The 69,360-nt window shown below is 52.9% G+C and overlaps 3 protein-coding genes across 3 annotated transcripts; all 3 read left to right on the plus strand.

Annotated features, from left to right (window-relative positions):
- The first annotated feature begins 10,227 nt into the window (after positions 1–10,227).
- NNMT (nicotinamide N-methyltransferase) lies at positions 10,228–11,732 on the plus strand. Its single transcript, XM_059829546.1, has 3 exons — positions 10,228–10,387; positions 10,921–11,128; positions 11,247–11,732. The coding sequence occupies exons 1-3, from the start codon at positions 10,228–10,230 to the stop codon at positions 11,680–11,682; spliced, it is 804 nt and encodes a 267-aa protein (XP_059685529.1). The 3' UTR covers positions 11,683–11,732.
- Positions 11,733–15,885: 4,153 nt separating this feature from the next.
- Positions 15,886–19,236, plus strand: RBM7 (RNA binding motif protein 7). The gene is made up of 5 exons (XM_059829745.1): positions 15,886–15,987; positions 16,633–16,795; positions 17,370–17,472; positions 17,887–17,980; positions 18,366–19,236. Exons 1-5 carry the CDS (start codon positions 15,892–15,894, stop codon positions 18,783–18,785), a joined length of 876 nt encoding a protein of 291 aa, XP_059685728.1. The 5' UTR covers positions 15,886–15,891; the 3' UTR covers positions 18,786–19,236.
- A 326-nt stretch (positions 19,237–19,562) lies between these two features.
- Positions 19,563–25,609, plus strand: REXO2 (RNA exonuclease 2). Its single transcript, XM_059829758.1, has 7 exons — positions 19,563–19,694; positions 19,786–19,869; positions 20,297–20,374; positions 22,405–22,516; positions 23,299–23,407; positions 23,744–23,797; positions 25,192–25,609. The coding sequence occupies exons 1-7, from the start codon at positions 19,563–19,565 to the stop codon at positions 25,319–25,321; spliced, it is 699 nt and encodes a 232-aa protein (XP_059685741.1). The 3' UTR covers positions 25,322–25,609.
- The last annotated feature ends 43,751 nt before the right edge of the window (positions 25,610–69,360 follow it).

Here is a 69,360-nt window from a genome sequence, read left to right on the forward strand (position 1 = left end):
TAAGGTATTGTGATAGTTAATGAACCTAATTGCTAGCAAAGGCTTTAATACAGAGAATGTGCTGCTGAGAATTTAGCACCACATTAGAGATGCAGCGGAGCTCCTCTGACTTCTGAGGCTTAATTTAAGTTCTATATTGCAAACTCCAGAAAATAATTCCAAACCCTCCTGCTGGAAAAGCAACCTGCTGGTAGACTGTGATTATACTGAATTACTAAAATCGCAATCAATTTTATACACTCAGTTAACCCTTGCTAGGGAACTCGCCTTGCCACGATTTGAAGGGAAGCCACTTTGCAGAGGTACCGGTGCCAAGCGAGTGGGAGCATCCTCACCACGACCGGTCCTCTCCCCGGCATCTCCCTCTTCTGGGAGCAACCCCTTTTCCCGGCCTCCCCGCCTACCAGCCAAGCCAACTGTAGGCAAAGCGGGGAATAAAAGCCACGATTATGAACGGTCACCGCTATTTTGCTCCGTGACTAACTTATTAACTGCTGTCCTCACATCACGGCAACCAGACGTGGCAGAAAGCGCAGATGCTGCCTCTGCCTCGCAGCGCAGGGGCTCCCGGGAAGCGCTCACACGATCGGAAAGAGTGGCGTGAAGCGAACTTGAAAAATAAAGTTAAACTTGCTTTGACTCCCACAGCCTTGGGGAGCGGCAGAGCTTTTCTGGTCTAATGAAATCCCCGGCATCGCTACGACTTTTACATTTTAAGATGTGAGCCCTTTCAGCCCAGAAAACCCTAGGACAGCTCACACCTGCAGAGGGGCACTGGCGCTCGCTAAGATGCTGCCCACGCGTCTCAGGTGGGTACGGCCACTGCTCCCGCCCTCTCATGCGGGGGCTTGTCAAAGCAGCAGAGGAAGGTGCGGGACAGAAAACGTTCCCCCCGCTAGGCCGGTGCGTAGTACACCGCAATCCACAGGAAGATAAGGATATACTGGTTTTGGAAATACTGCTTTGGAAGACCTGTGGTTCTCCCAGTTGCAAACACAGAGGCGCTGTCCCGTGCAGAAGGGATGTCCCCTGCCACGGGCGACAGTGTGCTGCGACGTGCCCGCACGCCCTCCGAGGACTGCTCCTAAATGCTCACCAGCATTGGAAACCAACGCTCAGACTCTGCACATCATCCCCTTATCTTTATATACCCCCTATCTTTATATACCAAAAACTGCCCCTCTGACGGCAAGCCCTTTTAAAAGATGGAGCCTTTCCCGAGAGGCCATCCGCCGAGCCGGCTGCACAGGGAGACCCGACAAGTCCTCGGAGAAGAGCAGCGCTGCTCTTTCAGTCCCCCCTCCGGAGGGGGGACAAGAGAGGTTATCGGTTTCTTCCCTTCTCTGATTGCACTCGGCCGTCCTGCAGTCACGTCCTTCTGCTGACAGCGGGCGACTTGGCTCTGTAAGGCAGCGACATCCCGGCTCGAAGCACGAGGGAGGGAGACGGGAAGGTTTCCCATGGGGCTGCCCTTCTCCATCCCTCCACACCAGCCTGCAGCCTTGCCCTCGGCCACCTGCAGACCTCTCCCACCCCAGGCTTCGGGCGAGCAGCACGGACACGGTGCATGCCCCGGTGACGCAGGGTGTCGAGGCAGGAGGTGGCCGAGGCCAGCACCCGATGGTACCATCAAATGAGGAAAGCGCTGAGATAGAGAGCTGCGCAGGGCGGATTTAATACTGTACATAAATACACTTTACAATCTGGGGAAGGCTCGGTGCTAAGAGGAAACCATTGGAATATTTTATCGTGATGCAGATCGAGTGAAAAGACTGTGAATAAATAAAAGGGAAGATAATTATTTGATGGAGTTCTCTTAGGATATGCCACAGCGGGGAATACTTACAGAGAATACATATTACTAGAGAGACACAGCTATTCAAGCATCAAACTAACCTATAAATTGTCAGAGGAGAAAATTGGAGGAGAGGAATGGATGGGGTTTTGGGCACCGCTCTCATCAGTAACGCCGGGTTGCGCTTTCCACCTTCCCTGTAGCAATTCCCTCTGCCCGAGGAGTCACAGTCCCTGAAAAAGGGAAGGCTGCCTCTAATAAATGTCTTTCAGAAATTACAGCCGAGCCACTACAGTACAGAGATGGCGTCATTTATCTCCCCGCCATCTGCGCGGGCTCATTGGGCCAGGCAGCAACAGCCTGCTCCCGGGAAGCCTCACCTCTCCTGGACTTTTGCAGGGTGGAAAGGTTCGTCAGCAGCACCCAAGGTGCCTTGATAACAATTCTTCCCCCAGTCCCTCCAGGCACCGTGCCCCCGTCTCTAACCGCAGCCTCTGAGACTGGCTTTCACCCGGTTCCATGTGCCCCCATTTCGGAGGGGAGGCCCCACATGGGAAGGGCTTTCACCCGTGGGACCAAGCAGGTCGGTCCCCTACGGTGCATTTCTAAGCATCTCCCTCCAGCTGAAAATTAACCGCCGAGTCCCAAGCTCTTCTGCAGGGGAGTACATCGTCCGACTACATTTCTCGCCCTCTCCCCAGCCACGGGTCTCCAAGAAAGTGCTTTGCAAACACTAATGAAGCCGTGCAGGCTCAGCAGCATTACTTGGAGTGATCTTCCCCATTTTGGGGAGCGTGACGGCAATTTCCCTGAGGTCAGAGTGCTTCCTAGAGGCAGAGCTGGAGAGAGCCCGACACGCTGCCTTCCGCCGGCACGGCTCTGACCAGCCACCGGTTCCCTCCAAGCCAGTTCTAGGTTCGCATCTCCCCATTCGTAATTACGTATTAATCCGAGTGACTTCACTCACCAATGTTCCTAACGGCCAGCTGCAGCTGTAAATAACCCACAAAATCTCACTTGCGCAATGCAAAAAATAGAGCAGTTGCAATGCTTATTCCACGTTAACTTATTGGTTATCAGACCAGGGATGTGGTTGGGCTCCAGAGCCGTGCCAGGGACCCGGCACACTGCCTTGGTACGGGGCTGGCCACTCCCACTGTAAATGCCGGTGATAATCGTAGGCAGGCATGCAATCAATAAAACAGCTGCTCTCCTTTTCACACTCTGAATTGCACCTTTGCTGTGGCACGGGGACCCCAAACTTCGCTTATAGACACGCATCGCTTTCCCCAGAGAGAGGGCGATTTCGGTGTTGGGGAGACCTGACATTGTCTGGAGTACAAACGCACCCGTGAAATTTCCAAGCAAATTTAATGAGTGTGAGAGTAACACCGCAGGTGTTCATTAACCTTTCCCCTCCCAGGCGAGACGCAGGTTGCAAATATAATCCCCGTAGCATAGCTGCTGTGGGAAAATCTTCACCGGACATCAAAAATACTGTATTGCTTTTCCAAAGGCTAGCTTGGGAATCCTATAAAGACGGCACAGACAGAATCGAAACCGTGCCGATACAGACTCTAACGAACTATCACTACCCAGCTTGTTTAACAAAGTGCCCCTCCCGTATTTTTCCCTTTTCCCAGTGCTTTTGGTACTGTTCCTCACCAAGCCCCCCCTTTCACCCGTACCTTCCCTCCTGCACAGTTCTGACCCCTGTTCCTGCAGGCAGGTGGGATGCAAGCGGACGATGGGAGGGGGCCACGGAAGAGCTCCCTCCCTGCCAGGGTCTCCTGCTGCCCCGCCAAGCCAGCTCCCACCCCATGCCTGGTACAAAGACTGGGGACCAGGTCTCTGGGGGCGTAAATGGGTTTACACCATTTACCGACAGGGCCATGCCGTTAGTCCTGAACATCTCCCGTCTCTCTGGGAGCGAAGGAAACCTTTGGTTCCTTTATGGGGAAGATGCAAGAGATGGCCCATGCTGCAAATAGGCAGTCTCGTGTAATTAGCAGAAACGCTCATTATTTTAAGTGAGACTCGGCACCGTTTCCAAAACCCTGAGCAAGAGCAAAGTCAGCGCCGAATGCAGGATACCTTTAAGGCTGGCTCAGACAATAAAATCAAAAGCAGTCTGATGATGACAGGTCTCCCTCCCTCCCTCCCTCTGCCTGCCAGAAGGGAATTGCTCAGTCACCTGCACCCAGAATAGGACTTTGTCCCCATTCCCGTCTTTAATTTATTCCCCATGAATTAGTGGGGCCCCGGAGATCCACACAGCCCACCTGTTCCCATCGCCTGCCTCCCCGCGCTCGGCTCTGACATTTGGAGGCTTGGCGGCAGGTACCGGCGCCAGCAAATGGTCCCATAAACCATCCGCTAACGCGACGGCTGCCAGCGCGCGTCCGCCCCGGTCCCTCCTGCAGCCGGGGTGCTGCTGCCGCCACGCACGGGAAGCCGAGAGGCGCGCCGCGCCCGGCTGGCAGGGACGGACACGCACAGCCAATGCATTTCTAAATAGGTCTTATTTTTCCCCAGTAAAGTAGCTTTTAATAATGCAACAGTGGGGATACTCAAAGGCGCAAGAGATGTAAGGTACCCCGGTGTGGGCGACTTGCAGTACGGTCTCCTGCACTGCTGATCTACAGAAATCTCCCCACCCGGTTTCATCCTTTCAGCAGAGGTCACGCTTACGCGAGTATTACTCCATTTATTCCAAACGCACAACACTACTTTAATTGCTGCCATTCTGGACTCTAAACAAATTGGCCCTAAATGCATTTTTTGAAACGATGTATTTTGTTAAAAGGGGATGGAAGGAGGGTGATTTAAAACCGCTATCACCATAACGCGATGAAATTACCATGTAGCACGCAGGGGTCTGAAAGCTGCAATTAATATCCCACACCTTTCCGAATCCTTTGTGTCATGACAGTCATGGAAAAACAACGGCTGGTTTGGGTCTGCAGCAGGGACCGGAGCCCCCGCTCCTCCCCTCGGACCCACAGCGAACGCCTGGATGCCAAGCACCTCAACCCCTTCCCAGAGACACAGGCAGAACCAGCGATGCGTAAAAACCCAGCGCGCCCCCATTTCCATGCTGCAGCTTTTGGCTTGTCCGCTCAAGAACGAGGGTGCTGGCAAGCGTGCTGCCCGCTCACCCGGCTGGCTCAATTTTTGGACTTGGCGAGCCAATGTCAGCCACGTTCAGGGATGTCAAGCACAGCGCGTCTCCACGAGTTTCAGAAAAACAGGCAGTAGGGTAAAAGAGAGCCCCTCTTAGTGTTCCCATTGAAGTAAAAGCTGTGGGGTGGTCGTCGGGCACCGGCGCGTCCACGTCAGACCTAAAGCCTTAGGAAACTGAAATTCATCTTTCCTTGTCCCTCGTACCACGGGAGCCGAGAGCAGTCGGATTCGTTGCTAATCGAGGGAAAGTAAAGCGTTTCTTAGAAATAACCTGTAAACAATCCCTGCTGAAGAGGGAAAGTGCTCCACCTAAAGCAGCCTACAAGCACGAGTAGTCAGATGCAGCTCAGCTCCGCTGACTGAAGCCGCTGCTGCTCTGCCGACCCCGGGGTTGATCTGCACCCACGGGGGACGTGGCCCTAGAGCAGGTAGGATCTGAGCAAACGCTTCTCCCTTCGCAGGCTCAGCCCCCACAAGCAGCTTTTGCTCCCGCCACATCCCTGGCTCTGCAGTCGGAGGTTAACGCCACTGCTGGCAACAAGCGCTTCTCCGCTCGGCTGCCAGCGAAAGGGGAGCAAGTCGTGAACGCGCTGCAGAGCTCTCCACAGCTCCCGCTTCCCAATCCAGCCGCTCTGCCTGGAGAGTGGGCTATGGCGCAGATCCCTGTTGACTTATGGCGCTGCAAGGGAGCCGAGGATGAATCCTAGTAAACGCAGCGAGGGGGCACACTGAAACTGCCCAGCAAGGGCGTCTCGCCTAGCCGCACAGAGAAGGGCAGTCGGACAACTCATCCCGCCCTCCTGGGGAGCTGAAGAAATACTCGTCACCCAGCTCGACGCACCGGGGGAGAGCACAAATAGTACCAAGGCTGGAGAGCACCCGTGGCACCTCTGATGGCTGCAAGAAGAAACGGTTTCCAGCACAGCCCGGGTTCACGAGCCGTGGGGCACAAGGCTTGTGCCAAACGCCACGGGCACCCGCGCCCTTCGATGTGCCTCTGTTTGCTGCTTTGTTGCACGAGGTGCTGGACAAACAGCGGGACAGTCCTGCGCCGCCCAGCTCAGGGGACGTGCAGGGCCAGGCGTGTTCACGTTTCTCTTTGCTCCAAGGCTCAACCGCCTCGGTGCCTGAAGCAACCCCAGCACAGAGACCCAGCTAACCCAGCTGGCACCCAGACTTCCTGGAGCCATCTTCCACATCTCCCAGAGCTGCTGGGATTCGCTGGCTAGGGCATGAATAGCCGGGCTGAGCAACCTGCTGCCGCCACGGCTCTCGTGCAGAGCTCTGCACCGTCGGGCAAAGGGAAGACTGAGGCTTGAGGCGAATCACGCCGCGCTTTCTAGGCAAAGTCCCAGTAATGAAACGGCTCAGAGGCGTTGTGGTGCCTAGTCAAGTACCGTAGAGATGAAAGCCTTATTTATGAGTAAGACATATCTGCAGAGGGAGCAATAAACTGCAAAGCAAAGTATGAAGGTTTGCAGCAAATGCTGTAAAGTTTTACACTCCCGAAAACTAGGAATAAAAGATATACCCATTTAAAACAAAGTGGATGGAAAGGGTTGCCACAGGACTGTAAAACAGCCTTATAATAGTTAATTGCTAGTTTCTTGTTGCAGCACAGAGAAATTCAAACCAGAAAAGAACCGTTTAAATCTCCATCGAAGAGCAGGAGAAAAGAAAGGAGAGCGAGAGGAAAAAAGAGAAGAGCGCAGGGGGACGTGAACCTTTTGTTCGGGATCCTCTGCACCACGCGGAGGAAGAGGCGTCTTTTGTTCCCGGCGCTGTGCCGCCAGGCCCCGGCTGCTCCCGCTCCCCACCGCGGGCAGGAGCCTCTCCAGGAGCAAAAGCCACGGGGGAGACCTGGGGCAATATCCCAGCAGCGTGCCTCTTTATTGATTATAAATAATTTAACTTCAGGAATCTCTGCATTACTACCACATCGCCTCTCCAGACCTGCCGTCCTGCTGCACACAGACCCACCCCAGGAGCTTCCACCCGGGGAAGTCTAACAAGGCTCACCAGAGAAAGCTGTGGACTTTGCAAAAACTTCCTGAGGAGCTGTTGCATTTCAGAAAATGGGCGCATTTTATCCTTTAAAAGCACAACTGTCCGCTCTTCTCAAATAACCAGCATTTTCAACAAAAGAACAGTTGCCCCCGTCTCCAAAAAGTATCTGAGACTAGAAATACTTGCTTTTTGGGCGCTTTCTTTAAACATATTCCTCCAAACACGAAGGAGGGCGGCATCTAAAGCTCAGACCAGTAAAAAGCACGTACAATAGAGAAAAGGGTGCTTTTGTTCCCACCCTCGAAGCGCACCTCCCTTCCCTGGGCACCCAGCTCAGCAACATGCCACACAACGGTGCCTGGGTGCCTCGCTTACCTCTCTCCCAGGGACGAGGATGTAGCAGAGGGCAGAAAGGGTACCAGGGGTGGGCTGGGGGGCTCCGGGGCTGCCGGCTGCAGAGCCCAGGACCAGACCTGGGGCTGCTGAGGCTTAAACCCAGGTCCCAGGGAGAGCCTGGGGCTGATCCTGCGCTCAAGGCACAAGCTAGCGGCTTTCAACCCGGCTCTCAGATGTCAGCGCAAGCCGTACTCGCAGGAGACGTGGCACAGAGCCCAAACCACCAGCACCTCTTGATGCTGCAGGTGCTGAGCCCTGCCGCCCCCCTGCCCTTTATAACTTCTCCAGCTGCTGCTGCTTGCCCAGGTGATGGGACGAGGCCAAGGTGCTTCTCCTTAGGCTGATGGGCACAGTCCTGTCCCATCAGGGAGGGCTCCTCCCCTCCCGGCAGCTTTCTGCAGGGAATTCTTTTTTGGGGGCTGTTTTTCCTCCCTGTAAAGGCAGATTTTGTGCATTATCCGGGAAAGGAAGTAGAGCAATACGTTCCACCGGGTAAATATTGAAATGCTGTTTATATCAATCAGAGGAGCACTTAGGTAGAGATGACAATGGAGCTCGCAGAGCCCTAATCACACACTTTGATTGAACTAAGGGGGAAATGGAAATCAGACATCTAGAGCCGAGATTTCAATAGCGATGGAAAGCTGGAGCGGCAGAGCCCTTTGGGGGCTGCTCCTGGCTCCAGGGCCGCAGAGGCAGGCTCTGCATCCGATTTCCAGGAGCAGCGAGTGCCGGGCTGGCAGCCGGGGCGACAAGGCGTGCTGGGCGGGGCGCTTGCTAGCCGCGAGGCACTGCACCATTCCCACTCATAAGTACCCAGAGGCGCTCTGGGTGCCGACAATTTACACTTTTATCCCCAAATCACATCATTCCATGAGTGAAAACAGGCTCTACAGACCGAAATGCAAGCGTTGTGCCGGGAAATGGCACCAGGAACGAGCCAAAGCCCCCGGGCTGCAGCCAGCTGCAGGGCTACGCTGCTTTATATACCTCAGCCCACTCTTAAAAAACAATAAATGCAGACCCGGGCAAGGGCGCGTGCATGTAGGCTCGGCTTTGGGGCTCAGGATGCTCTCTGAGCCCCGCTGCGAACTTGGGGATGCTCAGCACAGAGCCGACCCCAGCGGGGTCGTCCCCTCCGTGGCAGGGTGGTGTTGCTGCTCGTTCCAGCGCTTTCCTCGGGGGCCCGGACCAAAGCATCACAGGGTTTTCGTTTTTGGTATCAGCTTTGCTGCTGGCATCTTCCCTTTTGTGAAAGCATGCCTTTGCAGCACGGTGTGCGTGAGTAGAGGGGTTGAGACTGGGTGGCCGCATCCTGGTGTAGTGTGCAGCACCTCTAACGGTTCCTTGAGCTCCAAGGATTTAAGGGGGGGGGGGGGGGGGCAAATTCCCCTCTCCTCCACCTCCTGTTCCTGTTGCAGTGCTGAGATTTCAGGTGGCAGGGACAAAAGCCCCAGCATCAACAGAATTTATCTCAGGGCTTCCAGCTGCAAGGTGGGGAGTGCCTGTGGTCTGCTTCGGGGGCTGACATCCCGCGGGAAAGACGCCCCAGGTCTGCTTGCTGTGGCCGGGAGGTCTCGCAGGGCCGGTGGCTTTAGAGACCGTTTCAGCCCAGGGTCTCAGCGCCGGAGTAGCAGGGAGTGCGTGTTGTCAGCTTTGCTCTCAGAAGAAAACCTCTTTACCGCGTTCATCTTGCGATCCTTTTTAGGCTTCGCATCCTCGGCAGCAGGTTTCGCATCAGCAGGTCTGGCCGTGCGTGCGGTATGGCGAGCAGGGTTCGTTAAGCAAAGTCACCTCAGGATCTAAAATAGCGCTTATTAGTTTGAGGATGATACGGCGGCTCATCTGCCCGTCGCTCCTAATGAGAGATCTGTAAAAAAGCAAAGGCCAATTATCTCGATTCGGAGTTGGTAATGAGCCTGAAACCGTTTGATCATTTCGGCTCCCGCTTGGCGCGGGAAGGGGACGAGATGCTGTGGGGACTCGCCGCGGCGAGAAGCGCGGGGCTTTGCTGCCTCTTCGTGGCGGGGACGGCGAAGGAGGCTGCCACCACCGTCCCCTCCGCGCCACCCCGCAGCCCCCCGTCCCCCGGCACGGCGGGCGAGGGGCGGTGGGGAGCCCGGTGCAGGTGGGGACCCCCACCAGGCCGGTGCAGGCAGGGCCGGGGGTCTGGGGCCGGCTCTGGAGGCAAAACCCAGGTGCCGACGCCGCAAATTTTCTGGTTCTCAGGGTGAGGAGGTGAAATTGCAGTTTTCCAAGGAAAACCTGAAAAAATAAAAGCAACAAAATCACTGAAACAGAGCGGGAATTTTGGCAGGCGCTTCTCACGGACTGGCAGCGATTCCTCCTTCCTATGGGAGAGACACTGACAGTCCTCTGCCAGGGCATCTAATGGCCTTAAAACTTCCTTGCCACGTTGTATTACCGAACACGCCGACTTCAATCTGCTATTAAGCAAAGGTGTCGGACGCACTAATACGGTTTACAGAGCTGCTGGGCTGTGACTGCCGGCGATACTGGCTCGCACGGTACTGGTTTATTGCCATCAATTACTGTAAAGCCAGGGACGTGTAATGTAATCCCAGGGATTGCCATTAATTACGGTCATTTGTGCGGGGGATCGTACAGCTCAGGGGCTGCTTGGGGGGTTCAACAGCGAGTTATTACGGAAGAAGTAAAGCTCGGTGCAAAAATGGAGAGCAAGAGACAGCACTGGTCATGAAGAGGAGTGTGTCCGGCCGGCACCCGGAGCGGAGGACGCGGGAGGGAGGTTAAAACTGAAAGTACAACAGGGGCTACGCAACGTATGGCAGGAGGAGCGAGCAGCAGAGCCTGGTCCCGGCAGGATGGACGCTCCGGCGGTCTTCACCGACGCAGATGTTTACCAGCAGAGTTTCGACCCTCAGGAGTATTTGAAAGAATTTTACAGCTTGAGCGACAGCCAGGGACGGCCAAACACATTTCTTATGCAAAACCTGAGGAGCCTATTTAAAATGTTCTCCCTGGGTGAGTACCCGCCCGGAGGTGCTCGGCAACGTCGGACGGCGCCATTTGCAGGACTGTCCTTGTGCTGCGTGTTGCTCAGGCTGTGCTCCAACACAGAGCGAGCTATATGCTATATATGCACACACACATGCACTTTTTTTTTTATATATATATATATATATATATATGCATGCACGTATATCTATGCGCACAGGGTATTGCCAGCTGGAGTTGTTCTGCAGTTTCTGGAAATATGGTCAAATCCAGGCTGGGAAGGGTGGGTACGGGTCAGTGCCTCTGCTCCAGGAGCAGGCGTTGCCCCTGCCCACGGGCAGGGCTGGGGGCTCTGAACCTGCTGCAGGAGCTGCCCCCAGGCTGGGCTGCTGCCAGAGAGCCCCGGGCATCAGGGCACAGGGCTGCGCCGTGGGTCTGTGGCACTGTGGATCACATTTCTGGGTTAGGGGAAGCACAGCCCGATGAGGCACTGGGACGTTTCTGTCCTGGGGCACGGTCTCCATTCTAACGGGGATGGTCTTCCTCCTCCCCGACACTAGATGGGCTGAGGGGCGATACCCTGATAGATGTTGGCTGTGGCCCCACTATCTACCAGCTTCTGTCCGCTTGCGAGCGCTTCCAGGAGATCATCGCCTTGGACTATACGGACCAGAACCGTCGGGAGCTGGAGAAGTGGCTGAAGAACGAAGCAGGAGCCTTCGACTGGAGGCCGGTGGTGAAATACGTTTGCGAGCTGGAAGGGGACAGGTGAGGCTGGCTTCCTGCTGCCCTGCCACTGACCATGGCATTCATGAAGTCGCAGGCGCAGATGCTAAATAACCACATCATGAGCCTTCATCTATTTATTTGTTTATTTACTTGCCAGGGAGAAGTGGGCTGAGAAAGAGGAGAAACTGAGAAAGAAGGTGAGGCAGGTTCTGAAGTGCGACGTGACCAAAGCCAACCCCGTGGACCCCGTGTCCCTGCCTCCTGCCGACTGCCTCCTCTCCACCCTCTGCTTGGAGGCTGCCTGCAAGGACCTGGCCACCTTCCGCAGTGCCCTGAGAAACGTCGGTGCCCTCGTGAAGCCGGGGGGGCACCTGGTGATGGTGACAGTCCTCCGGGAAACCTACTACGCCTTCAACAAGCAGGTTTTCTCGTGCCTCCACCTGGAGAGAAACATGGTGGAGGAGGCCGTGGAGGGCGCTGGCTTTGACGTGAAGTTCAGCGAGGTCCAGCCATACCTGCCCGGTGACATCCGCACGGACTGTGAAGCCGTGTTGAGCCTTGTGGCATGCAGGCGTGCCTCTGTCACCAGATAACACGTGGGCAATGGGGAGGAAAACAGCTGTGTGTCTCATTTCAAAAAGCCCTGCCAATGTAACCCACAGCCCCTTACCCCTTTATCTGACAGCAAATAAACTCGCAATGCTCTAACAGCATCCACGGGCCGGGATTTATGCGGCACGCACAGCACCCGCACTCAAAGCCCCGCCTGCGCACCGGCAACCCAGGCACAGGGTAACCCCGCTGGCTCGCCCCAGCCCAGAAACAGGAATTGCACCCACGTCCCTTCCCTGCCATCCTCCCAAGACAGAGCAGAGCTCCTGAGCAGCTTCCTTCTTTCAGCCATGACGCGCTTTTTTGAGACCAAAATCCATTCTTATGGGAAAAAAGTTTGGCCGCAAAGGCAGCGAGATTGTCCAAACCCAGACCTGTTTCTGGTTTCTGGACAAACCCTGCATGCTCTGTCTGAACAGTTGGGGGAAAAGAAGGATGCTGTCAAGGGGAGCAGCATGCCTTGCACCCAGACAATCGCCAGCACTCACAGAACCAAGAGTACCTGCTGATCTTTTCAGTAAACCTGTAAAAATCATTTGACAAAATGCTGCAGCCCCAGCAATAGGTACCTGCCGGGCACTGGCACACGTGCAGGAACAGGGCAGAAAGGGTTGGCAGGTGGAAATGATGCTCTCCTGAAAGCAACCTACTCTGGCTCACAGTGCCGCTGGCCATACTGAGGTGTTCTCCCACGATTCCAGACAGCCAGACCTGTGACACACCAGAGATTGATTTTAGAGATATTTGAGCCTAGACATTGTTAATAATAATTAATATGAGCACACTCAACATGCCTCAATTCTCAGCAGTTTTTTAGAGTAAATGTTTGGGATTTGTTGCAAAAGCTCCACCTCCCCTTACTCATGCCAATTTTCTTTTGGGGTAGTTTGGGTTCAAGAGTGAAAAGAAATATGGAAATAGGAAATTTTCTCGCTGGATATACCCAGATAGAATCTCCTCACAGATCTTATTTCTGACAGAAGAGGCTGGCATATAGTAAGAGAGAGCGAGTGACGCAGCCTAGGAAGGAGTCGAAATGAGTCATGGTCCACAAGTACCATAGAAGCTCCATGGCACCCAGCAAGCCCAGGTAGGAACCAGAGGGGTTCGGCCTCCTCTCCATCCCGTCACCTTCTCGTTTCTTGGCAAGAACCTAATTAAAAAAAACCCCACTGAAGTCTTTAGGGCTGTAGGGTACATTGGCACCGGTACAGACTTACTAAGGTCATGAGATGTAATTGCACATGACCCCAGAAGTGTACATCGGAGACGCCATGTCAGCGAGATGAGGAGGATGCTGCCGGTGACACCGCCAGCTCCGGCTCTGCTTGGTGTCACCATCCCCAGAACCACCGGGACACCCTGCGCAAACGGTGTGGGTTTTTGGCACCGCCGCAAGCACCAGGAATGGCCTCGTCGCCCAGCTCCAAGAAACGGAGCTGAAAACCAGAGGATGCTTGGAGGCAGCTCAGGACCTCCACTGCTCGCTAGTTAACGCTGAATATAACGCCACTGTTCCCATAAAGACCTCCGTGCCTGCCAGCACGGTGCAGTAAAGGCAGGAATTCAGCAGCTGCTGACACGTTCTCTGGAAACAACATGCCCAGGCCTTGTAGCGCTGGCGTGTTTAACTGCTGTTTAACTGTTCGAACATCGGCATTGCTGGGGATTTTTATGGTCTGTTTAAAAAGCACAATGATTCCCTTCACAGAGAAGGTTGTAGCTACAATCCCCCTTCTGTTGCAACCTGCCAGGAGTCATTGAAAGCCTTTCCCAGCGAAGAGGCTGGGCAGTATTCTGCCTGCCGCCCGCCAACAGAAATCACGGTGGCACCAAAGGCAGCAAGGCTGGGCGCAGGTCGGACTCGTGCCGGGAGGACACAGACTCGGGCAATGAGTGGCTCAGCTCTCCCCTGGCCTGTGCAAGCTTCGCGAACAGCAGGACGCAGCCCACGCGACGGAGAGGGCGTGAAAAGAGACAGCACCCTGGCTTCCCGGACCTCACCTCTCCTCCCTCCTCCCCTTGTAGCGGGCGACTTCCCCCAAGCTCACCCCGTGCCTGAAGATGAAGCCAAAGAAGCTAATCAAAACCAGCGACCAAAGCTCGGTTTATTCAGCAGTAACTGCGGCCGTCATTTTTGTCGGCTCCTCTCCCCCTCTGTACAGCTGTCAATCAGCCCCCAGATGTTCAACGGCCGTAATGAAAACTGCACGCGGGGATAAGGTGTGCTGTTACCGCGTTAGCTGGTGTGACCCGCCCTTCCAGGCTGAGCGGCAGCTGGGCTCCTGTACTGCACGGGAGAGCTGGGCCGGAGGCTCGAGCTGGCAGATGTGGGGGATCTACAGCTTTTAAGAGTAGTAATTCAGAAGGCAGGCCAAGACAGAGGTGCAAGGCACGAGCAAAAGCAATGATCCGAGGAGGACTAGTTGCTTGTTTTGCCTCTGGAGAGGAACTGGTTGAAGTTTCTGCAATATTGAAGAGTGCCTGCGTATTAAGAGTGAAAATAGGCAGCTAAAGAACGCGTTTTGCCCCCCAAAGCAAAAAACTTCTGGTTTTCCAGCTTGCTTCTTTGAAGAGCAAAAAGGGCATAAAATACTAACGCAAAAGGGGAAAAAAACCACAACAGATTTATTTATAAGTGCCTGTGAGAATCCTGAAATAGCTCCCTGTTCTTTTGTTGCGCCTTTTTTCTGGCCTGAGCTGTGCGAGGCTGTGACAGGCAACCCCTGAGCCTGTCAGCACCTTCTGCAGGTCTGGCAGAACGTGTCTGTGTATGGCCCACCACGCACGGCCGTGGCGCTCGCTGAAGGCGCCCGGCGCACGTGGAGTAAGCCGCCGACGGTACAAACGCTGCATGCGCTCCCAGCCAAGCCCAAGGGGACCCAGAAAGGAAAAAAAAGCAGAGGGAAGTAAACGAGGCTCCAGGGAAATTAAGGCAAAGTGGAAGTCCTGGCAGAGCGAGGTAATAATTTCCTTTCTGAATGAGTAACTGTTTAGAATTTAACCAGGCGAACACGATTAAACCAAATGAATATAAATTCTAGGTGCGGTAGTAAGTAATGGAGTGAAGAAAATGAACAGCGCCTAATTAACAAGAAAATAGGATCTGCCATAACACGTTGGAATCTAATGAAAAATGAAGGCTCAACTTCCCCTTTCAAAATTTTTCCAGATGGAAAATATCCGTTTTACATCCGGTGCCTTCTGAAATATCCAGGGGATTACAGTTGCAGGGGAGCTATTTTGTGAAATACACAGAGAAGTAAAGCAGCCGGGAGACGACTGCCCAGTGCTCCACCCAAACGTGATCCCAAAAGCATCCCCTTCACATTCAGGTTTAAGGGAGGAGTGCCGAGCAGCCCCCCCTGGTTAGTGCAGCCGTGGGAGGCAGCCATCGGGATGGCGGTGGCCATCAAGAGTATCGCAGCAATAAAACCCAACGACGGCACAGAGCACACCGTTCTCCAGCCGGCTTTGCTGACGCTTCTTCTCCCCGTGTTACTTTTACGACGCAAACCAACGTCTACGCTCCATTCTAGAGGCCTGCCGTCAGCGCAGCTACCCGTGCGCACACCGAGAAGGGACGCAGCCCCAGGGGTGCAGCGGGGCTCCTGAAGCAGCGTCTCGTAAGAGAGAACAGGGTCGGGAGCCCAAGGAGAGAACACGCGCCGTTTCCCGCCCCACTCGCACAGTCTCCAGGCTGTCCTCTCTGCAGACAACTGGCCTAGGGGCGCTTTTTAATCGGTATCGCCGTTTCTAGCAGGTGCGTTGGGTCAGCACCGCTCAGTCTATCCGAGGGCTGCTCACGACCGGGCGGCAGCAACACAGAGAACGAGAAAACCCCACCGCCTGCTGCGGGGCGTCGTGACCCGTGCGCAGGCTCGCGCCAGCGAGGCACCGTCGGCGACACCGGCCTCAAGCGCTTGGCCGGGGCTCGGGCAGTTACGCCTGATGCGTCGAGCAAGTCCCCTCGCTAAAGAGGCTCTGTTACAAGTTAGTGCTTGACTGGAAGCCCCGGAGAGAGCCTGCAAGGCCGCGCCGCCGGCCGCCTCCGTCGCCCCCCGCCCCGTGCAGGCCCACCGGAAGGGGCGGGGCGCGGCGCCCCCGCTGACGCAGCGACGTCACGCCGCCGGCGCCTGCGCAGAGGCGTGCGTCGGCGCCGGGTGAGCGCGGGCTGCCCGGCCGCGGCGATGGGGGCGGCGGCGGCAGAGGCGGATCGGACCCTCTTCGTGGGGAACCTGGACCCCAAGGTCACCGAGGAGCTCATCTTCGAGCTGTTTCACCAGGTACCGGCGGCGGCCGCCGCCCCCCCGGCCGCGCTTTATACCGGGGGAGGGCGGGGCGGGGAGGCCGCGGCCGCCATGGCGGGGCGGGCCCAGGCCAGGGTACGGCGGCCGCTGGAGAACAAACTTCCGCGTGGCGCCCGCCGGGCCCAGGCAGCGCTCGGAGGGGCCGCGGCGCCGTGCCCGGCCGTGGGGCGGCCGTCGCCCCGCAGCGTGCCCCCCGGGACCCCCCGCCCTCTCCGAGCACCCCCACTTCGCGCCCCGAACGCACCCCGGTGCTCCCCTGTGTGCACCTGGGCGCTCCCTGCGTGCACCCCCAAACACATCCCCCGCACCGTGCACCCCAGGGACACGCCGTGTAACTCCCCCCTCCATCCCACGGGCCCTGTAGACACCCCACGCCCCCCCCAAGACGTGCGCACACCCCGCAGTGCTGCTGCCCAAAACTCCACCTGAACGTCTCCGTGCACAGCAACGTCCGGCAGAACGCTTGTGCGTGTGAGCAAGCGATCTTCCACGGCGTCCTTACAAGTTGATTGGTTTAGGTTTATTTCCCTTTTTTTTCTTTTAAATTGTTTTTGGCAGATTTAAAACTTTTTGGAGAGCTGCTCCATTTCTATTTAACGCCTTTTGTTTCTTGATTCGCAGGCAGGTCCAGTAATTAAGGTTAAAATCCCTAAGGATAGAGATGGTAGACCCAAGCAGTTCGCGTTTGTGAATTTCAAACATGAAGAATCTGTCCCTTACGGATTGAGCCTGCTTAACGGGATCAAACTGTACGGAAGGCCCATCAAAATTCAGTTCCGATCAGGTACCCGCAAAAAGAAACATTCACTGACCCGGTTACTAGAGAGAAAGCAAAACTGCTGTCAGCTTCCCCCTCCCAAAGCCCGACCGATTTATATTTAGTTGGGTAAATTGCACGTGCTTCTCACCGAATAGCCAATGATTTCGTAGAACGACGGTGTCAAGCAGGCGTGTGCTTTTTATCCTGTCCTTCAGCGGGGGACCTTTCTGTCAGTTATGGCCTGTTATAATCCTGGAGCTGAGTCTTCTGTTTGGGGTTTTTTTTTTTGTTATTCGTTTTGTACCCTTAAAAGCTGTTGTAAATTGTCATGCGAGCAGTAGAAGTTGCACCCAATGTCAGTTAAATGAGGCACGTTGGCCAGAATATCGCCACCCCGTTGCATCCTTCCCGGCGGGTATTAAGAATACAGTTGCAGCGCCTTGTTTTGGAGACTGGATCACGTGCTTTTGCAGGTCACCAACAAAACTCGAAAGCTCATTAAGCACGTGGCAACTGTTAGCGCCTTGCAAGTTCACTGCATAGCCAAGTTCCTCTAACTCGTGCTTCTCAGTTTTGTGAAACGTTTGTTTCTCTTCAGGGAGCAGTCATGCAGCTCAGGACGGCAATCCATCTTGTTCCCCGCATGGAGCCGCCAACACCAGCCCAGCTGGTGCGCCACATCCGGCATCAAACTGCAGCAGGTATGAGTCCCGTCAGCACGCACTGTAGGTACGTGCACATAGTTCGAAGTCGAGAACAGCATTCGCGCAGTTTGCTGCGTTCCTAGCTCTCGTTCCAAGCATAGTTTGGTCTTTCTTACCTACGGAGTAAGTACTTGCATTCCTAGTGCCCTGTGTTCTTGGCGCTTGAAATCCTAATGCAGAAAGAGCGTCGTGTTTTCATACACGTGCGGAAAAGATCTGCTGAGGTGAAGTGGGGAGAGCGCTGCCAAATGTGCGACACAAGCGTGTGCGCACCAGTTTCTGACCACGGTAGTGAGAGCTTGGTCAGTTATTTTGTTTATAACGGGAGAAACACGACTAGGCTGCACGGGCCCCTTGGACCGCAACAGTCGTGAGTTTAAGGCTAAAATTCCTCATCTTTTTTTTCTGCAGATACGACAGGAATCCTGACAGTATGGTAGCAGCGGGCTTCTCATCGGTGCAGAGGGCTCTGCCGTCTGCTGATAACCTTCAGAGACAAGCGGTGGTACGCTGTTCGCTTGCGCTAATAGTGCCTGACCCTGCAGCCACCCATGGCTGACAGACAATACGTGACAGAGTGGTCTTTGATTTTGAGTACTTGCGTCCTGTAATGATTGTGAGACGCTGTGGGAATACAGACCTGCTGCCGAGGTGGTTAGTGTCAGGGAGGGCTTTGAGCTTTAGGGGTTCAGCTATTGATGAAGCCATCGGTAATAGCTACTCTGTAAGTTCGCGTTCACTTTCATTTCCAAACCAAAACACTTTCATTTTCTCCTGTGATTTTCCCAGCGTGATTTGGAGGCTGGCACGGGGGCTAGCATTCCTCTGGCCCGTGCTCTGCTGGGAAGCGAGTGCACCCAATCCACCGACCCTTCCTCTTCTCTTTCCAGATGAACAGCGCCATGTGGCAGCAGCCTCAGTACGGGGGGAAGTACGAGCAGCCCGGCTTCCCCCTGCCTGCCTACCAGCAGGCTCCCCACGCCTTTCACCCCTCACCCGCCTCCCAAACACTGCGGCGCCCGGAGGTGCCACGCAAGGGCAGGCTGAGCGCCCATCCCTACCACCCGTCGGACAGCAGGCACTTTGGCCGCGAGCAGCGCTTCGGGGAGCGGGGACCCGACTACTGCAGGGGCAAGAGGGAGGAGTACGGCTTTGAGGAGAGGGGGCACGACGCCAGCGCCGAGCATCACTACAGGGGGGGCAGAGAGGAGCCTGCCTACGAAGACAGGCACCGGGACGGCTGGAGCCACGACTACGACTACCGGAGAGAGAGCTACAGAGAGGCCAAATGGCACCCGGCACGGCATTAACGCCTCTTCAGCGGGCTTTAAAGAACTTTACGGCAAAGAAAGCTCAATCTGTTTCTTTACCGAGTATAAAAAAAAAAAACAAAAAACAAAAACAGCCACCCCAACTCATCAAAGTTACCTTTTAACGTTTGTAAAACTACTAGCAGCGTAACCCTCCCAAACTATCCTCTCGATTTTAAATGTGTTACCTCGACACCGCGGGGCTTTACGTGGGGAAAACAGAAAACGTGCCGCAGTTTCAGAGAAACGGTCGCCGCTTGCTTGCGGCACCCCGAAGCAGCCCGTCATATTTTTGTAGCACGGCGGCAGAAGGGGCCGTCGCTGTACCGGGTGCAGGGGTCCCTCCTTTTAAGCAGAGCTGAGGTGGGACGGATGCTTTCTGGCACCTTAAGCGCTTCACGGGGCGTTTTTGATACAGGATATTGACTATTCCTTGTCTTGGAGAAAAGCATTAAAAGTCTCCCTGGCAAAAACCCGCGGATAAACCGTGCTCATTTCAGCCCTGGGGGGGGTCAAGCTGGTTCCGCGTAACCGGGGCCGCTCGGGGCCCGGTGCGTCCCCCGCACCTCTCCGCTTTTATCCGGGGTCGGGCGAGGCCCGGCCCCCCCGCCGCCCGCGGCGACGCCATGGCGGAGCCGGCTCCCGGCGCCCCCCGCGCCGCCGCGACTACATCTCCCAGCAGCCCCCGCGGCCGGCGCCCGCGGCCGCCCGGGAGCCGGCGCCGCGGGGCCCGCCGGGAGCTGTAGTGCGGCGGCGGCGCTTTGCGGCCTGGCGGCGATGCTGGGCGGCAGCCGCGCTGGCCTGGGTCGCCTGCGGAGCTGCGCCGGGCGGCTGTGGCGGGGCCGGCGGCGGGCGGCGGCTATGGCCGGCGGCGGCATGGGCCAGCGGATGGTCTGGGTGGATCTGGAGGTGCGGGGCGCGGGAGGGGAGGGCGGGGGGCGGCGGGGGCGGGTGGGGGCGCGGGCGGCCGCGCTGACGGTGCCGCTCCCCTCGGTGGCAGATGACGGGCCTGGACGTGGAGAAGGACCAGATCCTGGAGATGGCCTGCCTCATCACCGACTCCGACCTCAACGTCCTGGCCGAGGTGAGGAGGAGCCGCCGCCCAGCCGGGCCCTGCCCCCGGGGCCCCGCGGGCACCCCAGCCCTGCCCGCCCGACACCCGCGGCCCGGCCCGCCGGGGCCTGCTCGGCCCCTCGGGTGCCCTCGGGGAGACTTTCTGCTTCCAGAGGAAGCGGAAAAAAACCCCAACTGCTGCACAGCGGCCCTCGCTGCTCTGGGGCAGCCCCTGCTCTGGCGCCTGCTGCTCCAAACCGGGCGCTTAGGGCCCAGACGAGGGCCTGGGGACGCCTACGTTACCTTGCACAGCTGAGCTGCCCCTTTGTACCCTCCGACCCCCTAAATCGCTGACTTGCTGCGCATGGCAGCATTGCATCTCAGGGCTGAAACCCTGGGAATGACTGCTTGATACCGAGCTTTTTTTTCACGGCCTTTGTGTTCCTCTCTTCCCGCAGGGCCCTAACCTGATTATTAATCAGCCCGACGAGCTGCTGGACAGCATGTCTGAGTGGTGCAAGGAGCATCATGGGAAGGTAACCCTTCTAGAGCAGTTATGCCACCATTTCTCTTTCTTTGCAACTGGTGAGAATAACCTATAACTCAGAATTATTAGTTGCAGTACAGTCACCTAAAAAGGGACAACTCCTGTGCTGAACAGTTTGCAATCAAACAGAGGAGATAAAGGATGGGAGACAGTAAGTATCATCCTTATTTTGTACCGAGGAGCTGATGCGTAACATTTTGCCCGAGGTCTCACAAGTCATCCGTGGCACAGCCATGAATTGCATTCATGTATCTTTAGTCTTCATCCCGTATCTCAGCTGCAAGATTGCCCCGAAGGGGCCTGTGCTTTGTAGCCTGGTTTTTAATAAGTTTGAATAGCGCTGGAAGCCACTTTCTGACTTGAGAGCCAGAAACATCAGCAAAGGCAAACAGCTAGTGAGCGGTCCCCTGAGGTGGCTGGAGCAAGAGCTCATGGGGGAGCTGCGGGCAGGGCGAGGCAAGCGTCGGTGGGCCTGGGAGCGGGATCTGACGCTTGGATACTGCCACTGGTTCCCACCTTCACAGGTGGAGGTTCAGCGTCATGCCTCTTGGCGCGAGGTTAAGAAGTCGGGCTCTGCTCCCTGGTCTGCTCGCTGGTCTGTTGGCCGTGGCCTGCCTCTGCAGGAGCCCTGGCTGTAGGCTGGGTTGGGTGGACTCCTCTGACAGCTCCTCCCGTTCCGTGTTGCATAAAAGAATTCAAAGAATAATTCCGACGGAGAAGGGGAAGACGTGGCTTGAAGTCCCAAGTAAGAGTAGGCGCAAGATCAGTGTAGAATAGTCCAGAGCTGACAAAATGCAAATTTATCAATGCAAACGTAGGTGCTTGTAGAATTAAACAGGCCAATTCACCGTAAACATTGGATTTTTATTTTTGCCTGTCTCCTCAGCGCTGTAAGCCTAGAGCATTTTTTCGCCGAAAGCTCAACTTTTGCAGCAAGAGATTATATTTAGTTCTTTCAGCCACCGAAGAAAGCTTCCTCCTTGCCAGTAGCGAGAAAGCGAATGGATTTTCCAATCCCTGATTATGAATTGAAATTCAAGTTACTTTTCAATTAAGGGCTGAAGTTTTAAGACACCCCTAACCCCTCTCCTCCTGCCCCCCTCCTCCTCCCCCCTTCAGCATCTTGCTCTCCCCAGGAAGGATTAGCAAGAGTTTGGAAAATGAATATTAATTTACCGTGATGGGTGCTTTTCCCCTTCTCCAGTTGAGGACTCAAACTCGGCTTCAGTTCACGAGTGAATTGAAGATGGTAGCATACGTTATCGCTGCTCCTGAGGAGCTACTTACTTTTAATTGACTAAGAAAAGAGAAGCAATTAGAATATAGATGAAAATGCAGCCACATAATGAATTTTTTAACCACCACTTGGATCTGTCAAGTAGATTTTTGCGGCACAGTCGTGGAAATATATAGCGCAGCCAGATGGAAATAAATCACTGAGAACACTTGGAGCAGTTCTGACATTTAACTGTTGAAAAAAAGAAAGAAGGAACTTTTCTGATTTATAGAAATCTTGATAAACACTTAAGCCAGGATCCTGATTATTTCTGTTTATTTATACCTACCGCTTGGTGCTGGGGAGGTGAATGCCTCTCGTTAAGCGGGGAGAAATACAATACTCTCCTGGATCACGTATGTGCAGGTGTACAAGGTAAACGAGGCTTGCATAATCTCTCGGTAATTGAGAAGAACCCCTAGAAAGTACAGCAATCAGGGGAAAAAAAACCCAAAACCAAAGCCACAGGAAAGTTGGTGGTGTTAAGACTGTTATACTTGCTTTGATGTTTACTTCCCGAGCGGCGCCCTGCGTGTCAGTCAGGCCTGCTTGTGGAGATACCCAGAGGGAACAGAGGCAGGGGGATGTCCCAGATACTGAAATACAAGAGTTCGGGTGGTACTTCTGGGCACGCTGGGGAACAAACAGTGCTTTCAGGGGTGACCTTTTGCTGTTGAGCATTTCTGGAAGTATCTTTCATGGCAGTGTATTCCTGATTTATGACCGATGGCTCTTTTTTGCAGTCTGGCCTTACCAAGGCTGTGAAGGAGAGTAAAATTTCATTGCAGCAAGCAGAGTATGAGTTCCTGTCCTTTGTACGACAACAGACGCCCCCGGGTCTCTGTCCTCTCGCAGGTAAAGTGTGTTCTTTCTTAATAATAACAACATTGTCCCTCCTGCAGCTCACAGCTGGATGCCAAAAGGCCCGCTGACGCACATGGTGGGGATGCTTTAGTTTTCCGTGCTGAGATCTAGCACGCAAATCAAAACCTGTTTAGTCAAGAGAGGTTCAGTAGTGGCATCATCCATTCTGCAGGTTCCCTAAAGCAAATACTGCACGTCGTTACTGCAGGAAACTTCAATTCTTTTTTTTTGCAGTAACGTTTCATTGTACAGTTATAATTGGGGTGGGCGACCTAACTGCTGACAGCAACCTGTGACCATAAAATCTGAGCAGCAAGCTCAACCCCATCTTTTCCTCACTGTGTGTGTCGAACCAAACACCAAATACGAATCTTCCAAACGAACTGTTACCTGGAACTACGTTCAGGACATTCACATGCAGTCTTGGGACTGTCGCTAAGTGAAATTAATACCAATGCCTATTTTCACTTAGCCGAAAACCCGATGCTTGCATAATACTGTGATACTTACCTGTGTGAGAGAAATTGTAGGAGTAGTAACTGCAGAATTAATAGAGGGATTGTGTATTTAAACCGTGTGTGATCCTGCAATGAAAATCTGACAAACCTTTACAATCATATTTACTAGAAAATGGGATAAATGAGCTGCTTGCGAGTAGCTTTTCATACCCTATGATCTTTTCCCCAGCTCGCTTAGCCTGCTTCTCGTTTAGATGTTGTTCGTAGTAGCTTTGTAATGTCTTTGAAGAAACGTCTTGTTTTGTGTCTTTGTAGGTAACTCTGTTCATGCAGATAAGAAATTTCTCGACAAATACATGCCTCAGTTCATGAGGCATCTTCATTACAGGATCATTGATGTGAGCACTGTCAAAGAACTTTGCAGGTAAGCGTTCCCCAAATTAAGGAGTGGTATAAAAGATAATCTAGGGAAGCCTGTTAAGTGGCGCTAATGCCAGCTCTTCTAAAACAAGGTTAAAGGCTGCTGGGAGAGGGCTGCCGGCAGCCGCCTCCTCCTTTCATCTCTTCTGTTCGGGCGGGTGCACAGAATGAGCCGTGAAGTACTCTATGAGTGGCAGCGCTTGACTCGCAGGGCTGGGGCTTCTCCAGATGCTGGTCAAACCGAAATTCTTTCACCAATTGTAACAAACCCGCAGCAGCTGCCAGAGGTGTGTTTGAATCCCAGTTCCCTTTCCTAAGTGGCACTTTTTTCCCCTTACAGACGCTGGTATCCGGAAGAATATGAGTTTGCACCAAAGAAGGCAGCTTCTCACAGGTGAGGTTTCTACTTTTGTCTGTAGCAGAGCAGGGCTTGTCACGCAGGAACCGTGCTCTTCCCGAGCAGAATGCCGAGCTTCCTTTGAATTCCAGGCATGCTGCTTCTCATGCAGAAGATGGCGGAGGCCGTGTGCTCCCTGTCCTACGCTTGTATTCTCCCATCCGAAGCCTGGTTAGTGTAGGGAAAGGGATTATTAAAATACAGCGAATCAGAAGTTTCCTTATCTGTTCTGAATTGCTCTGTTTGCTATTCAAGCCGAGATGCTTGTTTGGCAGTGTAGGTACATCTGTCACTTCTTAGACATCACAGTGAGAGATCACATGAAAATGGTAGCTTAACAGTGGGTTTTATCTGTCCTATTTTTGGGCAGGGTTGTTCACAGGGACACTAAAATTGCATGACTGCAAATGGGGAGATGAGAGTTCTGTTCCTGGCTATTTCCCCGAGTTCCTAATGTGTCAGAGAGCTTGTTCTCCTTTCTGTGGAAGGATTTAATTTTGAGTGACACTCCTGCCAGCATCTGAGGCATCCCTAAAAGTTGCAGTTGCCTCGAGGTTTCGGAAGAAAAGATTCTGTACAATATTAATGCACATTTCTAGAAAGCTACGTTTTCTAGTTCTTCTGAACAGAGGAGACAGTGGCTCCTCTGGGATCCATAGGCTTTGATAAGTCCGTATATACTGTATACTGTATGCACAGTAAGCGCACCCATTTTGCTCTTCCACCTGCGCAGACTAAATGTAGGGAAAAAAGCATAAGACACCTGCGCGTTGAAATGTCTGCGGTGGACTTTTTCTAGGGGCTGTTTGGTGCTTAGAGCTACACCTGTCCCAAATGGCAGTGAAAAGGAGTCACTGAGAGTTTGTCTCTCTGCTCTGCCGTGGCTGTGCTAGGCAGGAGAGGAGGCTCTGGTGCAAAAAGATAAGGGATGACTGTTGTAGGGGTCTCTACCACAATGACGGGTTGGCGTGCTGCACAGCAGAAAGGCACAGTACGATTACTCCTTCTGTACGGACCTTACTGTCTGAGCAGGCAAAATGGGCCAAAGCAGGAGCTGAAAGCGGGTCTCCGGAGCCCGTGTCTCTGGTGTCTCGGATTGAATTGCTTTTAATAATAGTCGAAGCTGTAGAACCTGTTGGCTTTCAGGAGCTTCTGTGTCCCACGGTGACATCAAGTAATAAGCTGTATGTTGCTCCCTGGCACGTCAGTGCTGGTGGACTTCTATTGCTTTCCACGTACCCGAGACTAGGGAGGGTTGTTTTTATTTCTGACAGATCCGTGCATATCAGAGTTTGATTTCTCACAGCCTGGAATTTTGCAGAAGCGTTAGAATCCACATGTAGCTGAAGATGGGCGCAGGCCTTCTGAAACCCTCCCTAATTCTCTTTCAGAGCACTTGATGACATCAGGGAAAGCATCAAAGAACTTCAGTTCTACAGAGATAACATCTTCAAGAGGAAAACGGATGAAAAGAAAAGGAAACTAATAGAGAACGGAGAAAGTGATAAAATCGCCAGCTGATTTCTCATCTTGCCATGCCATCCCGTGGCGCGTACTAGATGTGTCTCCCGGTTCTTTTCTGTTTGCCAGTCTCTCGAGAAGCTGCACCCTTCAGTTACCTTGTTTCTTAACAGCTGTTAAAATGCAGATGGAAGCCTGAGTTACTGCTTCTATTCTGTGTGAGCAAGGAATTGACATGCTCCAGCCTTGGCAGCTTCTTTGTTTGTACGTACTAGGTCAAACACGCTGTTTGATACTCCTCTTCATCTGGTTTTAGATGCCGTCTTTCACTACACAATAAAACCAGTTCTGTTGGAAGATGGTGTTTTCATACAGCCTTTCTTTTGCGCTCGCCATAAGCTGCCAGGTGAACCAGCCTCTTGTAGGTTTGCGAAAGAAAGCGCTCCGGGAAATCGTTTTCCTTATATAGTAGTGGTAGGCGCACCTGTTGCATTCGTGGGCATTTAACAAGAAAGTCCTTTTGTGCAACACCTCCCTTTAGAAACAGGCTGGATGTTGCACATCAGTAAGCACGGCCTACTGAGTGTTGGACGCTGGTGTCCAGGCACGGCTGTCTTTTCTCTTTCTCCAGCTAACGCGCTGTAATTCCAGTCACAAAGCTGCCTGCAGTTCCCAGGTAAGCGCTGCTTTGCCGTGCCGAACCACCCCCCGGGCAGCGTCTGCGCGCCAGGGAACGGCACCTCCCGCTTGGTTTGTCAACGGGCGGATGCAAAAAACCTGAAGTGCTGCGGGTCCTTCGGGTCGGGGTGGAAGATACCGATACAGTAGCTGCATCGGTCTTTAACAGTCATTTTGTGAGCATCTAGCCTGTAACGCTTCCTGTTTTCACAGCACGCTCGTGAGAATAGGAAAGGTGAAAAGCTGCTTCTGTGACCTAAGCTGATCTGCGGGTCAGGTTTACGGAGAAAGCGTTGCTACTTTTTAGATGTGCAGTCTGGGAAAAGTGAAGTATAAAAGGAACGTATGTCAGGAGAGGGGCCTGAGCTTTTCTCTGCAAGTAGTTCTCTCTGTTCAGCAACACTTTTCAGAACACGAGTTAAAATGAAAGCATTCTTAAAACATTCTGTTTAACAACAGAAACCGTGACGTAACTCGATGCTGAACAGCTACAAGCAAATCACGTAGTAGAGTAGGTAGACTACGTATGAGCGTATGTACAGCTGGGACAACCGTGGGATCCCAGAAATCAATGGCACAAGCGTTAAGACTGAAAAAATGAAAGGTATTACTGATTATTGGACAGAACCACGCAAGTAATTGAATCGTTCTGTGTCTGCGTGTCCCCGGTGTTTGCTGCGCCAGTAATTACTTCAGCGTAGCGGCTTCTAAGGAGAAGGCGCTGCAGAGCTTGACAAACATTAAGCTCTTTGCTAATGAAAATATCAGTGGGGAAGGGTCTGAAGTGCTGGCCCGGAACCGCAGCGATGACTGACGCTGTCCCCCTGCCAGCTTGTCAGTTCACGACAGAGGCATTCATTTTCTTTAATCCCATAAATGCGGCAGCTGAATACAGAGGCAACTCAGGAATACCATGGGAGGAATCGGGGAGCCCTTGCAAGGCTGCCTTTCCTTTTTCTTCTGAGCAAACGGGTCTCAGCAGCACCGAGGCGGGACGGGAGCAGATGCCGCTAGAGGGAGATGGCTGGGTGTTCGCTGCGAACGTCCCTGGGTGCCCGTGGGCCAGACAGACCAGCTAGGAAAGGCTGCAGCCTTTCAGCGGGGGGTTTCCTCCAACTTGGGTGAAAGCACTGGCAGCACGTCTGCAAGATCCGTTAGAGGGAAGGCCAAAACGTGGCTGGATGTCCCTTCTTACCGATAATTGCTGAAAGACATTGGGCAAATCCCCCCCCCCCATTTCCTCATTTTCCCCTTTTTCAGCTCCATTTATGGTATCCGACATTTCCGTTGCTCCCTCCGCAGAGTGAGTGAATAGGCTAAAAGCTTCAAGCTTTACTTGAAGTGCACAAGGAGTCACATCGATTTGATGGGAGTATTTACGTGCTCGTTGAACCTTTTTGCGTGTTTGGTGTTTTAGGATGGCCTGTGGCAGTGGGTTCGCGCTCTGATTGATGGGGAGCAGCACCCACGGTACAACGCCTTACAGCATTCAGCAGCGCCAGTGCTGGGCAATGCAAGCACACCAGCAGAACCGATTCTCTTTCCAAGTAAATCATCTTCCAATGTTTACTTGGCCACATTAAAAACCCAAGTCACCTGTTCCACATCAATTCATTAAAAACGGAACGAGCCGGCGATGCAAGGGAGGCAGCTAGCCCCTCAGCTTCTGGGGTGCCAAGACAATGAAGATTTGCATTTGGAAGGTTTGTCACGTATTTTACTACATACGTGATGAGAGGCTTTGGATGCTGCAGAGGTTGCGACCCATCCCTGGTGGGACACAAGCAGGTTTTTACTCCCGTTACCAACGTCACTGCAGCCTCTCACGCCACCAAAGCAGCCAGCTAAATTCTAGTTGAAGAATCATCATCACCAGCGACAAGCAAGCGAGTCTCGTAAATCCTACAGTCAGCTCGCGGGTCCGACCATAAAAAAATATCCTGCTCCTTATAAACAGACTAAGTTTTAGCTAAAGGCACGGTGGGCAGAAAGAAGCCCCTAGCCCCACATTGCTTTTGGGGAGCCATTTTTCAGAGGAGACCTCTGTTTCCCTCCTGCAGTGTGCCCTCATGCAACGGCATGCGCTGATACGCTGCTACCGAAATAGCACGAGGGGGAAAGATTATGACATTTACCTTCCCATACAGAACGAAAACCTGTTGCTTTTCTGCTCAGACCATATAAGCAGCGTATGTTTTGCGTATTAGCCTTTTACAAGATCATGTCTTGAGCCATCTGAATAGAAAAATGTCCTTTCACACGTTGCAGACCGACTCGTACCACCACCCATATCTTATCTCCCACGCAGGTGGCAAAACTGTCAGATTGCCGCCGGGATGTACTCTGCATTTTAGTTAAACATGCCTGTTCGCTGATTCCCCACCGATGCCTCTTCTGGACTCGTTAATGCTAACGCAGCCCTTGCTCGGTTGTGGTTCTCACAGGTTAGGCTCTCTCCATCGGGGTCCGAGGTATGGGCCTGATCCCAACCCCGTCCCCCCCCGAGCTGTTGGAAAGGCTCCCCCAGATCCCCCCAGAGGGGCACGGCAGGGCAAGCCCCTGCGCCAGAAAAGCCAGGGGCTGCAGGAGCATCCCTTTTTCCTCCACCAACTTATTTGCTCAGCTTAATCCCACCCCCACCCCAACTATTTCTGCCGTTTTTCCTGCAGGGACTCTCATCCCACTCCTGGAGCCAACCAGCCACAGCAAATGCTGATTCTCAGAGAACATAAAGGACTTTCCTGACATCCAACGCCTCCACAGCTTTGAGGGGCTGCCAGTGTCAATCCAGAAAAATGTAACCTGGAGCTACCATTCAAAAATACACAACCTTCAATATACAGCATGGAAATCCTGTGAAAACCACAACGGATAGCGCTCCCTCTTGCCCGGAGAGGCGTTTCACACCAGGACTGAGCCGGTTACTGGGAGGTGTGCCGCTGGCTCTGGGAGCCAGCCCAGGATGGAGGCGCAGGACTCGGGAGCCAGGAAATACTGGAAATCAGTGTTTGTCCTCAGTGGGATTTCAACAACAAAAGGCTTCCAAGCTCTGAATATGCTGGAGGATCCTGCGCTGCCGGGGTCCCCGTGTCCGCAGCTCATTCCTGTAGCATCCCGGGCAGGGAGCAGCCTGTCCTGTCCTGTCTCTGTCCTGCCTTGCAAGGGCTGGCGAAGGACTAGCTACGTGCCGCTTGCCACCACCCAAAACCTCTGACAGCTTTGGAAAGCGGGTTCCTTTCTAACAGAAACCGCTGCTAAAGAGCTCTTTTCCAACGCCACAGCGCACGTTAGATCTTAAGCCCCCAAGCTTAAGTGGGAATAAATAAATAGCAGCTTTAGAGCAGCAGCTTCCATTTTCTCTTGCAAAGCCTGGGGGTGAGATGAGATTGAGGTCCCCGAGACGCCGTGGAGGTTTGTGGGAAGCATCGGTACATCTGGCTTGCCCGCTATTGCTGTACGAGTGGGGAGCAGCGCATCCCCGGAGCGGGGCAGGTACCCAAGCAGGGGGTCTGCACTGCGGCTGCCACACCACCGATCCCCACCCCAGCCTGTGCCAAAATCCACACGGGCTCCAGCGGCAGCGAGATGTGCTTCAGAACACTTCAACGTTTTTACCCGAGTGCGAGCAGTAACAGAAATAATTACAAGGAGGGCGAATATTTATAGGCTTCGGGGCCAAGGGCGGCCGCCGCAATAGTCTCCTCTGATCCACTGCTGAACACAGGTCAGGGTATTTCACCCTCTCGGTCCTCCAGCGGAGGGAGTTACTCATCCTACAGCATCGTTTAATGCTACAGAGTCCAATAATATCCTTGAATTAAAGCTTATCTTCCAGGAACCCATCCAACCTCCACTCGAGGACAGCAACTGACGGTGAATTTATCATTTCCCTTGTTAGAGTGTTCCAGCGTTTCATTACCCCCGCTGTTACGAAGGTGTGTGTTGTTTTGAATCTGCACTTCTCTGGCTCAGTTTCCCACTCTCTGCTGGGCGTTACGTCCCCTTCTCCTGCGAGGAGATGCCCTCCGTAACAGGTACGGTCCCCAGAGGCAGACAGGCAGAGGCTGTACGGGCTCACCTTGCCAGAGGAGTAAGGATGCTGTAGTCTCATCGCTGCTTTTACAAGGCATGCACGTGTTTACTCCCCCCCCAAGACGTAGCAATAGTTTTAAATTAACTCCAGTAAAATGAACTTTTATTTCTACAACTGGAACCAATTAAGTTCTCGCTGCAGAGGTTTCGCTGTGAGATAATTCACCACCATGCGTGAATTCACCACCACCACATGGAAAATGAAGGCTGAAGTACCTTCAGCTCAGTTTTCACAGGGAAACTTCACTCCCGTGGCGGGTTGTTGTCATCCATGCGCATCCTTCGAACATTTAAGCCATTCCTCCATACTTTCAAAGTACTAAAAATGTTTTCCAGGAGTGAAAATTTCCTGCCGAGCAGCACGTGGGGAAATGCAAGCTGAAATCCTGAGCGCTCCTGGAAGCTCCCAGCCCGTCAGCCTCACCTCGAGGGGGCTTCCAGTAGAGCTGCAGCCCCCCAGACACCGCAAAGCCCCGGGGACCGGTGAGACAAGGCAGCACAGGCAGGCGAAGGTGCAGGCAGTGCACTGCCTGGCTTAGAATAGAATAGGCTCTTTTCGGTTGGAAGGGAGCTACAACGATTATCTCGTCCAGCTGCCCCGACAGCTTTGGTTGTTATGGCACGATGATCAGTACAGCTAATTCTTATCTGGCAACCCACAGCAAGCGATACCAAATAGGGTGCACATGCCCCACGTCACGGCTTTTACGGACACAGCCTGGCGAGTAAAACACTGACGTCTCAACCAAGCACCATATATTCGTAACTGCCAAGTGCTTTTGGCTGGCAGCGCTGCCCGTGCCACCCAGCTGCTGCCAGCACTGCCCATCGCTGAGCGGAGCTTGCTCAGGGCACCGGCACAGCGCGATGCACGAGGAGGCTGTGCCCCCTTGATCCAGGTTGCACAGAATGAGCAGAAGACAAACGGGACAAAACCAACCCAAAAGCCTCTCTTATTCCCCGTAGGGCCAGCTGGAAGGTACCTGCGTGTGCTGCAGGTACAGTCTAGTCCCTGCGATGCTCTTAACGCCATCCCTTCACAGCCGGCGTCTTGCCTCTTGGCCACTGCTACTGCCCAACCTCCCGCAAGATGTCCTCAAGAAAAGAGCTACCAGTCTATAAACCAAAAGGGTATAAAAAGAGCACACGGGGCATACATCACTCCCTGGTCCTTTTTTATTATGGGTATTAATAATAACGACCAGCCAAGGCTTCTCAATCGCTCTTATTATTTGAACACCTGCTTTCCTAACCGTGGGAATGGCTGTTATTGGAGAGAGGCCATTAAAATGGTTAATTGTGCAAATAAACGAGTCTTTCAAATGTGCCTCTCCTTTGTCACCGATTTCTGGGCAAACAGGTAATTTTAACGTGGTTTCTTTATTTACTGTGCGCTGGTACCTGCAGGTGGGCACAGACCTCCGTTCGGCAGGGCCGTTCCAAGGGGCACCTCCACCCTCTGCTTTGCCTTTGCAGCCGGGCGGCCCTGGCCCTCCTCACCCTGAAACGCTGATTTGCCATAGCCAGCGCTTGTTGAGATGCCCAAGGTGCATCACGCGTGGCGCTGCCGGCTCTGCGCCTGCCGGGACCCTGGGACGGTGCTGGATTGGACCCGAGGACGCGCAGTTCGCCGTCGCCCCGGCAGATGCTCGCAGAAAGCTGCCTGGATCCACGCCATGGCCACGTGCTGGCAGAATCTGCTTTACCTTTGATTTCCATTTTGCTAGTTTTCCCCCCTTCCTTTGACGTCTTCTTTCTGACCTACTTCTCCTCCTTTTCATATTTTATTCCTTTTTAAGAGGCTTTTATTTTTCTCGAAACATTTTTTTAAGGAAAATATGCCATCTGTGTTTATACATTTTTAAATATTGTTTATTCTTGCTTCTGAAGTAACTGTGCCGTATGAAGGGTTTTAATCTCATTTTCCTGTATTATGCAATAGCTTTCCTGTTTTTATGCGCTGGCACTGTCTGAGGCTCCGATTTAGTACAAATTTGTCACGCATCTTGGCAAAGCGCAGATAAAACCCACCAAAGCGGGCGTCATGTTCGCGCTGGAAACGAAGCTCCCTCCTGTGCAAGTTGTGCAGAGGCCGGGGAGGGGAAAGGGTGCAGACCCCCCCACGAGCGCCGGCCCCCCCGCAGCTTTGCACCGTTCACTTGTCCGCGGCTACTTGCACAAGTTGTTATTTCTGAGCGTGGCGTTCTGAAAGCTCGATCAATATCGCGCTTACGATCGCAGAGGTTTTGAATGGCAAAATAACATTTTGCGCTTGCAGTCTCATTATTTATTTAATCAAGGCACTTTACAAAAAATTACCAACTAATTGAAACAGCCTCACTCGTAAATGGCCAACAAACGAGATACAACAAAACCTCGTACACGCTGCCGTTAAAACCTCTCCACCAGAGGAAAGCTTTCTAGGCTGTCCTGCATCGTGTGTCCGTCCCGGCATCTACAGCAGCGTTAAGTTATTCTGCCGTAAGTGAAGGTGTGACATGAGTTCAGACGAGAACACGCGCTGCCTCCACCCTCCTCCTGCTCCTTCATGCCACACGCAGCCGTACTCAGAGGGTGAAGCCCAGCGCTTGGGCGCAGAGACCCTTCTGAGGAGATGACAGGCAGTGCCATCAAACAAACATTCCTCCCTTTCATCTCCCTCTCTCCTTTTTTTAAAAGGCAAAGGGGACGCAAACGACTTAACGTGCAGCGCATCCCTTTGCTTCCTGCCAAAGTACCGGGGGCGTCAAAAACGCTGAGGACTTCTGCTTGTTTGCTCTTAAACAAATTCAGACAAGTACGTCTACCTCCTTGCCTGGAGACGTGAAATGCAGAACCGGGACCTCACCAGCAAGGTGGTACCCGAGCTGGGGACTCTGGGTCCTGCCAAACTGTCTGCGGCCGCATCGGCATTCCAGCCCATCTGCAGCCTCTGGATACGGCAATGTGAATAACAGTGTATTTTTGGATGTTGTAGTTAAAAAAAAATAACTCGAAGGCAAATATAGAGTGTGCCTGGGTTTTTCAATCTGATTTAATAAATTACCTTGGCTCCAGTAATTATTTATTTGAAATAGGAATTTGCTGAGAGTCCTCAAGTCCTTTTAATACTACATTAATAATGTAACCACGGATTACTGATACAATTCTAAAGCAAGTTAAAAAACCGCTTCACTTATTCCGTCCAGGTTTTGAAGCCATTCTCGCCCTGAATGTGCAATTGCTCCGGTCGGAAACACCCACCCCTGGCACCACCGAAAGGCACAGCAGAAGCATTATCCCATAGCTAAAATGAGGAAAACAACCCTGGTGCCCCCGAAGCAAGCAGCGGAGAGACCCCGGGGCCCGTCCCGCGAAGGGCAAGGTGCAGGCAGCGCAGGCAGCCCCTCGAGCCACACTATTCCTAGCGCCTGCAGCCTGCCCCGGCGGAGGAGGTTTACCGATAAATAACCCGCTTTGTTTGGAAATATTTTGTGCTTCCCTTTTCCAGCGATAAGTCAACATTTTCCCCCACGCTCTATCAAGCTCTAATTATTTATATCTGGCAAAAAAACCCACCCATAAAACCAGAACAGTTGTCGACTTGCTCCAGTTCCTGCAGGAGGTTTTCAGCACAGCTTGGAGCTGCAGTGATCCCACTTCAAAATCCCACGCCAGCTCTCTGTCCGCTCTAATAACAGCATCCTCACCCTTCTCACGCGCGGCCACACCTGAGCATCATCGCACGCTGGGATGGGGTATTTTCCTTCACGGCTTTCTCCGTAAGGAAACGGGCAGTGGCGCAGGCTCCGTTAGCCGAGTTCAGCGGGAAGCCCCAGCCGACAGCCAGACGAGGTCTTTCCCTGCCTCCTGGTTACTCTCAGCTCTTTCAGTGCCGCTTTTCCGCACAGCGAAGCCACGGGGGGAAAGCACCTCCAGCGCATCCCCGGGCGGGGGGCAGCAGCAGCCTGGATGTGGCCCACCGGGAGGACATCCCCTCCCTCTGCCCGGGGCTGCTGCAAACGGTTCCTGTCCCTGTCCCAAAGCATGTGCAAAGGGAAGAGCCTCACCTGTCCTTTCAGAGCCACTGCGGGAAGGACAGGGATCGATACACACCGGGTGGCCCAAGCCCTCAGGCCAAGGGGGAACTGCAGGAGCCCTGATCAGGTGGAAAGAGAAAGCATTTTCCTTGTGACTACGAGTCGCAAACAGCATTTGTGTCATTTCCCTCCGATTCCCCTTGCTCGACGTGTCCCTGGGCTCCAAATCCATCTCATCCACTCTTTTATTTGCTTCTGCGCTTGGAACAAATATTTTATGCATGTTTATGCAACACTTTATGATCCAGTCTGGCACTGGATTTCCAAAGTAAGTGAAATATGGCACGGTGGTCACGTACCAGGATGAAAGCCATTTAACGCACATATACATCCCCCTCCTTGGACAGAAAGCTGTATAAAGGCAGTCAACAACACATTAAAACCTGTTTGCTGCATGAGGCAAATTTGTTTTCCAGTTTGCTGCTCAGAACAAGAGTCCCCGCAGCTCCTGGCACCATCAGGCTGGAGGCTTTTCCATGTGGAAGCTCCTTTCCAGTCACGAGGCAGTCGAGCTTCCCACGATGGCAGAGAGAGCAACCAGTTATCCATCCATCCGGGTATAACCACCTTTCCTCTGCCCTCCCCTGCACCTCTCACTCTATTCATCCATCCACCCTGTACTATTTGGGTGTGAACCATGGAAATTAGGAAAAATACCAACTCATGCGACATCGAAGCAAAGAAGGAGAGAACTAGAGCCTTGCGCTTCTCACTTGTGCTTGGCTTCGGAGCGGCCCACTCATATTCCTGCTTTTCCGAGGAATCACCGTGCCCTTCCCCCTGCTCCTCAGCACAGCCACCAGCTCCTCCGCAACGGTCCGAAGGAGCTGCTGCACACCCGCAGCCGGTGGCACGGGCACGACACCACCCTTATTAAGGCAAAGAAATGGCAACCCCCTGAGCAAAACCCCCCCCAGTCCATTTCGGCAGAACTGGACGGCTGCTGGGAGACGGCAGGGATGCTGCCGGCAGCCTAGACCTGGGCACCGCTGCGGGCGCTGCCCACCGGCGTGGCAGGTGGGTGCAGCTGCACGGGCTCAAGGTCGGCTGCAGACAGCCTGGAATAGAAAACCTTCAGATTTGTCGTTTTGTTTTTTTTTTTTTTAAAGTTTTTTTTTCCTCCTGCTGTTGTTGATGATACCCTTTTACAGGAATAACTCAGTAATGCTGACAGATAAGCTTTTAGGATAGTGAAATCTCCATGACACTTTAAGTGCCCTAAACTGACAAAACAAGGACGTGCAAAATTATCCTGCACGTACTCAATAAAACATAACTTGTCAGAAACTTGCGCGCTGCTTCAGCTGGCCAGGGCCCGGCGAGGACGGGCCACCCCACCCGTCCCCCGGGCTGTCGCTGCGGCTGAGGAGAAAGCAGAATAGGGTGGGCAGGGGAAAACGAGAGGCAAAGCGCAAAACGCAGGTGGTGGTGAGAAAGAGCTTCCTGGGCAATGGGGATGGAGACCCCTTCTAGCATAAGGGACCCACCACTTACGGCGGGCAGGGCTGCCTCTCCCCGCCGCCTCCTGAGTGATGGATGAGAACCAAATGGCTGTAAATTGCCAGGTGCTAAAGCAATGTTCTATCCGTTGTGCCGAAGGAGCCACGAACAGCGGGCTCGGCGCTGCATGCGGGGCACCGACTGTCAGTCGAGTGCCAAGTGACATAGGGAGGGAGAGGTGACAGTGAGAGATCCACTCCCCGGCACTAGCGGGGAAAAGAGAATAAATGGGCAGGATCAGCCAGACGTGATAACGGGTGTGATAGAACCTAACGGAGAAAGTGTTTTGAAAAAGCAAACAATTAGCCCGTGAGCTAAGCGGCCCCGAATTATGCCCGCAGCACTCTGCACCAGGGAAGGTTACTCTAAAGGGCCAGGAAAGCTAGCAAATAATTCATGTGAAAGCCCTTTTGCTGCCCAAAACCACAGCTTGTCTTGCTGATGGTGGAAATCCCCTTTCTCGGGCAGTCTGGAGAGGACGGCACGCCGGGACGGCTTCGCCGGGACCCGCTCTCCCAGCGCGGGGCTGTCCTCTGGGGATAAGGATGCTCTTGAACGGCTCCCGCTCCCTGCGGTACCATGATGGTTAACTGGCCGGCGTCTTGCGGGCAAGTAACAAAGCAATGCGAATGAAGAGGTGCAAGGCTGAGGCGAAGGGACTGCCGTCCCTGTGCCGGCCCCCCAGCAGAGCCTGGGGTGGGACTGGGGGACCGGGAACCCCCCGCAGCGGCTGCAGCTGCGGGCACCCCGCTGGCGGCGGAGCTCGGAGACCAGGGGAGAGGCTCGGTCCCGCCGCCTGCTTGGTGCCCGGCCACCTGCAAGCCCCTTTTATTCTCCACTTTTCTGTTTAAAGGCGGTTTGTATTCCTCCTAAAATGCAATTGCAACGCAATGGAGATCGATGCTTTTGAACGGTGCTCCCCAAATCTTGCTCGCCCTCAAAAGGGCCCAGGGACAGGTATTCTGCTCTTTTCATAGAGCGTTTGGTTCGCCTTTTACCACAGAAGTTACTTTCATTTGCTTGATAAAGTAATACCACTGGAAGAACACACAACCAACCCATCAACCCCTCCTCCTCCTCCTCAACCAAAAGTTCCGGTATGGGAAGAAGTTTACCAGTTGCTGATGTTCTCCTAAAAGACCCGAGCGCAGAGCCTGGGCTGAGGACACGAGCCCCGGCTGCCCCCGGCAGGCAGCCCAGGACCTGGTCCCTCCCCGGAGCACACCTCAGGGTACCGCCCCATCTCACGCTTCCAACAACATCACTCGTGTTTGGCTGTACTCGCCGCGGCCGAGACTCTCTCTTTTCCTCTAAAGCGTTTGCAGAGCGAACAGACCGATAGATAAAGGAGAGGGAGCAACAAAAGGGGCTGTCTATGTGAATCAGGCCGCAAGAGGTACTGTCACTCGGCATCTGCTCTCATCCGGTGTAATGTTTTACCGGTCTAAAAAGAGAATATTTCCCCCGTGTATTCTGCAATAAACGTGCAGCCTGGGTGAAGGCGCAACCAGAGAAGTTGCAACCTCGGCTTCCCCCAGCCAGCAGTCTTCTCCTGCGCTGTGCCAACTCCATGCACTGCACTGGAATAAAATAACATAAACGTGTGCTCCCGAGCCAGGCAGACAAGACCGGAGTGAGGATCACGCTCTCCAAACTTTGCGGAAGGGAAATGAAGCGCAGAGAGATGAAGTGACCTGCTTAAAGTCGCATGGGGAATTTGTAGCGGAGCCAAGAACCGAGCCAAGATCTCCAGGGTCCTCATCTACTTCTTCCACCGCAAGATACTCCTTCCCCTTTCCCTCTAGAAAGCCAAGTTAAAAATAAAACCGCGTTTCGTTCCCCTTTGGCAGCAATGTGACTTCAGTGCAGAAGCCTAGTCTGCGAACTGCCTGGGCCGCAGCGTCACCAGGATGCTGCACGTTCCTCTGCAGCGCTCTTGCGCTCCGCATGTTTTAGGGGATGCGTGTGTGTCTAAATATATATATTTGTGTGCATACATTGATTAGGTTACACGGCACTTTCCTCCCCATAATTAAAGCTGAACCTCTTTCTAGGCCCTTGAAGCGAACCTCTAACGGTTCAGAGAAACTTTTCATCGCCAGCCAGCGCTCCGCCCTGCCTGTTCACATTGTTCCCTTCAGTCGGAATAAAATTCCTTCTGGTAATGACGGAGAAAAAGGCTTTCGGTTCCCGGCGCTGCCACGCACGCCAAGCCTGCCCGCGCTAGGATACGAGGGAGCAGGCTGCCAGCCTCCTCGCCACGCGGGGGGAGAAGAAGGTGGTGAAGGCTTTGATTGCTGTGTTTAAACTGTGCGGCGCGAGCCGGCCAGGAGCTCCTTTGGGGACTGTTCGTGGCGAGTCGCAACTTCATGCTGACATTGTTTGTTGGGGAAAACAATGGGCTGTGATTGCTGTGGGCCCAATTAAGCGCTCTCCGACGTGTGTCACGTGCACCGTTGGCTCCCACGGGCCGAGTACTCCTCGCACATGAATCCCTTCCAGGGGCTCTGGCTGTGCCCCCCCCAGCTGCGGCTGCGCCAGCTCTCCTTGCAGACAGGCTCTCCTGGACACCGGCTCATTCGCGGGGCGCATGCCAAGCCCTTTTTTTGGAGGGGAAGTGTCTGTGTTGATATCCACAGCAAGCCTTCACCAGCACCCGGAGGGCTGGAGAACAGCTGGCGGAAGGCTCCCCTGCCTCGCCTGCTGCTGACTTCAACGGTTTGCATCCGCTCAGTGTCCCCCTGAGTTCTCCAACCTGTTGTGTCCTTCTGTTTTCTCTCATCTACTCACTAACACCTCTGGGGCAGGAGCTGCCTTTTTTACCAGGCAGGTGCCCAGGCTGTAAGATTTTACCTGCGAGCCGTATCTGCAAATGCCCCTGTGTTTTCCCCTGCACGAGTTTCGACGCTGGAACCGCTGCTCACGAACACGACCCCAAAACAACCACCAAAGCCGGTCTCCCGAGCTGCAGGCGCCCGGATGGCATCGCTGCTGTTCCTGCAGTTGGTCTTGTGGTGTCTCCCAAATACAGGGAGCTGCAGAGCGGCGAGCGGAGGGAGAGGGAAGAAAAGCAGCTCTTTTCAGGGAGCACAGCAATGAAGTCAGGACCGAAACACTGCTCAGAGCCCACAGGTTTCCCTTGGGCAGTTATTTTAAGAAGGCACAGCTCCTGCGGTCAAAGGGAGGTACTAAAGGTACATACTCTCTTTCCAGGTATAATCCCCTCGTTTCAAAACAGAACAAGAATCTCCTGCAGGAATGGAGATTGTTTTGTTCCTTGTTTGCAAAGGGGAGGAGGAGAGAGAAGCCCTGGCTGCATCTATGTGCTGTGTAGGTGTCTGCACGAGCCCGGGACTCATGGCACGTGTCAGTGCGGAAGGCAAGCGTCCCACCTCTTTGACTCCCCTGTGATCGGTGTCAGATGCTTGGCGTTGTCACTCCTGCCTTTTCCCCCACCTCGGGCCCGTATCCAAGGCAGCAGTGCAAGTTTTTGGATAATATTTTCTGACTGTGAGCCTCTGCAGAGGACGGGCTGCCCAGGCACCAGAGGCAATCCAGGGCTCCCCGGCACTGCCGCTGCTCCCCTGGGAGGCGACAGGCTGGGGAAGGCTCGACAAGAGAAACAGCCGTGCTTGAGCCATTTGTTTACGGGACCGTTCATCCCAGAACCTGGTGATTTATCTCCCACGCTTTTTAAAATAAATGCATTGTCACTGACTTCTCGGCTCTATCCTCCAGTATGGCACTGAACCGGCATCTGGTGCCTCTTCTCCTTACTGTTCTCCCTGCAGGGAACTGGCCTGGGAACGCGAGGACTGCATGTTTTCCCGATAAAAGGGGATTCCCTCTATTTGCAGAGCTGCAGCTCTCCTTGAAGCAGACACGGGAAAGGTTTGGCGTTGCTTGCTGGGTTTCTTATCTCCGCTCATTCTGCACACCACAGAGCAGCCTAAGGTACCGACCAGATACCCCCAGCACCTCTCCACACGTGCCCTTCCGTCGCCAGCGCCACCTGCACGCTCCCAGCGAGACAAGACCTCCGCCGTTCCTGGCTCGGCCCAGAAGTGGGGCATCGACAGTGTCCCACGGGAATTTAAAGACCCAGCTACAACGCCCAGGTGGAAGGTACCTGCTGAGAAGTCAAGCCTCCCACTCCGCAGCCATGCCCTCCCAAGAAATGCGCTTCACCTATAATCCTATTTGCACCTCACGCTCGCAAGAACCCACCCAGTCAAATATCACGGGCAGCTTCTAAAAGGTCTGAGTAAGTTTTTAATCATCAATAATACCAGTAGATAAACGAGGGCTAATCACATCACCCCCTTCAGAACAAAAGGTTATCAGTACAAAAGGTGAGGGGAAACGTATTCCTGTCATGAACAGCTTCACAGCCCTAGCCAGGAGCGCTGCGCGCGTGCTCGATAGAGGCACCGAGGTGTCTGTCGGCCTCCGTGGAGGAAGGATGCTGCTCCGCCCCGCCCCGCCCCGCCCGACAGCACCAACATGCCCCAAGGCTTCGCACGGTACCGGTACCCGTCGGCAAAGCGGGCCTGGCTGGGGGGGTTCGACCCCACGTGGGATTCCCAGCACAACGATGGAAACACAGCTGAAATTTTCCAGGTGGGCGCAGGTTCTTCCACCCGGCTCACCGCGGCAATGGCGGAGCTGGAGCCAGCGAAAGAGCTTTCAGATAAGCTCAGACAAGGTCTTTCTAGAAAGTCAGCTCTCTCTAATGGACCCGCTTTGATTTCAGGCAGCAAAAATGCAAACAATATGTTTTGGGACAATTATTTCCCTTTCCAGAGGGACAAAGTCACTTGGCCTGGGGTCTTCGTCGTGTCCTCTGCTGTGTGCTCTAATTGCCCAAGATGCTCTACCTGGAGAGAGCCTTAATACATAATTATATACCATTAGCGATGAGAATAACATGACAACTGCTTTGGATAATCACGCAGAGCACAATTTCTGCCAGTCTCCTAGATACCACAGGCACATAAGTATTGGTCTCATCTTGTACGAGAGCACATTTTGGAAGAATTATTTAAAGCCAGTAATAAAAACTGCAGACACGCCATCCCAGTTTCATGGGGCTCAGATGAAAACCAAAGGGAAAATTCACCGCAAAGGCCAATCAACTGGTAGGATTTTTTAATTTTTTTTTTTTTAAACCTAATTAAAAGCAGAGTTAACGTAGCAAAAAGGAAGCCAGCCTTCAGAAAATTTGCTTGCGTGCTCTCCACCCGGAGATCGCGTGGATACCTGGTGTTGATTTAAAGACTTCAAGAAGCAGCACTGCCATCCCTAGGTAAACTGTTCTCATGTTTTATGACCCTGCTGCTGAGAATTTGCCCCATATTTCTCGCCTGAATTTGTCCGACTTCCATTTCTAACCACGAGGCATAATTTTGCCTCTTCCTATTCTGCTCAAGAGCCGTCTGCTGTCAGAAACCTCCCTCTCCCCTGGGTAGCCGCGGAGAAGGCAAGCGCTCCCTGAGCCGATCCTTACAGCACACCTCGCCCGTTTTCTCCCCTTTGCCCAGTCAGTTTTCTATAGAGACTCAAATGAGTCCAGACTTTTCCAGAGCTGTTTTTCCCCACTTTCTGGAAACTACCCTTACAATTACACCACGCAAAACCTGCTTAATCACAGGTGGGGACGTGCCAAGGTATGAAGCTGCTGACTGCTACGGGACCTTGTGGTCCTCACCGGGCGATACACCTCCGTGCCGGCGCTTCCCTGCGACACGTGGCTGTGCAAGAATAACAGGGCACACCAGCAGCGGGCTGCCGGCATCCCTGCCGTACCCTGTGCAGCATGGTCCGGCCTGCCCCACGCACGCTTGGGGACTTCACCCGCTCCGTCACGCTCCCCCAGCTCTTTCCCTTTGAAGTGTTTCTCAACCTGAAGGATGGCACTGTCAACCCGTCCGTGGTGAAGAAAGAAAAGCAAACAGAAACCTTCGGAGGTGCTCTGAGTCCCAAGGACAAGGCTGGTTGCTGCCAAGGTCACAGGCGCGATGATATTCATCTTCATTCCTCACCATCACCATACAGCCTTAGCCTCAGCAAACCGAGCCGTTTCCGGGCTGCGCGTTTTTAAAGGATGAGGGAGCACAGGATAGTTCAAGAGGAGATTGCTTCGTAAGACAATGGCTGAGCTGATAATGCCAGCTAAAGTCGGGCCACCGGGGACCTCTTACAATTTTAAGATCCAATCAACTTTAAAATATTACTGTCTCAGGCAGGCGGTGAGTCTTGGAATAGAAAACAAGTGATCTGATTTTATTTACAGGGCAGGGTGGGGGGGGAAAGCATGTTCTTCCTGTCCTCACCCACATATTCAAATATTAATGGTGCTTCTGTGCGTTGCTGTGTCAACATCACATTTCCAGAGCTCGATCCATAAAACCCCTGGTCAAAACACCTCACGCTACACTACCAGCTGCATGGGAGAAGCGAATGGGAGAGCTGCAGAGGGTCGGGGCAGCAAGGGCACGAAGGAATGTCTTGGGGAGAGGCTGCAACCAGAATGATCTGCATCGTGTTCCCCCTCTCCTCCAAGTGAAACCTTCTCTGACTCCATCATCTTTCTGGGGGCCAGACGTCACCACTCCAGAGCGGCTCGTCCGGCATCGGTGGATGCACGGCTAGCCTTGCCGCAGCCGAGCCAACAAGAGGAGAGAGGCTGCAGAGACTGCGATCTTGGCTTAGCGAGTCTATTTGGAAACTCCAAAATCTTCAGGTGCATCTGACGTTCTTCACCCCTTGTAATTACCATTCTGCAAGTACACCCCTCTTAATTACGAATTTCTGCAAGGGTCAAGCCTCGCTTGCAGACATTTGGCTTGGGAATGACCACACAAGAGCAGTCCCACTCCCGTGTCTCGGTTGTGTTGTGCTGAAATCCCCTATACGTTGCCTATCTGCTGGGATGCCGTCATACAGCACAGGAGGCTCCTTGCAACGAGTCCATGCGCTATACACCTCTGTTACTGTCTTGGAAGCGCTTATATGACACATCGTTATTTTGCCTTAGCTGGTAGCCACAGTGGGATGGCAGCGGTGATGACTGCATTATATATTTTATCATAAAAACAAAAGCAACGACTACAACAGATTCTTAATAAAAACACGTCTCCCTCGCTGGTGCAGAGCACGAGTTAAACACTGTGTAACATCAAGCAATTTGTAGCGCCTGCACACACTATCATGCAAACGTCCCCAAAGTGCCCCACGAAAAAGTCAGTAACATCAATAAAATCAACAACAAATAAAAAGCAGCCTGGCTCAGCGGCAAGCTCTATTCAAGGGGAAACATCTCAGCTGCCTTTTAAACAGGCTTAGGGCAAGAAGCATCCCCATGCGCCGGGGGGGACGAGCGCTCTCCCCCCCGGCCCCCGAGAAGTGTGCCACAACGAAAATTAAGGAACGAGTGTATGCATAGTGGCATCACCCCGCACCCGTTCGCCAAACCAACACCAGTCTTCAGCTCGCAAGCAACACGCCGCCTCCCGCGGGGCTGGCTATCCTCATGGGACATGGGGCATCCCCGGCACCTCCAAAGGCACCGACTCAGCCCAGGCGCCTCTGGAAACTACGGCGATACAAGCAACAGGTAAGAGCTGTACTTGCGACCTACTGCTTCTTGCTGGGGTTTAAAGAGTCCCCTAAAACTCTTATTCACTTCTGCTTTGTCCGATGTTGCCCTACTCTTCCCAGCTGCCAGGACCCGAGTGCTCTAAGTTACGTTGCTTCTTCTATCATGTGCCCATTCATCCATCCCTAAGATTCAAATTCATCCTCCTTTATGAAGAATTAACTTGTTGGAGCTGATTTATGAAGACTGGCAGGCACCTGTGCTGAAGCAGTGCTCTAATCCGTTCATCATGAAGTCCTGTAGTTATTCCTAAAAGAGCTCATGTTAATGCCTCACATTAAAATTCATATTTTATTTCTACATAACTAAATGTCTCTCTGCAATCTTTTAAGATATGCCCTTCAGAACCTGGGTGGTTTTTTTTTTTTGGTCAGGGATTGAAGCTACGAGGGTGAAGTTTCCCATAAACAAGGGGTGGCATTGGCACAGGGTGGCAGGTCGTGCGCTCACCGTGCGTTACGTGCTTCGGGTCTGACTGACAGCTAGGACTCGACTCATCAAATTACATCCTCCGTCAGACGTGACTCACTTTTGTTAACGCAGGTAACGGAACCATTTTCCTTAAGAATATAACCTTTTCTAATTCCGCTTTTACTAACAGGAGCCAGATTGCACTTTAAGAAACCAGAGCTTTTAGCTTTGCATTCTTCCGAAAGGTTTTTCAATTTGCGAGGGGCGAATGGAGTATGAGCCCGGGCGTGCACTGGAGGAGCAGCTCCAAGGGAGCCTTTCATGTGAACCAGCTCGCAGAGGAAGTAATGGGCATGAAAGCAGAGCTACAGGGGGTAAAGTTCCGCATGGTTTGGTGGGAATATTTTCTCCTCTTTCAAACCAGGCATATTTCAGTCCCCGAAGTCCCCGGTAGAAACAAATCCGCTGGAACCCATGAAGTTTGGCACAAACTCACTGCAAAACTGAATTGGCCAGCCTTCACTCAAACTGGCCCAAGAGCCCAGCCCAGCACCTTTGAATACCAAATGCGTGCCTGACGGGTGGCCAGACTATGCTCCTGCACTGGGTAGGGCTGCCCTGGGTCTCTGAGGCCTGGCCTGGGAACAGAAAGCCGCTCTGTGTGCTCAACGGAGCGGAGCAGCTCGGATGCCCCAGGGACCCCGCAGCAGCCGGGGACCCCTGCTCGGCACCGCTCGGCGCCCAGGACCCCGCTCCAGAAGACTCCACCAGGCTCTGCCAGGCAGTCCCAGCACCTCGGCTGTCCTCTACCTCCAGGCTCCTCTTCCCTGCCTTTCTCGCTCCTTCCCTACCCTCTGCACCTTTTCCGATTTCACATCTTTGTCCTCAACCCAGCTCTTTGCAGCCTGCTTCTCACAGCAGGACAAAACAACCCGTGAGCAGCCGCACAATAAAAACTAAAAACCCGAGGGAGCTGGGCGAGCACAGCTGGGGGTAGGAAACGGGTCACGGCGCTGTGCCGCAGCACGCAGAGCCCCCAGCCCCACTGCCAGGACCCTCAGCATCGCTGGGGCAGGCGCTGCCGGCACCTCCTCGGCGGTCCCCCTGCCAACCGCACGGTTTGGAGCGGGCCCAGCAAGAAAGCGTCGGCGGAAACAAAGCGCCACGAGGTAACCACCGACTCCAGCATTCCACTGCTGATCATAATTGACCACTTAAAGCCTGAGCTATGGTACTAATTTGATAGGACTGCAATCAATTGTATTTCTCCCTCTCGGATGTAGGGAAGGAAAGAAAAGGAGTGGGAAAATTAATCTGAATTTTTTTTTGCCCACCACTGCAGCAGAAAAACCTCATCCCTTGTTATTATTTATATTGGGAGCAGGCTGCTTTGTTAGAAATGCTTGAACGTGGATAACCCCTGTTCCAGAGAAGGGCCATCCTCAGCAAGGCAGACATGGAGGCTGCCCACGCCACGGCCACTGCATGGCTTTTAGCTTTCTACGAGGGATGCGGTGCTTGCAGGAGGCGAGAAGCCAGACTCGGAGTGCCACTGGTGACGGCCATCACCCAGGCCAGCCAGGGAGCGAGCAGATGTCTTAATCCCGCTCCCGCCCCTGGACTTGATCCAAGCCAGACTGAAGTCAGTGGAAATCTTCCTGTCGGCTCCCCTGGGCTTTGAGCCAGGCGGTTTGTGGCATATTGAGTTCCTAGGACGCGAGACAGAAAGACAGACGGAAAGCCCGAGCAGAGCTGCCACGCGATTCCCATGCAAACGCACAAGGGGTTTCTGCTGTGAAGAGGTCACTAATACAGCCCTTAATGATGCTGCCGCCCAGGGAAGTGCTCGAGACCTTTCCGTGGAAATCCGGCATCGCTCGGCACGGCGAGCCCCCTCTGAGTATCCTCGGGGGCGTGCCCGGCACACTCCTGCCCGCATCCCTGTCTGCTCAGCGGTGATGCCCAGCTCAGCACCGTGGGACAGGATGAGCTGCGCTCCACCTGCATCCACGGGCTGTCGGCACTGCGGAGGACGGATCTGCTCCTGCTTATTTATTTGTTTTCGCGGGGTGGTACAGAAAATGACACCTAATAAGCTGCCTGCCAGCAGCCTCCCTTCCCCGTGTCCTTTGAAGCTAAGCTAACCAGTGGCTTTGAGCCCCCTCTGTTTATTATGCGCAGCAAAGCTTACGTGCTTCTTGGCTGACAAATTATACAGCGTTAGTAGAAAGAAAAGGAGGAAGATAATGCAAAATGCCCTCCCAACTAACTTTGCTAATTAAAGCACCTCTGAAGCCCTCCCAAACATCCCTGTGTTATGACAACGTGAATAGCGCATTCCAGTGAAACTATTAAATTTATACTGTGCAGATAAAATTCAAATGAGACCGTTACTACTCTGCAATAGTGCTTGAGCCACTGCGTCGCACCGAGCCCGAACAAGGCTTTATTCACAGCCCAGGGACGGACTTCTCCAGCCTCCCCCATTAATCCCTGTGAAAGCACTAACAAAGGACTCTCAAACTAGTTTTTCCAGTTATTGAGACTTTTAATTGCTTCCAGTAAATAACTGAAAGGATTGGCTTTTCAGAGAGTTGCTTATGGAAACCTCTCCTGCTTGTTAGAGAGGTTTCGGAGAAGTACTGCCCAAGTCCCTGCTGCCCCTCGCAGCGAGCTTGGCCAGCGAGCGAGCAGCTTTCATTGAGCACAAGCCGTGCCCGGCAGCAAGCCTCCCCCTTGAAAACTCAAAGGCTTTTTTCAACCTGGCCATGCACTCCCATCCTCTCCGCTCGAGGCGTCCTTGTTTTCAAACCTGTTTCCAGTACTACAGGAGGAGGATTTATTTGTTGTCTTTTTTTTTTTTTTTTAAAGGGCTGAAAAAGAGACTTTCCAGCGAGCAGAGGAGTTGTCCCTCAGCAGGCTCCTGCTCTTGATCCCGCTTGTGAGGAAGGGATCGATAACACGCTCATCTGTCAAGGGTCCCACCTTCCTCCAGAGCGGAATAAAAATGTCACGGGCTGGCGCCTGGCGATTACCCTCCCTTTACTTTCCGTTACCCTTCCGCCAAAAGGAGCGATCCTTTAAGACGTCCTAAAGGAAGAGGGATCCCCCTGAGCCTAGGTCATTTCTCCTGCCTGCTCTTGCCAAGACACCCACAACACGGAGCAAATGCATCCCTGCTGGATTTTCCCACTGCGCATGGCAGCAACTCTTCAGGCTGTGACATTACAGCGTGTAAAAGAAGAACTGGTGGGGTGTTGGGGAGAACTCCCTCCCCGCTTTGCAGGAAGAAGATGCTTTTGCCCCACACACGCTAACAAAAACGCATCATGAAGCCTGCAATTAGTTCTGGTGTGATTTCTGCAGAGTGCATCTCACCTCCAAAAGGTGAATGAGGATCATCTGACACATCAGTACACAGCTGAAAACAGATGAGCCAAGCGTGCCGGTACCTCCCTGCCACCGAAGAGCCTCTCCCTGCTCTGTCTCCATCACCTGGCAGTTGTTAAGGGGAACTGAGATGGCGGAGGAGCCCTTTGGTCCTCGCCCCTCCTCTGTGTGGGGGTAATCGCTATGCTCATCACAGCGAAGGGCATGCCAGGGAGGAGAACAAACCTCGCGGAGCAGCTGCATCGGCCTGGAGCTGAGCATCGGGGAGGCATCATCGCAGGGTCCATCGGCTGTCTGCCAGCGACACCCCCAGCGCCACGCTCATTCCTGCAGGACGTTCGTGCGGGGCTCAGATTAGAGCCCCCAGCTCCGTGACTTGGCCCTGTAAATCCGAGTTAGGGCCCTCCCTCGCCTCTGGCCGGGAGGGAAGGGGCAGCTGCTGCCGGCAAACACAGCCCCTGGCTCACTGAACGTACACCATTTACTCAGCGCCGGACTGAGGGGATGCTTTACAGCATCCACCCCGTACAGAGGAAGCCTCTCTAAGCAGAATACGGCCCATCCCCATTGCCCCTCCAGGTGACCTATTCCCCTAAAACCCAGATAAGCACCATCCAGCATATTTATATCATCCCCGGGGGAAGCAGCCCTGGAGCGCAGCACTCCCTGCTAAATGCTGCTTTCAGATCATCCCCCCCGAGATAAATGGTGCCACACAGATTAATTCCTGTCTGAGCACAGCGCTGCACGTTCATCTTCTCCCCCGAGGTACGTCATCCGCAAAGCAGAAGGTCCCAGGTAAACCAGCTACAGCCCTTTCACACCGTCCCCCAGGACGTACAGACCCACACAGGGAGTCTCCCCGCTGCCTTTCTTACAGAAATACCCTGCCGACGCCAGCAGAAAGGCCCAGGGGATTAAGGCTTGGGCTGGTGCAGCACGGTGGGCTGCTGTCCCTGCGTGCTGGGGACGATTTGCGAGCAAAGGGGCTGTGGCAGCAATACCCTGCTGCAAATATTTTGGTTCACCTTGGGAAGGAAGATCCCTTGCTCCCCAGGCCAAAGCTCTGCGCTGCAAAGCCTGCTGCCGGACTTAATCCATTATTTGTGGGCGACCGTGTTTTACTGATGGGTGGTCATCGTTTGCTGCTGTAGGACTAATTAGCTATCAGGCCCCTGGAGCTTTTTGTCTGGCTGCTTTTTTTTTTAAATCGTTATTCCCTCTAGGCAAACAGCAGAGAGAAGCAACTCTCATTCCTTAAATAAGGCACAGTGAGAGTTTCCACTCCAAGCAGAAATCAAAGACTGAGCTGGAGATGACTTTTCACGAGGCTCAGAGATGTCTGGATAACTCCGTGTACGTGTCAGCGCGCGCAGGTGTGGGTGTGCTTATACCCCTGCGTATTTATGGCGGCCTCTCCGCCTGCAGATCCCAGGTGATGCCCGGAGCGAGCATGCCGAAACGCGATAAGAGGCTCCAGAAAGAGGAAACTCCAAAGAAAAAAGCAACTTTTGCCTCCAGGTCTGGATCTTGCAAGCCCTGAACACCTGATAAATTCTGCTAGGGGAAAACATTGCTGTGCAGTTGCTATATTTACAGGCATGGGCGGGTTGGAAAGGCATCAGACGGCACTCTGGGTGTTTGCTATTATTTATCCTTTGTATTTTCATGGTGCCAAGAGGCCCTGGGTACTGAACAGCCCCTCATGCAAGGTACTGTACGCACACGAGAAGGCACATTTCCCCCAAACCCATAGAAGTTAAAGAGAGACTATAGATACATTACCACCGGATGAGAGCTCACCCTGAAAGTTATATATAACTATAAAGCGATTTAATTCCAGGCCCGAATGATGAATTTCATGGCCCAGTTTCTATTCTCGAGCCATCCCTCCCCCTCGCCAAGGCTCCTTTCGGGTGGGTGGGGGAGGTATCTAGAGGAAAACAAGCGCTTTCCCTTCAGATCTCCCTGGGTAACGTTCACACGGATGCAATCGTTCGCAAGCAGTCCATGATGCAGAAGTACAAACCGCGACATTTCCGAATATCAAAGGGGGAGAGGAGGGGAATTGCTGAGATCAGACTCTGCTCTGATCTAACTTGCATCTCTCCAGTTTAAAATCTTAATTGAAACGCTACTTGAAAGCCTCCCGCTCTCTTCCGAACGCAAGGAGGGGAGATAAACCCGCGCGTTCGCCCAGAATGCCAAAGCGAATGGAAACAAAGCCAAAGCGCCATTTTTCCTGAAAATACCATTTTCCAAAACCAGAAGTGTACATTCCTGCTCCCCCCTGCCTTGCCTGCACCGCTGCCTGTTGCTGGCAGAGGTACGGATGTGTTCCTTCTCCGGAGGGGGACAGGAGGGAGAGGAAAATCCCCTACCAACCGAGGCGTGAGCAGCAAGCATCAGCTCCAGCCGCATCAGCCGGGACGCAGCGCTGCCATCCCTTCTCTAACTGCTGTCTCCCTCTCGGGTTTGGGAAGAGGAGAAGAGAAGAAGGGAGACTGCTGTGCACACGCAAAGCTGGGATGTGAACCCCTGCAGCACTGCTCGCTGTGCCGGTGCTTTGTGATAACCCCATCCGCAAGCCTGAAGAATCGGTCCAAGCATCTGGCTTATCCTGCGGTGGGCTCACCGCTCCCGTATGCGATGCTGCGTTTCACCCCGCGCCCTCCAGTGCTTCTCAAACCAGTTTAAATACAAGAAACCAAATGCAGAAAGAGAGAGGGTTTTGAGGATGCACGAGCCTCGAGCAAATGTAAACACAGAGCGTGTATCTATATTTAATAAGGAGTAATCCCGTATCATGCTGCTCAGCCTCATGGCAAACAGAGGCAGCAATTTGCTGAGCCCCTCCAAATGCCGCTTGCTCGGCTCTCCTCTGGCCTGTCGCGCAATTCATTTCACGAGAGCAGAAGAGACTGAAGATAAGTATTGATTTCGGGGAGGATGAAGCTTCCAGGCCTCACTTTCCACATGTGCCTGGGAATCCCAGCAAAGTCCAGGCGTGTGTTGCCCAGGGGTATTTATACCAAGCTGCGCCCCCGACTCGCTCCCGTGGCTTGGAGACACCCGGCCGTCCCTGGGATCGGCTCCCCGAGCGCCTGCGTTGTGCCCCGGGCTCTTCCCTCTGCCTACACCAGCCTTCTCCAACCCCTGCCGCATAGCCGGGCAGCTATTTTACATGACAGAGAGGGGAAAGAAACCCAAACTGGCCAGAAACCGATTAGTTGGTAATTACATTTTGCAACATCTGCTACTTGCTACCATTTGTCTTATTATTTCTATTTTTAAAATTGGAATACACTGAATTTTTGCCGTCTGGAACCGCTGAACTGCCTTGAAAAACGTGTCGAGCTCGTGCTCGACAGCAGCAGCAGAACAAGCGCGGCAGGAGATGCCGCAGCACGTAGGTAGTGCGCCGAAGGCCGCTCCAAAGCAACGCCAGCCCGGCTGCTAGTTATTGAGTTATCTTGGGTGCAGCAGACAGACCGTTTGTTTGTTTAGGAACAGCAGAGCTTAAAACCAAACAAGGTGTTAAAAGGAGGGAACTAAAAAGCGGGGCTTTCATCTGAAGGATGCGGCACGGCTTTGATAGGGCTCTTTTCTCAGGGGGATAATAATTAATTTTTTTTTTGGCTTTGAGAAGTCCGACTGGTTGGATCTTCACAGGCTTTCGGTGCTCCCCTCCCCGCCTCCTCACATTTCTACTTCAAAACAAAAGGGAAGAAGTCCCAAACAGCATCATTTTGTTGATCAAAACCCTGTGCTAACCGCTGGCCCAGATGAAGAAACCAGATAGGAGCTTTTCATTATCGCCAGATGAAAACAACACCTCACTCGGGCTCAGCGAGCAGCGGATGGCTACGGTGGGCTTCTCCCCTACCAAAGCAGCTGTATTTTATAAGCAAAGGAGCTGCGTGCACATCTCCGGCCGCATGCACAGTCGGAGAGAGCCAGATTATCTTGCTCTGGGCACCGGCATTTAGAAGAAAATGGTTTTCTTTCATCTGCCCAAGTAAATCTCTTCCCAACACTTGTGAGCCTGATTGCTGCCAATTTCCGCCGCAGAAACGCAGCCATTTGGAGGGGAAGGCATTAGTAACTAAAAGATACTTACAACATTTCAAATGAAGCACTTACTTTCTTGTCTTCTTTTTACCTGTCCCACCTCAGGCTGCCTCTCTCTCAGCATTTTGCTCCCTGTTCTTTGAGAAGAATAGGTATTTCTGTGTTCGGGCTCCATCCTTCAGAGTCCCCTGCCCGGCCATGAAGGTGTTTCTGCTTAGAGGGGTGACCCCCCCCTTTGCAGCTGGGGCTCTCTCACTACTAGCGGACTTAAAGCATCTTCCCTCGGTGCTACACAGAGCTGCAGTCTTTCGGGGTGCGTACAGGCGCCAGGCTACAACCATTTTCCTCTCATCCTTATGTGCCTGAATATTGCCACACATAGGTTATGAAAAATTACCCGCTGCTTGGAGAGCTCGGCGATACAATAAGCTCCACATCAACATTAATGAACCCCTGTCTCTCCTGCGAGAGAAAGCTAATGTAATAGCAGCGTTATATTCGGCAAACAAATGCTTGAGACAATTTTTTTAGCGCCAGACAGTAAACAGGACCTAAAATATCCTCATGAATTACAAGAGTCTAAAATCCTCTACTGAGAAATTAATTTAATAGCAGTAAATACTGGAGCAATTTCCCCCATGTGAAATGCCACTGCACCGTTCAGTTAAAAAGCTTCATTTAAACAGCACGTGGGCACTTGCATGGGGAGGGAAATGTATTTCACCACATAATGGTATTTTGGCTGCACAGGAGAGGAAAAACCCTTGTCCCTCCTGTGCTGGCGCCGGGGCGAGGGATGTGCCTTCCCCCCGGGAAGGAGCGGTGTAAAGAAGAGAGAGAGCGCTGCAGGGGATTTGGAAGGAGAAAAAATATTTAAAAATTGGGAACAAACTGCAGGTTTAGGGAATTTCCTAAAATTCAGCCCCCCGGCTACAAAATGGACCTCCCCAACTTCCATCCGGCTGCGGAAGAAGGGGAACGCGGCACAAGGGCTAGTAATTCCCATTGATTTTTTGGATAAGGTTTCATACCCTGGAGGGGCCTCATCTCCGAGAAGTGACATCTGCTGAGATCACCGATCGGCGCCTGCGTTCTCCGGCCGTAATGAGATCTGGGAGAGGATGGAGGAGCTGGCGCGCTGGCCTTCAGGGAGGAAACGGTCTTTGAAGAGAATTATGTTAATCAGAGTAGCCTTCTCCCCGCATCTGTTCGGCTGTTATTCTGGGCAAAATTAATAGGTCTAAGGAAAGATCCGATCATAATGACAATCTGGTCTGCGCAGCGGGAGATTTTATAAAGGAGTTGAACTGCGGCTCATTGAAAACACTTAAAGTAATTAGTTACAGGGCTACTCACTTTCTTTCCTTTTTAATAGTAATAATGGTTATTAATGTTTACAAATTACAGCGGCCCGCTGGAAACGAAAGGACGCTGGAGCAGTTACCCAGGGAAAGCGGGCGCTCCGAAATTCAGCATCTGCACTCCCTTGGAGACAGATTTTCTCTCCCCCAGCTCAGCCAGCCACTTCCAGCAAGGCTATGGACACGCTGAGACCGAGTGCTCGCAGATACGAATTGGTTCTGAGCCTAAAAAAGCGGTTTGGCACCAAGGAGCGACGATGCAGCCACCACCTTGCAGGCAGAGACTGTGGTCTCGCCCGCAAGACTCCCGGGAAGGGCGAGGAGAGAATTGGTCCATTGATAAATATGTAGGAGAAGCTCAAATCAACCTGAACTTTAGGAAAGAAGATAGATAATTAAAATATAAATAGACATGTTTGTTTCAAAGATTTATGGCGAGCGCTCGACTCAGCCTGAAGATTAATCAGGGAAGTATAATTATGTCTTTGCACAAGAAAACTGTTAAACCCCTCCCCGCCCCAAACAGCGGAGGAAGGAGGCAGCCGATGCTGCCAAGCCACGCTTGAGGCCGAAGGTTCGAGGAAAGCCGCCCGCCATGGGGATGCTGCCGTGCGGGGACCGGGTTGCGCAGGGGCCGACGGGCTTTGCTGGGCTCCGTGGGTTTCACGGCACCTTCCCTCATTTCCCCTGGAGATGCTTCCTTTCTCCCTGAAACCGCACACTTTCATTCTTGGATTTTGCTGTGCGCTACGCGGTGTGCAGAGAAAACGGGGAGCAGCCAGGGCCGCCTCTCCTTCCCTCGCCCACCAGCCCCGGGTCCCCATCTCCGCTGATGCAGGGGAAAACTAATCTGGACTTGTTTTCAGTGGGGACCCGGCACAGAAAATCAGCGGAGGAGCGGCTGGGGTGTGCAGCAGGCTGCACTGCCGACTGGCACCTCACCGTCCAATAATAAAACCCTAACAACTTCTCCCAAAAGAAAAAGCTGCAGATTCCCATGCTGGAATCGGCCCAGGAATGGACAAAGACTTTCCTTCCGTTTCTTTTTAATTAACCTCTTTCTGTTCCCGAGAGAAAAAACCCTTTTATCCTTGTATGTTTGACACTGTTCTAATTTCATCATTTGCTGAAAAGAGCCTGGACGTGTCCCAGTAAAGGAAATATTGCAGCTGAAGCTGGTGGGACTACCTGGTGTCAAAGGAGCTCATCACTCCCCATTACAAACCCATTTCCCATCACTTAACGACATCGCCGAGCGAACTGTCTGGGCTGAGGTGGGACGTAGGAGGGCCAAGTTCAGCTTAAGAAAAACACTTGCATTCGCAGAGCGCTCAATTTTGCCACATTTCTGCTGCACGGGACTATGGCAACATGTGTTTATGGTACAACGCATATATTTAAAGTCTTTTTTTCCCCCTGTGTGTACAGCCTGAAGCTCGAGACAGCGCCTTGGGGAGGATTTGAACCCAAACGCAGATGATTGCGGTTGAGAAGCAGGTCTTCGTTTCTCACTGTTTGTTTACGTACGATTCAGCAGCACCATAAATAACGGGTGCTGAGGAGTGCTTTGCCATAGCCCTTCCATGCCGAGCCGAGCCAGATCTTCGCCATGCTCAGCCGGCTGTTGCCATCCCATCCTTCCCCCTCTGTGTCAGGTTTTGGGGGCAAAGCTTGCGGAGCAGGGACTGCTCTCAGTCCCCGCAGTCTCTGCCCTGGCCGGGAACTCTTTACCAGTGCTGCAAGCCACGGACACCGTATTCAGGCAGCGTGGTCCAGCCCTGCGAGCGATGGGCTGGGTGAGACTGCGCGAGACTATTTCCCCTGCACACCTCTGCGTCACATCATCTGCAGACCCCTGAAGATGCACATTTCCTCCCTGCATCCCAGCCTAGCACAGCAGCACAGACACCTCGCTGGGGACCCGAACTGCCACACCACCAAATAATAAGTCACCAACGGCACCTAGGCACTTTAGCCGCTCATTAAAAAAACCACAATACCCAGAAATCAATATGCCATCCAAACAACGACACTTTTCACCTCCGCATACACAGGCCACCCTCAATCAGCTTTTCTCCCCGCATATCCCCCCGCCACCGGCGGGTCCCCTCCAGCCCCGGTTCCTCTTCCACCTCCCCTCTGGGCTGCATAATTCAGAGCCAAAGTGCTTCCGCAGCTTTTTGGACCCGGGTTAGAGCAAGTCGGTAGGAAAGATGTTAACAAGGGGGTCAGGGGAGGTCAGGTAAGCAGAGCGGCTGGCGCGTTGCCATGGAGTTTGTCGAATTAGACACCGAACACGGGGAAGCAGTTAAACAAGCTGACCCCGGCGAGCCCTGCTGTGCCTGCCCGGAGGGGGGACACACTGGGAAACTCTAATGTGCTGGGATTTCCTTGCTTCCCTGTCCCCCCTCTCATGCCCCCAAAGCCATTTCTGGGGATGCAAGGTGGTATCCCGGCAAGGAACCGTTTTCTCCGCTCTCCTCCTTTTCTTGTAGCCCCTGCGGACTCTCCAAGGACATTTCAAGGCATAATTACGGCTCTAAATATTATTGCCCGAGCTTGTATGACCGGCTTATCATCCTGGGGGTGCTGCTCAGTGAAGCTTCTCCGTAACCCCATTATAACTCAGGACTCTCCGGACTGAGGGGAGGAGGTGGGAGGTGGATGTAGCACCATCAGCCTCACGTTCCTCCCCAGAAAAGGATCAAGCGGCCAGGCCAACGCAAGAGATTGATTTGTGGGGAACCGCGCGTGTGTGTGCATCAACCATGTGTGACGAGCACAAAGATTTGTTTGACATCTCTTTCCACACAAGGTCAAGTTGTACTCTGCAGCTGCTGACTCAGGCAGTCGGGATGCTGCGGAGCTCTCCTCCCAGGCTCCCGGGAGGGTGGGATGCTGTCCCAGCTCTCCTCCCAGGCTCCCAGGAGGGTGGGATGCTGTCCCAGCACGCCCGTTATCACACCCAGCGACCAAAGAAATGAAGCTTCCCTCCCTGCCGCTTCCAGCTGTGCAACATCACCCCAGCTGCATCCCACCAGCCGGGTGCCTTGGCAGTAACAGCACGGGGGATACCTGCTTCAACCGGCACGCCTCTCTTCGCCAAAGCTTTTCGTGCCCCCCCCCCCCCCCCCATCATTTATTCATGCAGCAGCATTTGCTCGGAGTTGGGGAAGTTTTCCGTATGGAGCCCTTCGGAATAAGACATCAGAGAGCTGTTTGTCAACTGGAAACATAAAAGGAAGAAATACTGTGCGAGCAGCAAGCATCTTTACAGCCTCAAAGTCGTTCCCCGTTAGTGGTTCCCTACACCAAGACTGTCTCGCTGCCCCGGGCTGCACACAGCAGAGACTCGCCCCACGGCGAGGTCCGAGGCCCTGAGGGAGCTCTCCATCACAAGGCAGAGCACGTTCTCCGCTCCTCGCGCGTGCCAGCCAGGAGATGGGTCTCTGTTCTTCACATTATTTACTTTTTATAGACAAAGCTGTGACCCTGGACTCCTTTTTAAAGCTTATCCATCATGTACTTCTCTCCTCTCCCGCTCACCATCAAACCAAGAAGGGGACGGTGTGTGGGGAGGGAGGCAGGATTTATTCTGCAGCCTCAGTGCCGGGGACGGAGCCAGCAGTGGGGAATCCCCCCCTGCCCTTCCTGGCGGTGGGATGGCTGACCCAGCCTGGAAGCATCATGTCCTGCAGAGCCTGTTTGACATTCACCGAGCCACACTGATGCGAGAATGCACACGTGCACCCCTCTCTGCAAAAATCAGGAGGTGAGCAAACAGAAAGCAAGAAAGAGTGGAAATTTTTGCACAGGAATCAAAAAGGACATGCTGTTACCGTGTACCGCGCTAAGCCAGAGAGCCTTGAGTACAGTACATCGAGTGCTTTATTTAGTGTATCTGGAGAGAGAACAGGTAAAATAACTGAGTTCAGGGAAGAGGCCACGATTCCCGTGGCTTCAGAGAGCTGAGGCTATCAATACGAGAGGTCAGAGCGATTTTCACAAATCAGACTAGCCATGCCAGATCCTCTCCTCTCTGCTAGAAAAAGAGGACTGAGAAAGCTTTTTTCCCCTCTCTTCAAATGACTCTCCGTCTCTGAGAGAGCCCATGTCATCCCTGGGTGTTTAGCAATCACCCTGTGTCTCGGCAGCCCGAGGGGAAACCAGAGGCACCCCCCAGCCGCCGGCACAGTGGGGCTGGCCGGCCCGCGGCCCCCGCAACCCAGGAGGGGCTGCTGTCGAAAAGCTGCTCTGTGGTACTGGTGACTGTCCATGACGGGGCATCACACACACACACGCGTATATATATGCTGGCCATGTGATGGCCAGCCTTGACACCAAAGGCAGCTCCCCCTCCACCCGCATCCCCGCCGGGACACTAGCACACAGGACGGCAAGTGAAGAAGCACAGCCACCGGTCCTGCCGCCGGCAGCTACGCTGCCTGAACATCTGGGCAAAGGCATTGGCATCGCCTCGCTGTAGCCCAGCGTTAACTTTCAGACGTGCTAATCTATCGTCGCCTTCTCTTCTTTCATCTCTGAGCAAACCTCAGAGCCGCTACGTCTTTGCAAGGAAAGGGACAGAAACGCTCCAGGCAACCGAGGCAGATTTCCGCTTTGTTTGCTTTCTTCTTCTCCGTACACAAGGATCTTGGAAAACAAAGTTAGATATAAAACCCCCTAAATTATTTGAAGAATAAAAAAGCCTCGGTGCGTGCCAGGCAGTCTTTAGGGGAGTGGGGGGGAAGAGCCAGCCAAAAAGCTACTGCTGAGCATATTAAAGAATGGCATTATCAAGTGGAACAGACAAGACATGTATATAATGCATAAGTAGTGTTTGCTGCTTCTCCAAACAACTCATAGATCACCAGGACACAAGCTCCTAGGAAGAGCAAAATGGAAAAGAGAGAGGAATGCGCGATAGCATCAGAAGAGACGTGTCTGCTGCCGAGCAACAGAAAAAGCCTTATCGCAGCCTGGGATCTGGATGGGGCTGGGAGATGCCTGGGGACTTGGGGGACGACCAAAGGGACCCTGCGAACAGGAACCCGAGAAGTGAAGCCCCGCGCTTGTCCAAGCTCCCTCCCACCTACCAGCATGGCCGTCCCCGGTCCCAGCCAGCGCTTTTTAACATGCAGTGCCAGCAGCAGTGCTGACCCCAGGCAACGACCGGGGCCTGATAGTTCAGCATTAATCTGCCAAAAGAGTGACCTTCAACCGCTAAAGAGGAGATGTTTTTAAAAACTCATAAGCATAAGGAAGGTTCATTTGCTTCCTCATTTAGCACATTAAAAGGGTATTATTGCTACAAACAAGAAATCTAAATGAGCCCCCAGTTGCAGCTTTGGATAACGCTTTAGATTAAAGGTGGAGGGTAATGATTAACACGCAGTATATAAGCCATTTATCGTTCGTAAACAAGGCAAGACACGCTTTCTCTTACGAGAAGTGATGGAAGGTCCACAATGAAGCTGTGCAGAGACAAAGGAATAATACAAAGAAGCAGAAAGCGTTGGGGAACACACACAGATCTGGTGGCTCTGAACGGGGTCCCCTCCTTCCCGCCCTCCCACTGTTCGAGAGGAGAAACTGCTGTTCGCGGCCGCGGCCGTTCAGAGCACACCCCAGACCTGCTCCGCATACGCTGCCAGCCCTGGAAGGCTGTCCCGCTCCTTCTACCTTTTCCAGGGTCATCTTTTCTCCTTGCAGATTTGCAAAACCCTCTTTGCCGAAAAACCCGAGTTGCGCGACTTCATTTCTCGCCTCCTAAATAGGTTTGTCAGCCCTGCTACAGCCGTGACAGCTCCCGACTCCCGCTCCTGCATTTCGGAGAGCATGAAAACAGCTCAGGTCAAAAACCCGCAAGCCAACTTAGAGCTGTGAACCTTCCCCCCGCGCTATTTCGGTGACAGAGAAGGGGAGAAAGGAGATGGGAAAGGTCTTGCCGATGCAACCTAGTAGGGCAATGAGATTGCTATTATCTGTGGGTTTTGATGGCTGCTTGCAGACCTCCTGGGCTTTCTAAGCACTTCTGATGAGAGGTTACCAGAGAGGCGAGGTCCCCTTGGAGGCGGCTGTCCCTGACTCGTGCTGCTCAGAAACACGCAGGCACCTCTCGCTCCTCGCCCTGCTCGAATGCAAGGACGCTGTGGGAAGCGGAGCCTTGGAAAGCTCCTGCCACGGAGAAATCAGTCACTTTAATTACCCCCTTGCACTGTATTTATCTCCATGAAAGGTCCCTTGCTCCTTTGTCACTGACTGGCAGGGTTAGCAAAAAGCAGCAGGAATGATCTATATGTTTGTTTATTTATTTACTTAAAACAGAGCCTCCCCCCCACCCGGAGCTTTTCCTGCAGCTCGTGAGCTTACAAACCCTGCTCACCCCCGACAGACGGGGGACGCGAGGAGGGAGAGCGGAGCAGAAGGGCGCTCTGGTTTCCAGGGTGCTACAGGGCTCCTGCCTGGCCGTTAGCTTCGGTACTCCCAGGGCAAGGGCAAGAGGCGAGGAGCCTGCTTGTGCCCCGTTTTTGTCGCTGCTTGGAAGGCTGTGGGTCTGGCTGTGGATCCCACCACGAGATGGCTTGTGAAGGATGGGGGGAAAGCGAGGGGGACAACCCAGCTCCGACGGCCACACGTCCTCAGCAGTGGGCAGCGTGCGCTGGGTGCCAACGAGGGCTCCACGTGCCGAAACACATTTATCAGCTGCATTTTTTTCCATCTTTCTGCAATAAGAACCAATTGCCACCGCTATGCAGCCACCAGCCCCCTCCACCAACCCGCGGGGGATGCAGGAGGGTGTTCTGGTGAACACCACAACTCAGGGGCTGTATAACAACGTGCCAGAGGAGCTACATCAAGAGGACCTTCAGGGCTGCTAGCAATGCAGGGAGCGAGGATACCTTCTCCCCCCCGCTACGGGAGCCCGGGGACCTCCCTGGTCCTCGCAGGGGACCGACGCCGCTCCCTTGCTGCACGACTGGGTAAAGGCAACTGGAGATGTGGCTGTGGCTCTTCTCATGAAGAAGAGGCAACAAGAGCCCCGGGAACAGCCCAGGGGACTCCTCCAGGAGCCCAGCCAGGAGGGAGGCGAGGAGGGTAGCAGATCTGGCAACCAGCAGCAGGACGAGCATTATCCCCCCCTTCGCAGGGGAGAGAGGGAGCAAAGAGGAGCTATGTGCAGAGAACCCAGGCGAGGCGAGGCAGAGAGAGGGCGGGGAGGGCAGCGTGACTCCTTCCCCATCCCAGGGGTGCTGCTGTCTGTGGCAGCCCTGGCAGCCGACAAGCGCTTTCTGCTGTGACAGGTTTTTTTCTGTGATTGACCTCAATTACAGGAGTCAGCCCACACGGGCTGAGTGCGTCACTCGTGTCAGCCGGGCAGCTGCTCGGCGCCTGAAAACTCAGCTACCCAAATACATACAAAATGAAGGGCAGTACCACCGGCAGGAGCCAGGGGTAAGGGCAGCCAGCACGGCAGCGGATGCCGGCTGTGATGCAGCATCCCTGGGAGAGCCCGGTACGTGCAGAGACCCGTGTGCACCCTGCATCACCTCCGGGGACCCCGGGCACACCCCAGCGCTGCCCCGTCCGCCCGCGCTTGCCAGGCGCCAGGAGCCACCTGCGGTGCCCCTTTGCTTAAAGCTTTTTCATTAATTTAATGCAGTTTGATCAATTGCATGGTAACATCGCACAAGCAGAAAATCAGAAAGTAGGTCTTCGGGGGAATTAGAGAGCCCACACCCAGCAGCATGGTCAGGTCCTGCTGCCCAACGCCCACCACAACCCAGTCTGCTCCGTGCATTGGTGGGGTGTTGGTAATAGCCCCCCCCCAGACACGGGCGCAGCAGGAAGCCCAGCCCTGCTTCCCAGTTTTCAGCTGTTACCCCAAGCACCCTGGCCAGGTTGGGTCCGGATCAAGGAGCGAGCTGCCTGCAGACAGCCTGCGGCCGCTCCCGGGTGGTGCACAGCCAGGGGCACGGCTGCCTGCTCCTTGCCAGAGCTGCACAGTGCAAGAAGTAGGAGGAGGGAGCGATTTCTTCATTCATTTCAGGTTTTCGTTGCAGCCGACCCGTCGAGGAGCACGGGTTAGGTGAGCGATCAGCAAGCATATTCCCTGGAGACCTTGCTTATAAACACCAAAGGGTTGTTTGTGTGCAAGAAGTTTCATGACTACCCAAACGCACATCTCCAAACAAACGCCGGAGGTAGCCACCTGCCCGGACAACATCTATAAGCAATGCTAAACAAGATGCTGTCGCAAACCATAACTCTGCAGTATGCCAAACCCAACAAATTAATCTGTTTCCCCTAACAGCTCAGTGCAATAACAAGCCAGTCTGTGTAGGGCCCATGGCTTTATAAATATTCGGGGGTAAATACACCTTCCCAGCTTCCATCCGGTGTGTTTCTCAGCAGCGACCTTGCCTTCAGTGGGCATTGAGCATGATACAAAGCATGGAGACACAGAAAACTGGGACAATACCCACACAACCAGCTTTCACAATGCCGCAGGACTTACCTGCGCATCAAGCTGGAGCTGGAGCTCCTGGACGCGGGCGAAAACCATCTCAGCTCTACACCCAACATCGTCTCTACCTTGTTTCTACTACAGTCATTCCTTGAGCTTCTAAGCAAGGTCACCAACAGACGGTGCTAGGGTCTGCGTGCACATGGCCTAAAGGCATTCATCAACTAACCAAGAAAATAACATTTCTGCTGCACAAATGGAAAAATAAAGACCAAGAGACTCACCCAGGGTCCCAGGCGAAGGCTCTGGGAGAGCACGATGTTGCACCCAGCTCTGGTGAGTTGGGTTACTCCCCACCACCAGGACATAAGTAACTTCACCTGCCTCCGAGTAGGGCAGCCCCATCACTCACCTCGTTAGCTGGGCCTCGTTACTCACCTGGGTGTAGCCGGGGCCCTGCCACCTTCCTCACAATGCTCAGGGATTAACACAGCCTCTGCGTCCCCATCTCCCTTGTCCCGCTCACGTCTCCCTGTTGGCACTGCTTCTCCGCCTCACGCTGCTCCAGCTGCATTGTCTGCAAAACAGAAGTTGTGCTCTGCTAAAAGACCCACTTTTGTTATTATTTCATTCCACTGGTATTAATACCCGATTTGATGCCATTTGTTCCGTTTTGCAGCTTGTCTCCTGCAATTGCCTGGCTTTCAAAACAGTTCTATCTGAGCAGGTGAGGCAGATTATAAATAAATTTTGTATTACACCTTGTATTGTAAGCAAATTTGAGACTTTCTGATTAGGTGTCTTCCACCAGAGAACCTTGTTCAGTTGGATAATTGCAACCTCGATTCTTTATCCTCCCCTTTTGTTCTCTTCCCCCCTCAGCAAAGCTGCAATCTTGCATGGGAACATCAGCAGACAAAACCCTTGAAAATCACTCCCCAGAAGAAATCTAATTTACTTTTTAATCTGGTTCGGAAATTTGCCAGCAAAATTTCCACCGACAAGCAAAGCCATTTATTACTACTTATCATACCGGCTGGATCCTCACTCCTGATTTGGGTAATGCAGCAGGGACGGCGGAGCGCGCGTGTCCGCCAAGAGATGAAGAGAGAAGTCTTTTGATATATTATTTATTTGATACAATCTTCCCCCGATAAGATCAGTAAGCAAAGGACAAAGTGGCGACCTTAGCCATTTCAACTGCTTATACTATGAAATACCAAGCATACGGATCTAGTTTCATTTTGCTTATTTGGTTTGGTAGGTTCCCTTTTATTTATTTCTATATAGACACACCCACCCACACATATGTATATAACATTCCTGCTGGGGAAAGAGCTTATTGCAGTTGTTTCCTCACGGACAAAGGGGATTTGATTGCATTTCTGACTCGAGGATCCTCTTTCCAGTGACAGATCTGGGAAAGTGTTGCTTGCCGAGGCCATCGCAGGGTTTGTTTAATGATGTGGCTAATGAGTGTCCGTGACAAAGGCTGCAAATATGTTCCATGCATCATCTTTCGGGGCGAAGCAGAGAGAAGGCAAGCATATGCCAGAATACATAATGCTCCAAGCTTGCAGTTAAATCATTAGACTGAAGCTTGTGAGATCCAGAGCTACGCGGACTCTCCTGTCACTCTGTACACCAAAAGAATCCTTTTTTCCCCCCTTTTTTTCTGTACAGCCTGGTATAATCTGACTGCAGGGACTGGGGAGCTTTGCTCGCGGGGCTGTGCTTTCCCGGCCGTCTCTCTGTGCGCTGCCAGCCGCTGTCCTCTCAGCCTAGGGATCGCCCGGGCTTAAGGCTCTTCATCAGGTGGACTCCCTGGCCGAGCCCGTCTCAGACGCCAAAGTGTCTGCATCAAAGTTTCCGCCTCTCGCTTTTCCTTCTCAGAACGATGCCTCCTGTGGGAAGTGTAAATACAGAAAGATGACAACATGTGCATTAGCGCTCGTTAGAATGTCATCATTATATCCTGCAAAGTGTCTGCTGAAGGGATCCCTAAAGGACACTTAGAGATGGAGCAGCTGCTCCGGATTTGTTCCAGCTCACATCTCGAGGAAAATGACATTGAGATAAACAAGGTCTTGCAAGCGTCTTTGGAGCAGAAGGGGGAAAAGAGAGGGGCGGTCTCCTTCGGTTGCGGGTCCGAGACAGGACCTCAGCAGGCTCCCAGCCTCCCTGCCCTCTGCCTTTTCGGCATTAATCATAGGCCGCACCGGTTGTGATGGTACCAGCGGGTCCACGTGGCAGAACGGTGCAACGGAGAGATGGCCTGGCTGCCTCTCATCCAGCCACCTCTGATGCCGGTGGCGGTTTATCGGCAGCGTGTGGAGGTTAGTATGGATTCTTTAGGGGGAAAAAACCCCAAACCAACACCCAGACATGTAGAAGGGAACATATACGTGACCAAAGTCTCAGGTGTATTTTAAGCCAGATTGTTCTGCCTTACACCAGATGACAATCATCTCACTTATTACTTCAGTGGAGCAAGCAGATTTTTACAACAAAAACTTTAACACCACCAGATCCCAGGATGGTATGGTTTTCCAACCTGCCTTTGTTCATATGATGCCAGGAGAGAGGGGAATTCAGGAGGAGTTACGCATCTGCACAACAACCTCCCCCTTTGCCTGTTTGCATTCAAAGAGAAAGCCTTGAAATGAAAACGCAAACAGTCCCAAGGGCGCTCGCTGCAGAAAAGAGAAAGGTTAAGGACTGTGATTGACCGTGAGAAGATCCAGACTCTTACATTACCTGGAGACCTTGCACGCTTTCCCTGTATCATTGCCCAGCAAATAAAGAAAAAAGGCGTTGTCTTCAATTTTCCCGTCTCCTAAGAGCCCCTATCATGTCAAGTAGCGAAGCCACAAAGCAGAGGCTCTCTATTCCACCGTAACAAATAGATCATTTTCTGGGAGCGGTGGTACTGCGGCTGGCGGAGGGAGGGGCACCCCTCTTTGGCAGGCGGCAGAGAGTCTTTTCCACTGCCAGACAATACCAAGACACCCGGAGAGCCGGGAGAGATCAAGTCACACAAGAAGCATCCTCAGCTAACCATTAGTAACCATTGCTTGCTCTCTGCCGGTGCTGAAACGACGCTCCAACTGTTAAAAGGGGTTGAATACATGCTGCAGAAACGAGAAATAGAGCGCCAGGGTCCCCCCAGCAGCAGATGATCCTGCTGTCCCTTTTTTTTTTCCTAGAAAAAAATAATCCCGATCCTGAGTATGTGGTACTGTTACGGTTGGTTGAATTACCTCCCGAGCCGCCAGATTTGTTTTGTTATCGGCACAAACAGAATACCCAATTCTTTGCCGCTCCTTCGAAATTGCCACGTGGAGGTTTCAGACACAGATTAAGCAGCTGATGTGTTTCCTGCCACAGGTGGCTGCATGTCAGTAATAACTTCATCGGGGTTCTCTAGGAGTCACATTTTATTTTCCATCTTTAATTGCAAAATATCAATGCGAGATGATTGCCACGTGGCAGATCTGTTGAGATTGCAAAGCGCCCAGGAAAGTCCTCTGGCTGCATGACAAGCGGGCGCGTTGACTTCCACCATCATTTACTGCTGGAGCCCGGGAACTGCATCCTACAGCCTACAAAACTGCGTTTGGATTCGGCGCTTTCTCACCTGCAAGACCTTTTGCAGGCAGATCCGATTAGCAATGTGTCCACTTTTGGGACATTTGTTTCTCAAAATTGCATTTTGAGAATTTTTGTTTGGAGAAGTTTTGTTTCCTATTGTTTCACCTTCTGCTGGAAAAGAGTCCCCCCCAAACGGAAAGAAATCAGCTCAGAGCAGAGGACTGGTCTCACAGGTGGTGTTGGCGGAGGTGGAGGGAGGGACGACAAGGGCTGCCAGGAGCTTGAGCGGGGATGGTGCCAAGCGACTGCTGCAACGACAGATTTGCTGTGAAATTGCGTCGCTCTGGGGGGAGGGAAACAGTCACAGCCAGCTCAAAATTCTTCAGAAAACCAGAAAATTCCCATTTGATCAGAACGCACACACTTACAACACATCAGTTCAGATTCTGCTTTGGAGAAGCAAAGGAGCGTGGAGCGATGCATGTCACCGGTGCTGGCACAGGATGCTCTGGGGTTGTGCTCTTGGACCGGGACCCTCGGGTGCTAGCACAACACAGATACCCGTGACGGCTGCAAACGCCTCCTCCACACGTGGCTCACTGGAGTCGTACCGGCCGTCCAGGAGGAAGGGCTGGGGGCTTGCTCTGCTGGTATCAGCGTTTTATCCGTCCCTGAGACAAGCTGGAAGCTCTACAGAGATTGGACTTTCTAGGTTATAGATTGCTCCCTTCAAATCTGGGCTGTGGGTAACGCCCTTCATTGCTAAATGAGCTAAGTTCACAGGAAAGACATTTCATATATACATAAGTATGTGTATTATATAATAATATATATGTATCATATGTAATAAATGTATTTTTAGTTACATGTCTATATATATACACACACGTATACTAACATCTCATCCAGCAAAGGCTGATTTATTATAACTAGCACTAGCATTTCCTTACCAATGAAAAGCATCTCATTAGGGTGTTTAGGGACCAGAGAAATTCAATGTGATTTCACGTCCCTCAAGGTGCACGGGGGTAAAAAGGCCTCCTGCCTTCGGCAGAGACAGTTTTAGTACGGACAGGCGTTAGGAGCAATGCCCCCGCGCTGAAATGTGTCTTTGTTCCGAGCTGGAAATCAGACACTTCACAATTCGCTGTGAAAAAAGTTCCCCTTCCAAGAGGCGCTTGCCAGTGATCAAAACATTGAGCTTCCCGGCTGACATCCGCCATTTAACAAATTTCAAGCGAAGAATCTATTTTGGAAAGAAATATTGCCACGCCACAATCCAGCAGCGCTGAAACATTTCAATACTGCTGCAACACTTCTTCTTCCCCTCTTATTTTTCGCTTAACATGAAACGATCAAAGAAATAGAGTAACGCAGCGAGCGCCAGACCGGCTCAGCCCTGAGGTCCATCTGACCCAACATGCTGGCTCCCAGGGTGGCCAGCATCAGCTGCTTCAGAGACAGCCGGGAAGGCGTGTGAGAGGCACGGCTGACGCTGCCAGGGGCAGGAGGGCCGGTGCAAGGGTACCACAAGCGGTACCGAGAGATGAAGGATGCAACTCCAGGCAAAACTACCCGACAGCTAAAATAGCAGAGGAGCTGGCTGGCTGGCAGAGCACTGACGTGCGGGCTGGGGAGCGGGAGTCAGGCAAGGGGGTGATGAAACGGTCAGATACAACGGGAATACCTGCCAGCGCCGCAGCTGAGGTTTACGTCCCAAGGTTGTTTGCAGAGATAGATCGAGGGCCAGGTTAGCTTGTGCAGGGAACAGTGCAGGGACAGGAGTGGAAACGATACGAATGCCAAGTCCCATCACTAGTAGCAGCAAGACCCACCTTTCTAATCCCTCGATTAATGCCGTAGGACATCGTAGACGTGTCCGATGTGTTGCTATTATTGTTACTTGCTTTTGTCATACTGGGGCTGTCTTTGTTCAGGCAACCCGAGAGGTCCCTCCTCTCTGCAGCGTCTCCCCGACACCTCTGCACGGTCTGGTATCTCACCAAAGGGGCCAGGCAGGACTGCAGGAAGGATCTTCCCACTGATGTGCGGTATCCAAGGAATCGCCTGCACGCGCTTAGCCAGCTTGACTTACGGCTCAGCGAAGATACAAGATGACTCTGTACAGACAGCTATTTTGCTGGAAACTTGCCTCGTTTGGGTTTTCTTTAACGATTAGGAACTAGTTTGAGCTAAAAGAACGGAAATAAGAACAGATGAAAGGTGTAACCTACTGTGTTTTATGCCACTGCTACGCTGGGTTATGAGCACGCCCACTGTTAGTTACAGCACAGCTGACAAACAGCGACTTGTTAAGCTGTGGTAACTGGATGATACATCTGAGACTTAAAAGCATAAAGAGAGATTCACACCGGCTTGCCTGAACCGAACACAATTCCCCATACAGACAAGGCCTCATTTTCCGTCCTCTTTGCCTTTATGTAATGCTGACAAACTGGATCTCCCTCCGCGAGCGGAGCAGTGCCAGCAAAAGGAGAATCCACCAAAAATCTTTCCAGCATCAAAACCAGTGATTTTATTTCTTTCTTTTAAAGTGCACGTTTGACTCTGCACCTGCAACCTCACATCTACAAAGCAGAGCTGCCACCTCCCCAAAAAGCTGTAATTTCTTTTTAGTTCAATTATTTCTGCACCATACTGTTTGCAACAGCTGAAGCCAACAGTGCTGTTCAGCATATTATGTACTCTGTGTCAATGCACCATGAAATATTAAGACTACAATAGGTCTGAAGTCACAGAATCATAATCCTTTAATAGCTTGCTTCATTTTTGCTGCTGCAAGATGGCAGAATATTTCTATTTTTAAACAAATGGCATTCATTCTAATGAAGCCACGGCTCATCTCGATACAACTGCAGCTGCAGACCTTTCACTGTGGTTTTGACCCTCAGAGCTCAGTTAGGGGGGAGCTGCTGACAACTTTTGACAGCATTTAAGTACGTGGATAAACCTGGGTTCATCTATTTATTTACAAATGACCGCTTTACTTGCAGGAAAAATACTTTCTTCTGCATTTTGCCAAACCACTGCATTGACCAGACTAAAGACGACTGAAAACAATGAGACACGTCTCCAGCTCCCAATTCCTTAGCATTTCTCTGCAGTGCCTTGGGCTGCAGGATGTGTCGAAGCAGGAGAAAATGCCCCTTCATCTCCAGGAGAATCTACGGGACGCGTGCAGGGCAGCAGCTCCTGCTGCCGCATCCACCACGCAGGCGTGCCAGGCTCCTGCCTTCCCCAGCTTTCGAGGGGACCCTTGGTAGCGTTTTGCATCTCACACCAAAAGTCAGCCCCAGCCCCTGGACTGGGGCTCGCGTACAAACAGAGTGTTTGAGAGGAGGGAGAGCTGGGTAGCTTCCCAGGGAGAGTCCCACTCCCCGCATCCCCGTTAAACCCCTTCTAGGGGCAGCCATTCGGTGCCTCGACAGACGTGCGCTTGCACGTTTTTTCTTAATAGAGAGGAGACCTTTTTTTTAATGCTTTCTTGCAAATTTGCATATCCCTTCTCTTCTCCTTCCATGGTTAAGCTCCCGAAATATAATAAATATTTCACTTTCAAATCTAGATTCATTAAAGGATGCCCAGAAGGGAGAAATAATAAGGTATCACTTTATAGCCCAAATAAAACACAGAAAGATACGGCCTATAATGTGTATTTCAGGCTTTAGGTTGAGATAATTCATACATCACTCCCGGTTAAGAAACAAAGATAGTGCTGTGTCAGCACATTGGCTGAAAAAATATCTTCTTGTAATATTTTATGCCTTTTGGTCATGTATCCCAGTTACCATACGTTGCCGCACGTGGGAAACGAGGCAGCCCAAAGCGGTCACCTCTGCTCAGTAAAGAGCTGGGATGTTCTCCTCCCTCCCTCCATCCCGTGCTGTGCCAAGGAAAACGGAAAGCAGAGAAATACGCTATTTTTCTGCCACGTTTTCTGACCGAAGCCATATTTTTTTGCTAAGGCTGCAGAGCTGAGTGGCAGCAGGGCTAAGTGGGACGGGAGAGCACCCGTGACAGGCTGGGGAGGGCTCATTTATCATAAGAGCGATTTCCCTACTAATAAAGTGACCTTGCGTAAATAGCTCAACTTTTCACAGCTATCGCATCATTAGGATAGGACACGCGTTGATAGATAGAGACCACACAGACTGCTGATCCAGGATGAACTACTGCAGCCAGGGAGTTATTTTTGATGGGGCTGAAGCGCTCCATCATTTAACGACAGAAGGTGCCGGTGAGTAACGCCCCTGGGGACGCGATTGTTTCTGTCCGCTGTCAATGCCGCGGGGGAGCTCTGGGCTCCCTTCCTCTGTCCTCTCCAATGGCCAGCGCTCTGCCCAAAGGAGTCAATGTCTCCAAATCACTGCCGTCTCGGCAAATCAAGACCCGTGTCCAAAATTGCATCTGCTGGAGAGCTGCTGGGCTTTCCAGGATGCTGCACAACGAGGCCCCGCGGGGTCTGGTGGAAGCAAACGAGATCTTTGCGTGAGACCCAAAGGGTCTCCTTGGGCGCCAGCAGCAAAGCGTCCTGCCTTTCGTGAGACTTGCCATAGGCATCGCCATGGCTGAACTTCAACGAGCTGCTGCGCAGCAGGACGCACCGCAGATCCGAGGGAACAGCGCGGTGCTTTCGCCTAGCCTCTCCTCCCGACACGGCTGCAGGACCGGCCACCGCCCCTTCTCTATGCAAGCCATCCGTCTGTTGCTCTACAACGCTCAGATCATTCCCGCGGCTATGCACGTGAGCAAATGAGATGCACGGGGTGGGAAGGGGTAGG

This window comes from Gavia stellata, chromosome 26, assembly GCF_030936135.1.
Source record: "Gavia stellata isolate bGavSte3 chromosome 26, bGavSte3.hap2, whole genome shotgun sequence".
NCBI classification, from domain to species: domain Eukaryota; kingdom Metazoa; phylum Chordata; class Aves; order Gaviiformes; family Gaviidae; genus Gavia; species Gavia stellata.

What these genes read in the sequence shown, in the direction of transcription:
- NNMT (XM_059829546.1), top strand. Translation starts at nt 10,228, where the DNA reads ATGGACGCTCCGGCGGTCTTCACCGACGCAGATGTTTACCAGCAGAGT. An exon ending in ATTTAAAATGTTCTCCCTGG is followed by an intron (nt 10,388 to 10,920) that starts GTGAGTACCCGC and finishes CCCCGACACTAG; the next exon opens with ATGGGCTGAGGGGCGATACC. An exon ending in TGCGAGCTGGAAGGGGACAG is followed by an intron (nt 11,129 to 11,246) that starts GTGAGGCTGGCT and finishes TTTACTTGCCAG; the next exon opens with GGAGAAGTGGGCTGAGAAAG.
- RBM7 (XM_059829745.1), top strand. Translation starts at nt 15,892, where the DNA reads ATGGGGGCGGCGGCGGCAGAGGCGGATCGGACCCTCTTCGTGGGGAAC. An exon ending in CAAAATTCAGTTCCGATCAG is followed by an intron (nt 16,796 to 17,369) that starts GTACCCGCAAAA and finishes GTTTCTCTTCAG; the next exon opens with GGAGCAGTCATGCAGCTCAG. An exon ending in CCGGCATCAAACTGCAGCAG is followed by an intron (nt 17,473 to 17,886) that starts GTATGAGTCCCG and finishes TTTTTTCTGCAG; the next exon opens with ATACGACAGGAATCCTGACA.
- REXO2 (XM_059829758.1), top strand. Translation starts at nt 19,563, where the DNA reads ATGCTGGGCGGCAGCCGCGCTGGCCTGGGTCGCCTGCGGAGCTGCGCC. An exon ending in GCAAGGAGCATCATGGGAAG is followed by an intron (nt 20,375 to 22,404) that starts GTAACCCTTCTA and finishes TCTTTTTTGCAG; the next exon opens with TCTGGCCTTACCAAGGCTGT. An exon ending in ACTGTCAAAGAACTTTGCAG is followed by an intron (nt 23,408 to 23,743) that starts GTAAGCGTTCCC and finishes TTCCCCTTACAG; the next exon opens with ACGCTGGTATCCGGAAGAAT.